We start from the raw sequence: 70827 nt of genomic DNA on the forward strand, positions 1-70827 counted from the left end.
TCGTGAATGAAGACGAGGAAGAAGAAGTATGGAATGGGGCTATGGGAATGGGGCTGCTTGTGTTGCCGGTGCGAAGAGATTACTGGCGACAGAGTAAGAATCTCTTTCGGACGCAATTCGCCAGAAATATGTCCCGGGACAGATTTGCGGCCAGCTGGAGGCAAGGACAATAGTAATACTTATTGATTGGGATGATGCTGTAATAAGTAATTACTACAGTTAATATGTAAGAGATGTATTACTGTCCCGGAGATGCGTAAAGCACCCGGGTGCGTAAAACCAGATAAGCTTCTCTGGAATGTCACTTATACTTATCAATAGTAATACTTATTGATTGTGATGATGCTGTAATAAGAAATTACGACAGTTTATATGTAAGAGATGTATTACTGTCCCGGAGATGCGTAAAGCACCCGTAAAACCAGATAAGCTTCTCTGGATTGTCACCAGTGGCGTAACAAGGCAACGACGTATGCAGGATGTTCAAGGCTCTTCCAAAGAATAGAGCTTCTTTGGAATTTCACACCTAACTGCGATCTCCAGAACAATAAGGCCTAGGCTACTATACATTCCCAAATTATAGCCTGTATCTTTTAATTACGCTACTTCTTAGGATGGAATGCAATTGTATTTGTATTATGCATAATACTTTTATTCAGTAGTCATCACATACAAGTGCATGTAATTTAAAACGCAGACTGTTTACAGTTTTAGTCCCAGTCTGTTCCCCTTCCCATGTTTGTTATTATATACTTTATTACTTTCTTATATACTTATTTCACTTTATTATACTTTATTATTTTACTGTTTTGTGCTGTTCCTGCACTTTTACATATTCTTTTACTTTTTTACCTGTATGTAAATATTGTAAATATTTGTAAATAAAAACTCAAATTTCCCATGAAAGCCACAGGTGTCAGCTCTCAAATACTTTTTGAATTGTGTTCCTATCTGTTACAGGGGCTGAGAAATCAGTAACTTAGTAGGCTTTGACACAATTGCTGAATTTCTAGAAAAACTTCAGGTTTTGGGGGCTTTTCTGAAATCGCCTATAGGTTTTACAGGCATTTTTTCCAGGCGCTTTAGGCCTAAATGGGTTAAAGGGGTCACGATTTAGGGTATAGAACATAAATTGGGACTTTTTGCTGATGATTTAATAGCTTTCCTCGATCAACCCAACACGTCGCTCCCTAATTTGATGAAGCTACTACACACGTATGGCCATATGTCAGGATATAAAATTAATGTTTCCAAAACACAGATTTTATCGTTTAATTATACCCCACCAAAAGAGATCATGGAAATATATGATCTTAAGTGGAACCTAAAGTCAATTCAATATTTGGGCGTTACGATCACTAAAAACTCCACCGACCTATATAAAGCAAGTTATAACAATTTAGATCAAGAAATAAAAAAAGATATAGCCAGATGGTCTAACCTCCCACTTGATCTAAACTCAAGAATTGAGAGAGTTAAGCTTAATATATTGCCCAGATTTCTCTATCTATTCCAATCTTTACCAAAAGAGGTCCCCAGGGGTCAATTTGCTAATTGGGACAGAATGATTTCCAGATTTGTCTGGGGGGGCAAAAGACATAGAGTCAGATACAAAACTCTTCAGCTAAGGAAAGAGAGAGGAGGTATGGGTCTTCCAAAATTAAAGGAATACTATTATGCTGCTCAATTGAGACCTGTGTACTGTTGGTGTAGGTCAGATTTTAGAGCAAAATGGAAAGACATAGAAAGAGAAGTAAACCAAATTCCAATTCAACATTTCAGTGGAGATAACAAACTATACAAAGAACTAAAAAATAAAATGGACCGAACAACAGTACACACGCTAGGTCTATAGTTTAAAATTTTGAAAGTATATAAGATTCAGAATGACATTAATATATTAAAATGGGTAGCACATGATATAAATTTAAAACCTGCATTGTATGATCCAGGATTCAAGCATTGGGTAACAAAGGGAATAACAACTTGGTGTGTTTTGGTAAAAGACGGGAGGCTGGAGGGTTTTGAAAATATAAGAAGAAAATATGAAGCTCATGAATACTATAGATACCTTCAAATGAGGGACTATTTCAAAAGGGAAATCGGGTCAGATTCTCCCAAGGAGGTGAACGGTGTCATCCAAATCATAATAAAAGCATATCAGGAAAGTAACATAAGAATAATTTCGGCAATGTAAGAGGTTTGAATACTAACGACAAACATTCAACTAAATATATCAAGACGAAATGGGAAAAATAACTCAATGTACAAATTTCAGATGAAGATTGGCATGATATGTGGAGGGCACATCACTCGTCCACGTTTTCTTGTTTTTTGTTTTTCTTTCTTGTTTTATTAAATTTTTATATTATTTCTATTGCCATTCCATTTGTTGATGTTGATATAATGTTGTCATGTTACTGTGAAAAACTGTCAATAAAGATCTAAGTAAAAAAGAAAAAAAGAAATATGTTTGCCAAAATCTTCATCCTCTTGTGTCTTTTTATAGATGTATGCGTATGTCTTATACTTGGTGGCAGACACACACTCTATGACACACACGTGTGTGAGTGCACACACACACAACAATAGCAGGTGGTGGAAGAAGAACCTGAAAGCCATGAGTCTTCCCAGAAAAGGGCCCTGGTAAAAGTAAAAGGCCCCCAATAGATTACGACTTGAGTAAAAGTCTTCCACTATCTGATATTAAATGCACTTAAGTATCAAAGGTAATTTTCTGATATTATATGTACTTGAGCATGGAAATTAAAAGTACAAGTATTGTTAATAAAAAAAGCAAACCAATAAATGTTTTCCGATTTGAGATTTATTGGAACTTTGACAATAACACACACACACAGAGAGCGAGAGAGAGAAAGAGAGGAAAGAGCAACAGAGACAGAGACAGAGAGACAGAGACAAAGAGTAGGCACAGCAATTGTCACCGCATTGTCTGTGTCGTTTCACGTCGTATTCACCGTGAAATGGAAAAATGACTCAAGCAAACTTCACACAAAACTTTACCAGACTCGCCTTGCACTCGTTTCACCGAGGGAAAGATTGTTTCCCAGTCTTTATTGTAGCTGCATTCCTGTTCTTAGCCGTACGAGTCGTGCTTTCCTCCGTCTTGTGCTGAAGGCAGTTTGACCTGAGTTGCATTTTTTCTTGTTGGTGGGCGTGCCCTTAACCTGCGTCCGCGTCCCATTTGGATTGACATGATCAATCGGCCCGCCCCGCCCCCTGATGAAAGCCCTCATTGAACAAAATTGAGATTCTGAAGCCCTGTTTACACGAATGGGAAAACGCAGATATTTCCACGCGGTTTGGCCTCTCATTTACACGAAAACGCAGTTTTTGTCACAGAAAACGATAATTTCTAAAAACTCCGGCCAAAGTGGAGATTTCTGAAAACGCTGGTTATGTGTTGTCGTGTCAACGGGGGGAAGCAGGGTTGTAGGTTCTGAAGCGTCACATTATGCGCCAGGAAATGCTTAACGTCATATGAGCGCCCTATGCCAAGTATGTCTATCTGCAGCCGGAGCCACTTGCCAGAAACGCCCGTTGCTCTGCCAAACAGGTCAAGTCTATTTTCGGAAATGTAGGGGGATATATGAGTGGCCCCACGTCGAATGGCATGACCCAAGATACGTCAGACAGAGAAAGCGTGCATATTCGAGCAAAATATGTTTGACAGTGGAAGGATTTACATGGTTGCTTGGGTTATAGACTTCAAGACCCCCCGGCCCCCCCCCCCCCCCCTTTCTCCTTTAAGTTTGGCGCCGAACAACTCGGCCCATATCAAGTGTGACGGGATATTGTTGGTCAATAAAATTATTAAATAAATGTTCAACATGCATGCATGTAGCCTACTACTTTGACTTTCTAATCTTCTGGCAAAATTACCCAGGTTAAGTGTAAATATTAAGCATATATAAGCCTTTTTTCATAAATATCCTTAATACATAAAGCGGTGCAGTAAGAATTAAATGACGTCTTCCAAGTAGCTCTAAGCACTGCTTATTAATATTAGACCAAAAAAGACTCGTAATGGTAGGTAAAACAATACTTTATTAAAGCATGCGTGTTGTACAACAAAATAAAAATAAAACGTATGAAGTGCTTGCATGATATTGAAGCCTACAGCGATCATTAGTTAACCTTGTCATTTGTTTACCCAGGTGCCATAGCAACACCATTGCTACCTCTCATTGGCTGAATCTTTGAGAACGTTGTAGACTCAATCAATATAAGGTCGCGGGGAGACGAAGCTCTGTTCGTTTGTATATTTTATTTACGTGACCATATTTTTGTTTTATGTTAAAAAAAAGGAATCAAAGAACCAGTTCTCTTGTTTTGGGGAACCAGTTCTTGTCGTTCACGTTCGGGATTCGTTCGTTGTGAACGAATCGGTCGCGACCATGGTCGTGAACGAATCGGTCGCGACCATGGTCGTGACCGACTCATCCTTAATGGCCACCATTGAACGAGCAATGGGCGTGTTTGGCAATGGGTGTGTTTGGCAGAGCAATGGGCGTGTCTGGCAGAGCAATCGGCGTGTTTGGCAAGTGGCTCCGGCTGCAGATAGACCCTACTCCCCAGGAGCGACGCATACTTACGCAATCCACCAGTGCTCAGAGGCCAAGCCTGGTATTGCAGCTGTTTAAGCTGGCTGTGGACGGGGGTCCGTCATTTCATGTGGCCCAGAAGTAGATATCGCCATACACTCCAATAAAAGTGGGGAATAGGATTGTGTCTCCGCAAAAAATTTCTGGATATCAATCAAACACTCTAAAAAATTATTCAGGGAGCCAGTAAATGTGACAATAATATTTAATAAAAATGTTGAATATCATCATTAAGAGTATTTGAGTTGACTACATCAAAATGCATGAGTATACTTCCAGCATGAATATTTCTGTAAAATATCCATATAAACATTAAGTTTACTTCACCAAAATAAATGAATACTTGACTCACAGATTAAGGGCCCTATTTTAATGGTCTGAAACGCAAGTGGGAAAGCGCAAAGCGCAAGTAGCTTTGTGGGCGGTTCTACGGCGCTATCGCTATTTTACAGGCGGATAAATGACACTTCCGCCGCGGCGCAAGTGTCAAAAGGGTTGGTCTGAAGCAGCCTAATTACCCGTAGGTGTGGTTTGGGCGTAACGTGCAATGAACCAATCAGAGCGTTTTCTCGCATCCCATTTAAGAACGATCGGCGCATGTTCCATGGCGGATTGCTATTATGATGACGGGTTTGCCAGGCGCACGCAATGAAAGGTTCACCACAGAAGATACCGATGTGCTTGTCAGAGCAGTCAAAGAACGCGAGTTGGCTTTATATTATATATTCTTGGATGAGAGAAACCCACCCAAAATTGCTTCCGTGAAAGCGGCTTGGGAGGAAATCGCCGTAATTGTTTCAGCAGCTGGACAAAATAGGACATCTCACCATTGCCGTAAGCGATACAACAACGTCAGGAGAAGAGGAAAGGCCAAGCTTGCGGCCAACCTGAAAGCATGTCAAAAGACTGGAGGAGGATCTGGCAGTTACCAGGACCTCACGCCAGCAGAGGATATCGCTGGGTCAACACTGACCGCTGACAGTGTTGAGGGTTTTGGGGGCTTAGAGGTCGGCACCCAACCCGATGCACCAGCTGTCCAACCCCAAGGTACATAAATAAAGTTAATCATTTTTGACATTTAATAAATGTAACACAGCCATAAAATAAATCAAAACAATGTCACGTAGCTTCTCAGGAAGAAGACACTGGCCTCGGGACCAGCGCGCACGGGGCAGCTGAGGGAGCCGCGCGGCGCCCTCAAGCAAGACCCCGTGGCAGCAGCAGCAGCATGAGACCGCAGGACCACCCGTTCCTGCAGCTCCAGCAAACCGGGTTCGACATGCTGGAGCGGGAGCTGGCCGGGATGCGGCGAAACACCAACACCCGTCTGGACCGGGTGGCGATGTTGCTGCGGCCTCTCGGGCGCATCGCCTCAAGTTTGGACCGGATTGCGACAGCAATGGAACGTGCATGGCCCCCAAACAACCCACCTCCTCCCCCTGTTGTGTCCCTTCCTCCCCCTGTTGTGCCCCTTCCTCCCCGTGTTGTGCCCCTTCCTCCCCCTGTTGTGTCCCTTCCTCCCCCTGTTGTGCCCCTTCCTCCCACTGTTGTGCCCCTTCCTCCCCCTGTTGTGCCCCTTCCTCCCCCTGTTGTGCCCCTTCCTCCCACTGTTGTGCCCCTTTCCCCCCCCCTGTTGTGCCCCTTCCTCCCCCTGTTGTGCCCCTTCCTCCCCCTGTTGTGCCCCTTCCTCCCCCCATTCCATCTCCGTCCACCTTCTCCACCAGGAGCACATCCAGCGTCGCCACTCCCGGACCCTCATTTGTTGGATCCCGCCGAGGCAGGCCGCGTAAAAGGCCTTACAGAGGAGGGAGAAAATAAATATTTTTTCCTTCAAATCTTTGCAACTTTTCATTTTTCGTTTTGTATTTTTTTTTTTCATTTACGCCTAACATTTGGACAAACCGAATAAAAAATTTCTCAAGGACATACTATACTTTCCGATGTTTTGGGCTCACTTTCTCTGACTCACAAGGTTATGAATGCATGGTAATATTTGTACAATGCTAAACAATAGAGCGGAGATGTCATTAGTTTGCTTACCTCACTATATACGATGCAGCTCCTCTGACAGATGAGCTCTCCTCTCCCGTGCTGCTGCTGGGGCATTTGGACGTAATGGCATCGGCACATGCAGTTCAGCATCACGTCTCATTAAGTCCTCTAATCTATCCTCGTTAATGTCATCGACACATCCATGATTCATGGCAATGTTGTGTAAAACACAACATGCCACAAAGAATGCTCCGACTTTTTGAGGACCATACTGTAAAGTACCACCTGACCTATCCAAACACCTGAAGCGCATTTTCAGAATCCCGAAAGTACGTTCAATTACACTGCGTGTTTGTGTGTCTTTCCTGTTGAATGCCATTTCGCGCACTGTTGCTGGCATAAGAAATGGGGTCATGAGCCATGTCTTCAACGGATAGCCGTTGTCCCCCAACAGCCACCCATCCAAGGGAGGATTCCCCTCGAATATGGCAGGAATGGTCGAGTTTGCCAATATGAAGGATTCATGGCTTGAGCCAGGGTAATTGGCAAAGACATGATTTATTCGACAATTAGCATCGGAAATTACTTGGATGTTAATTGAATGAGTTCCCTTCCGGTTTATGTATGTGAGTGCGTTTAGTGATGGGGCACGTAGCTGCACATGGGTGCAGTCTATAGCACCAAGGACGCCAGGGAACCCATACTTGGTCCAAAACTCCTGCTTAGTTCTTTCCTGGCTGTCAGGTGTAACGGGGAATTTGATGTATTCCCCAGCATGTTGGACTAGACCTGACGTAACTGCATGTATAGCCGAACTTACTGCCGATTGTGAAATGCGTTCAATACAACTAAGGGGATGCTGGAACGACCCAGATGCATAGAAATGCATTGCCGCTGTAATTTTCACTGCAACGGGGAGGGCATAGGGACAGCGTGCATCAGTCCCCAGCTCATCTGCCAGGAGATGACAGATGTCGGTGACAGCCTGACGGGTCAGGCGTAGCTTACGCCTGCATTCCTCCTCACTCAGGGAGAGATAGGTGTGTCTGGGCCGGTAGACCCTCTCCCTTTGCCGTCTGATCCTCTGTCCCAAGACGTATTCCATTCCACTGTGCAATAGAAAAATTATGAGTAACCTCAACTTAACTGGTAAGTTGCAGAGTAAGGTTTTAAATGGACTTACAGAAGGTGATTTCGCAGTCTTCAGAATTGTGGTTCCTGATTCTTGACGGACAACCCACTTTGACAGGTGTCCATTCCTTATATACATGTGTCTCTTGCCACTATTGGTCAACCAGGTTAATTTGATCCGTCATTACGCCTGCTACTATTCGCGTGAATAATTTGGGTAAATGTGTACGCTAGATTTATGCCTATTTATTTTATCTTTATGGACACCTCAATGATTTTCCTTGTGTGGTAATATTTTATTGTCCTTGTAATTATGTATGGTTTGCAAAAATGGGAACTGCTGTCCGTGTAGATGAGAGAAGCAAAGTGTATGCGCGAGGTGCACAAGCAATCCGTATGCATCGCATGCGCATGTAGGCATGCGCCCTTAAAATAGCGTCTGAACAACGCGCCACTGACTTTAAACCAGGTATTTCCTGGTCATTAGCGCAATGGTTTCCAGAAACTTCAAAATACCGTTTGCGCCAGAACACGCCTCCTCCTTCCGCCGAGCCGCCCCTTGGGGCGCAAGATCATTCCCTAATTTACCGGCGAGTGGCGCAGGTGGCAAAAGAGCGCTCTGCGCCAGTTGTAAACTAGCAACGACACATGCGCCAGTGACTAAGTCACTTGCGCCGGATGCAAGATAGGGCCCTAAATGGTTTAAATCATTTGTAATAATATGTGTACATTTCCAAAAAAAAAATTGAGAATACACTACAAATATCAATTAGTTTTAATAAGTGCAATTATTAAAGAAGTCAACTCAATTATATTGGTGACGAAACTAACAACTTAAAAAAATCAAGTAAACAGAGCGGATCTGACGTCATTCCTTCCTTGACGGTTTGGGATATTCGGAGAAAGCGGGCGGGAATGGCCATACTGACGACGGGCACGGCACAGCCGATTGAACTGACCTTCAACCTGACCGTAAGTAATTCTGTACAAATGCATATTTGACAATAAGCCTTCTTAGTCACAGAAGCCAGACATAAGCATGAAATATCAGTTGGTTGTGAGTTTGTGGTTCGGACCGCATCTTTTCATTTGGTATTACATCCGTGAGGCAAGCGTCTGTAGAGTTTTGTTTGGTTATCCAGCCACGCTAGCTCCTTCATGCTGCGGTTAGCTGTTGGCTGCACCATGAGGTGCGATGCCAATCATAATTTTGAAAGTGGTATGAGATTTATATGAAGAATAAACTTTGCTATGCAGAGGGAGAGAGGAGAATTCCCTTTGTAACACATAAATGTAAAATTAAAAACTTACAATTTCTTAAAAGAAATGCACTGCCGCCAGGCTGTCTTTTATATACACACTAGATAGCTTAGCTTGTGCAGCTAACGTTAGTTAACGTAGGTAGTGAGATACATCAAATTGCATCTAGATCAAGTGCATTACCTATCTTATGAGGTATTACAATCATTTTAGCCAAATGTTGTAGGATTAAGAAAATAGAAGGAATTGTATTGTCGTTATGGACAGGGCATTTAGAAAATTATACCATGGAGTGCCCCTGAAACGAATAGCCATCTTTTAACGTATTTAGCGGTCTTTACGCATAAGATGGAACTTACACCAACTAGTGGGGAGGTGTAAAATATAAGTTAGAACTTAGCGTTACGTTGAAACTATCTGCTTGGTGCAACTGCTATTTTTTTAGTAGAGTGTAAAGTCGAACGTAGGGGCAATTTACGTCCATCGTAGCCTAAGTTGGAACTTACGTTCTATTGGTGCAAAGGGCTGCAGATGATTAGACCGTAAGTGCTCGCGCGTTTACTCAGATCAGAACGCCAACGGTCGCCATATTGTGCATGGAGCGAATTACACGGCTACTTGCCAAAACGAAAAAATAACTTAAAGGCACCCAGTGCAACTTTATGTAAACATTCAATGAAAAATAAACATTCAATTTCTAGTCTTTTTTACGCGTAGTAAGTTTCAATAACTCCATACCATTACATATCGACATTCAAGGAGCAAAGATGAGACGTCGTTGTGTGGTGAGAACTGATATAAAACAACAACAATCGCCGGTGGGGAGAAGCCATTTTTCCATTGACTGGAAGCCTGCTTTATTTATTGTAGGTTACAAAAAATAAAGAAAATGGCGGCATTGTTGTTGTTATCGATTTTGTATCAGTTCTCACCACACAACGACGTCTCATCTTTGCTGCTTAAATGTCGGTATGTAATGGTATGGAGTTATTGAAACTTACTACGTGTAAAAAAGACTAGAAATTGAATGTTTCTTTTTAAGCCTCGAAAGTTGCACTGGGTGCCTTTAACACAGTGTGTCTTTTTACAATGTATTAGTTACCATTCCTAGTGTTGATCAGCAGAGAAATAAGGAATGTACATACCTGCTATCTTGCATTAAATACTGAGACAATTAGAAGTGGAAGAACAGCTCATCGGAATAGAAAAGGATCATATATACGCCTCAATCGGAATACAATTCTCTCTCGGTTTGGGGTGGGTGCGGCTATTTTTTAACCTAGAGATGGCATAAGCAGCTTCAGTAGTTCGCAATTGGTCGGCGTCGGCCTATAGGCTACTTTTATGCACATCGACCGCTTTCAAGGAAAGTCGATTTTTTGCCTCATTCACGTCTTTCTTATCACTCTGCAGTCCGGTAATTTATCAACCCTGGCGAGTGACGTCAAGGTCTTTGGCGGAATATTTCTCTGCTTTCACTACGAATGGTAAAAATAAAAAAATAAAAAAAGGCACACCGTGTGAAGATACATTTTCGTTTTTGCAAATAGCCGTGTAATAAGCGGGATAATAGAACGTCGCCGGTCATTATCGAAAGTAATACCCTTCAGGGCGAAGCAAGACACCTCCGCTTCGCGTCAGGGTCCGGTTCGCCCTGTCGGGGCTTATTTTTCAGATAATGACCGGCGTTCTGTACATTATCCGCTTACATAACAGCACTCTCTCTCTACCAACAGTCTTGGCTGCGCACTCTCATCCAAATACGTATTGTTTGCGGCAGGAGAAAGGGGTAGGCCTAGATATAAAGACCAGACGAGAAACTGACGTTGCTTTGCTGTCCTCCTTCTTCTTAATTGAAGGAGCAGGCAGAGAAAAGCTCTCTCCTGCTGGGCTTTCATTAAAATCAAATACATAAAAATGTCACCAAAACTTGAAAGCCGACGGCAAGAATTAAATGAGAATTAAATGACCAAAATCGTGAGGACTAGGCTTGCGACCCACACACACATGTGGCGCTCGCGCGGTCGTAGCTCATTGGCGCCACCTATTGATCATTATGTGCCAATGCACAGCCTCTCATTCAAATGACTTAGGGGTCATTTGACCCCTCTGTGGCGCTAGTAGTAAGTAAAAATGGCCCGGCGTTCCTAGTGTTAAATACACAATACACAGTGTGTTGGAATCATGTTAATGTGTATTTAAAGGCATTTCAATTTGTGGAAGAAATTGCGGGGGGGGGGAATATAAAACAAATGTCTATCTACCAAAACTTTTGCGACCCCCCTGCAGTACCTCCGCGGACCCCCTAGGGGTCGCGGACCCCCTGTTGAAGACCTCTGCTATAGACTGAGACATGGACATTTTGGCTGTGGACATTTGCTGCCCTGTATTCATTTGAACTGTTCATGTTCCTTTAAATCTTGGAGTAGCCTGCGTTCACACTTGACCAGAGCTCACAAATCAGAGGAAACTGAAAGTCAACAAAATGTGATAGCCTTCAAATGTAAAATCTGTGACTCCAAATTTCCAAATACTAAAGATTATTTTCATCACATCAATTCTCATCTTAAAAGGCTAGAAACAATAGTGTGTGTGTTTGATGGCTGTGAGTTTAAAACAAACATATATGGCACTTATGCTACTCACAGAAGTCGAAAGCACCAATCTCACTCGTGTGATGACTTCAAGGCTGATGTGATTGTAAAACTTTCTACCAGTGTTCAACAGAATGGAAGCCATACTTCCTCACTGGAATCAATTGATGATGTTGAGTTCGATCCTACTGCAGATTTGGATTGCGAAGAACAAACCGGTGCATATGAGGAAATAATTGGTGCTCTCTTGTTAAAGTTAGAAAGCATTTATAATGTCACAGGTAAATGTTTAGATGACTTGGTGGAACAGCTCCAGTTTATATGTGCATCTTTATCTCAATACATTCCAAATTTAGTGAGAAACATTCTGGCAAAGAATAACTGCACTGTTGACGAAAGTGTTATTAGTGAGTTAGTAGAATAAGTACAACTCTGTAATCCTCTAACTAAAGCCTTTGGTCCTGATGGTCCTTTTCATTCTAAGTACCAGAGGGGTAAATACTTTAAAGAAAACTTCCGTTTTATTCAGCCAGTTGAATATGTATTAGATCCACTCGACAGTGCTACCTTTCAATACGTGCCCATCTTAGAATCTTTACAGCAACTGCTAAACAATAAAGATATTGTAAATAATATACTGACAAGACATTCAGGCAGTGGGTCACACCTTTCATCCTTTAAAGATGGTCAACATTTTAAATTAAATTAATTTCATAAAGATGGAGAGCTAAGAATTTCACTCAACCTGACTTACGGTCAGGTTGAAGGTCAGTTCAATCGGCTGTGCCATGCCCGTCGTCAGTATGGCCATTCCCGCCCGGTTTCTCAGAATATCCCAAACCGTCAAGGAAGGAATGACTGCCGTATATTGGGTACTTGCAGACGTGCCATCAGAATTGAGGTCCGAATTAACAACAATTAATTTGGCACTTCTTTGCAAAGCTGTTGATGTAAAGAAATATGGCTATGAAACTGTCCTGGAGCCTGTCTTGACTGACCTGGCTACGTTAGAGGAAGAAGGCATTTTTTTTCCCAGCCATTGGTAAGAATATCAGGGGAACAGTTTTTTGTGTTTCGGCAGATAACCTTGGAGCTCATTCTTTGAGTGGCCTGGTGGAAAGTTTTACTGGGCATTACGTCTGTAGATTTTGTATCGGGGACCACTCAGACTACCAACAAAAAGAGGTCCATTCTGGATTTTTTCCTCAAAGAACTAAGGAGAACTATGCTTCTCATGTTCAGTCTGTAAAGGAAAACCCAGACCTAGTACATTGTTACGGTGTAAAGAAGGTTTGTCCCTGAACAGAAAAATTGAAGTATTTCCATTTCGTGACAGGCTACCCTCCGGATGTGCTCAATGACCTTTTGGAAGGTCTAATACCATTGGAGTTGGCACTGTGTTTTAAACTGTTTGTAAAGAAGAAGTATTTCACTCTGTCACAACTGAACAGTTTAATTAAAGAGTTTCCGTATAATTGGACTGACAAAACTGACCGCCCTCAACCTGTCCCACTTAATCTTTCTTCTCGCAGATCTATCGGCGGAAACGCACATGAGAATTGGACATTACTAAGATTATTACAATTTATAATTGGTGCAAAGGTGCCACTCGATGAACCTGCATGGCAAGTCCTCTTGACTTTAAAATACATTACTGAACTCATGGTATCCCCTATTCATACAGAGGACAGTATTAGTTATCTCGATAAATTGATTTCTGAACATCGCCACAGACTTTTGGAAGACTTTCCTGACTTTAAGTTAACTCCTAAGTTCCATTTTTTGGAACATTATCCAGACCTGATAAAATGCTTTGGACCTTTGGTTTGTGTCTGGACCATGCGCTTCGAGGCGAAGCATAGTTTTTTCAAACGCGTTGTCAGACACGCAAACTGTTTCAGAAACATTCTACTTTATAAATGTTACGAACTACCCAAGTGTTGACTGATTTGTGCCAAGGTGTTTACCTAAAATGTGTTTTCAAAGTGATCCCTAAATGCCTGTCCACTCGGTTCCACACGGCCAAATTCCTTGTAATGTTGATCGCCATCATCATCATCATCATCATCATCATCATCATCATCGTCCGGCTGTGGAATGTTCCTCCGCTTGCAGAGGTTGTGTAGAATGGCACATACAGTGATTACTGTGCTTGCCCTCTCTGGGGTGAGGCGTATTTCGCCGTGGAGGACATGAAACCGACGTTTCATCTGCCCAATTCCTCTCTCCACAACATTTCGTGTATGTTTGTGTGCTCGCAAAGAGCCAATACGATGTGTTTTACGCATAGGACTATACGTAATCTGCGTAATCACTTACATCTTACACTTTAACTGTGCTCCCGGTTGTGGATTGAGGTAGGGTTTCTAGAGCCACGTCTTGCATGGATAGTCACTGTCAGCCAGCAAGTGACACCCAACTGGTAGGCTACATCTCAAAAAGCTGCCTCAGACCGCTCACCATTAAAATGCGCGAATCATGGGTAGCTAAAGATCCAGGCCACTTTGCAACAACATCCAGTAGGCTATGTTAAAATTTGCATCAAAAACAACCTGCGTGTTGATGGAATGCACTTTCTCCCTATTGACGAACACGTCCTCGTCTTTTGATGGCGCAATTATTTTTATTTTTTATAAGTTATATATATTTTTTTATAATTTATAATTTTTATAACATTTTATTTCGGGACTAATCGGATTATTCCTGTTAGTCGGGGATGTTATTGTATCGCGCATTAACTCCACAATAAATTGAATACCCTAACATTTCGTCTCGCAGGCATTTTAAGATTCTTTGTGAATAGGTCTTACTGAGTTAGGAGTCCTCTTGAGGACTTTTAAGCTCTCCTAGACTTAGGTGCTACTTTTAGTCCTAAAATACTTTGTGAATTGCTCTTAGTGAAAAAAGTTGTCACCACAGTTTTTTTAACTATCTCTGTACTCAAACATTCAACACAAGATCACATACCTCATGCTGTCTTTATTATCATTCTCATGATACATTTTAATAGAAAGTGACTAGTGTATTTTTGCCAACTGTTTCGTTTTTTTTTTTTCTTAACAGAGTGGAATTCCCATTGAGAAAACTAGAGAAGTTGTCATCAGGTGTCTAATTGATCACTTGGGAGAAGATGTGGGTGCCTTAATCAAGGAATTTGAGGTGAGTGCAATGAAAAGAAATGGCTTTCACTGTTCTCCATACAGTTTATGACAGTTCCATTTTATCCTGTTGGGAGTAATTCTCCATAACAACCTCCAAACTACACATTATCCCATACACATACATTACACATGCGCGCAGTCCTTTCCCACACTCCCCCGCACACACACTTATGTGATTAAAGACACGCACAGACACAACGAACACCAGCACACAGGTAACTTTATGTGATTACAGTTACACACACACACACACACATACAGGTAACTTAATATGATTAGCCTACAGCTTCTCATATCAGTGCTTGTAGAAAGATGATTATGTCTGTGTGATCAGCTCTGTCTTGATCTTAAGGTTGTGGGTTTGATTCCCATGTTGACAAAGATGGCAAAACCGGCCGTAGCTCCCGTGGCCCTATCAAAATTTCTCAGAGGAAATGTTCTAGTTATCATTATTGTTATTTGCAGTCTGTTGATATCATTCCAATTTGTTGTATGCTAGTCAAAATAATAGAAAACCTAAACATATTGTATATCCTATTTATGTTGTATGGTAATTTATTTTATTCTGGTGATATTCTGCCTGCTCTAACCACTTTGCTTTACAATGTCCACAGACTTCTGATGATTCAGCCATCAGTGTGGAAGAAGAGCTGGCAGCAGAGATGATGGCTCTGTACGTTGTGCGCAATGAAAATGGACAAGTCAGGGATGTAGGGATCATCATTGAGGGTTCCATCGTACTCAACCACCTTGGGGATCTCAGCAGAGCCTGCTGCTACTTGCTTGGGCTAACTTATGCCTTGGACCTATAGTACCCCAACACTCTAAAGTACACTTTTGAAGTTTTTCAAAAGATGCTTGTTGAAGTCGATGCTGGAAACCTGTCAACAAAGGTGCAAAGACTGAAAAACATTGTGCTGATATAGTTGGAATTCCATTCCAGTCTGTGTTCTGTGAACAGTCTGAGATCAGTCTGTGCACTGGAAAAAGGGTTTTAAGCCGTACTTCATCTGATTATTATTTTGTAATTCAATTCAAATAAACATTTTTTGTTTTATTTTTAAAATAACTTTTTTTTATTTCCAAATACTGTGAAATATAGATATTTTTAATTAGGAGCTCAATTAAGAAATATCAATTTTGACAAATGTAAAATTTTAAGGTTGTGTATTCAACTGATTAATAATTTTGTCATTCAATCCAAATATTTTTTTTTTGTTTTCTTCCTAAAACACTGTTATATTTGATTAGGAGCTCAATTTAGAAATATTTTTTCAGACTCAGCTCAGTCCTGGTGGTAAAAAGCAAACTCAGGAACCGGATGTCCTTGCAGACCTTAAACTCCATCCTATACATCCGATATGGATTAAAGCAGAGTGGATTAAAGCTGTCAGGTGATGCTTGCTTTGAGCACCAGCTGCCTGATCATGTTTTGAAGCTTTTTGGAACATCAGCTGCTTATTCATTCAAGGTAGCACCTACAGCTGAACCTGCAGTAGAGAGCCTTGACCAGAGTGACGATGACTCACTGGTTCTGTGAGCTAGGACAGCCTGTCTGTGTCTGGAGGGAGGTCTGGAGTAGGCCTAACTGTGCGATTTACATTGTTAATATAAATATTGTGTGGCGGCAGTAGCTCAGGTGGTAGAGCGGGTTGGCTGGTAACCTGAAGGTTGTTTGTTCGATCCCCGGCTTCACCAAGCGGAGTATCGAGGTGTCTTTGACACTGCTGATGCTGGAACAGAGACTTCCAACTCTCCAGCAGAAGCACCCCAAGGCCATGAAGCAGCGTGCGCTGAGCGGGAAAAAATGATGATGTATACAAAAATATGTTCATGTTTAAATGAGAAACAATTGTTTGATTAAATTGTAATCTTTTTGATTGGATAAAACAAATTATTTCTGATAGGTATTTCTTAAATGAGAAACAATTGTTGGAGTGAATCAATATGTTTTTGTTTAGGATTTAACATACGATTTAAATGTATTAACTTCATTCAAAGAATAGAATTATACTTGGTGCCAAGTTGTATTATTTTGTTTTTACGAACATAGGAAATATTGTTTGAGGTAAGCTATATATTTGTCATTGGCTCAAGTTATGTAATATAGATGTGAACCATTACCCTTGTTTTTTTTAATTGGTTCAACAGAAGGCTTTTTCCAGTGTGTCCAGTCTGTGACATTTCCGTTTTGCATTTATGTCTTTTCTTTTCTTTTCTTTTTTAATCATTCCAGTGAGGCATAAGGCTTCATTTTTTTAGAGTTTTAAAGCAGTTCAACCCTCCCATCAACAGTGCAGTTGGCTGTTAATGTTAAATAAATCTGTTGGAAATGTTAAAAAATTGGAAAAATGTTTTAAAATAAAGCTTTCATGTTTTGTGAGCTCTTCTCCATTTTGGTTTATAGTAAATATCCTCAAATATATAATATATCATATTAATAAAATTAAAAAGTCTGTTGGTAAAACAACAGTAAATCAGTAAATCATAAGCAAATTTGCAGTTATCTCCTACAAATGTTTTTCAATTATATTTACTGAATTTGATTAGTGATTTCTACTCAGGTTTTCCATATGGTTAACACATAATTTCAGTTACATTTACTCAATTTATGTGGTAATTGAGCCAAGTCAATTCATTCAGATGTACTTAAAAATATTACTTGGATTAAATTAAATTAACTGAATTTGATTAGTGATTTCTACTCAGGTTTTCCATATGGTTAACACATAATTTCAGTTACATTTACTCAATTTATGTGGTAATTGAGCCAAGTCAATTCATTCAGATGTACTTAAAAATATTACTTGGATTTACTCATTACTCATGTTTTGTGGAACTGATTTGAGAGCTTTCATATCAACTCAATATTTTTAAGTGTAAAAATGCTGCACTGATTGAATTAAGTAACGTGCAGTATTATTTTTTTCGAGTGAAGGCTCATAATTACCTTCATGTCATGTCCTAAAAAAAATTAAGTTTTTTCTTTCCAAAACGCCACCTCAAGCGTTTTATTAGCCGTAATCTCGTTGGGGAAGAGGGGTGTGCAGCTGAAAGAAGTCGTAGTGAAACAAATGGCATCCGAGAGGGCCTAGTTCCAACCCTGTAAAATAGCGGGGTGACCCCCTTTTATCAAAGGGGGTCTCAAATGATGCATAAGCTTCAACTTGTGGCTCCAGCCCTACAGGAAATGAGCAAGTGCTCCATCTCGTTGCACCTGCACCCAGCGGCTCGCTTGCAAGATTTTGGCCTGAAGTTCTTCCCAGACCTACACCATAGCCATCCAACCTGCATATCTGAGAATCAGGCCTCTCTTTAATAATGACAAAAAGTTATGAGAGAAATACACATTAACTTTTGTCTCATAAGCGGCGTGGTGCCGTCTCCTTTTGACCTTTTGACCCCAGACTTCTGGGGGAATAGCTGAATCAATTCATTGGTCAATCAGAAGCATGTAAATATCTTCCCGGTGGCGTAAGAGGGCGAACAAGGTGTCCTTCAAGGTGTCCTTCAACATCAACGGTGCCACACATGAGCATATTCGAACATGTTTAATGGTAGTAATTAGCTGTCGAAATTGGAGGCCTTAATCAATAATGAGCAGCTATTAATTTGCTTCCCGATAGAAATTTGTGAGAAATGATGTTATTTAGCATCTACACGTTGAGCTGAGTCCAATGACACCAAGCATGACACTCAAGCAAATGGTAACATGTATTTTACATGGTACACCTAGGTCTAGGACATGATCTCGGTGTAGCAAGAGGGCGAGCTTGATCTCATTGGACTCAGCTTAACGTGTAGATGCTAAATAACATGTAATTTGTCAAAAATCTCCATCGGGAAGCAAATCTGTAGCTGGTTATTATTGATAAAGGCCTCCAAAATCGATAGCTAATTACTACCCCAAAACATATTCAAATATGATCATGTGTGGCACTGTTGCAATTGCCTCGAAACGTAGATGTCAAAGGACACCTTCTTTGTCCCGTTACTCCACCGGGAAGATATTTTCATACTTCTAATGGATTGATTCATATTTTAAGGTCCACGGAGTGAAACTTTAAGCGGCTGCAGCAGAAGTGTTGAGACGAAAGATGATATCAAGACATTTATAAAATATTCCCATTCACATTATGATTCTTCGTCATAACATCCGACCAAATATCCTTTACATTCACCGAGCGAAGATTATGAAAGTCCAGGCCCCACCTTCCTGCACTCGGTGTCGACTGGGCCAAGTTTCGGGGGGGGCCCTTCCTGCCCTCGGGGGTCCGACCGGGCCAAGTTTCGGTGCGGGGGTCCCATTTAGGCCCTAGAATATGGTATTCGAATTTCAGGGCGGTAGGACCTTCCTATCTCAAAAACTGTTTTTCCACCACATTCTGAACCATTAGGTCTTGCAGGCCACACTTCTGAGGGGCTTTGTCCAAATGACAGTCCATTTGGGAAAACTTTTTTTCTCTATGGGCTACTACACTAACACTAGGCAAAACAGAAAAGGAGGTTGAGAGACAGACACTTCTAAGAACTTCTCACAACTAGAGTTCGAGTTTAACTTTCATGCAGTCTATGCTCTCAACTGCGAGCCCTAAATACAAATACTTTGACCATGTTTCCGCCCGAACTCGAACCTGGGAACTTTCGCGTGTTAGTCAAACGTGATAACCACTACACTACTGAAACCTGTGAGTTTGAAAAAAAAACTAGAAAATATTGTCATCAGAAGCACCCGCATGAACACGTTTTCAGTGCAGGTTTAAACACTTAATAATATGACAAGGCTATCAATTGAAGAGGTGGCGTGGTGCCCAGTAGACACTGCTGAAGGTTGTGTTCCAGAAAGACTTTTCTCGAATAGCTGCTTGATAGTAAAGCAGGAGAATTTAAACATTAAATTTGTAAGTCATGCTGTTTCCGCCCGGTCTTGAACCGGGGACCTTTTGCGTGTAAGACGAACGTGATAACAAATACACTACGGAAACCTGTGAGATTGAAAAAAACCCTAGGAAATATTGTCATCAGAAGCTCCCGCATGAACAGCTTTTCCGCATTGGTTTAAATACTTAATAATATGAAGAGGCTATCGGTTCAAGAGGTGGCGTGGTGCCAAGTAGACGATGCTGAAGGTTCTGTTCAAGATATACTCTTCACGAATAGCTACTTGATAGTAAAGCAGGAGAATATAAACATTAACTTTGTATACCTCAAAACCGTTATGCTGTTTCCGCCCGATTTCGAACCGGGGACCTTTCGCGTGTGAGGCGAACGTGATAACCACTACACTACGGAAACACATATATGGTAAATCTGGCAACCCATCAGAATCCCGTCATCAACCGTCCAGTCTCGTTCACAACATTTAATGGAACCAGGGTCAGAGTGGTCAGGTGTGAATGTAAGTGGTTGTATCATACATGTTTGAAACATATTATCCTATCTACTGAAGCGGGGAACAATGCTAGCACGCTCGGCCTCAATTGTAAAGTCCCAGAAGTCCATGCTAGAGAGGTGAACGTAGAAGACTCAGTAACGCTAGGCAAATCAGGAAAGGAGGTTGACACCCAGACACTCCTAAGAAATTCTCACAACTAGAGATAGAGTTTAACTTTCATACAGTCTATGCTCTCAACTGCGAGCGCTAAATACAAATACTTTGACCATGTTTCCGCCCGGTCTCGAACCGGGGACCTTTCGCGTGTAAGGCGAACGTGATAACCACTACACTACGGAAACCTGTTAGACTGAGCAAAACCCTAGAAAATTTTGTCAGCAGAAGCTCCCGCATGAACAGGTTTTCAGCGCAGGTTTAAACACTTAATAATATGACGATGCTATCGGTTGAATGAGTGGCGTGGTGCCAAGTACACGCTGCTGAAGGTTCTGTTCCAGATAGACTTTTCCCGAACAGCTGCTTGATAGTAAAGCAGGAGAATTTAAACATTAACTTTGTTGATCTCAAAATTGTAATGCTGTTTCCGCCCGGTTTCGAACCAGGGACCTGTCGCATGTGAGGCGAACGTGATAACCACTACACTACGGAAACCTGTTAGACTGAGCAAAACCCTAGAAAATTTTGTCAGCAGAAGCTCCCGCATGAACAGGTTTTCAGCGCAGGTTTAAACACTTAATAATATGACGAAGCTATCGGTTGAATGGGTGGCGTGGTGCCAAGTACACGCTGCTGAAGGTTCTGTTCCAGATAGACTTTTCCCGAACAGCTGCTTGATAGTAAAGCAGGAGAATTTAAACATTAACTTTGTTGATCTCAAAATTGTAATGCTGTTTCCGCCCGGTTCCGAACCGGGGACCTTTCGCGTGTGAGGCAAACGTGATAACCACTACACTACCGAAACACATATACGTATAATCTGGCAACCCATCAGAATCCCGTCATCAACCGTCCAGTCTCGTTCACAACCTTTAATGGAACCAGGGTCAGAGTGGTCAGGTGTGAATCTAAGTGGTTATATCATACATGTTTGAAACATATTATCCTAAACATCCATTCGCCCATCTGCTACAGCGGGGAACAATGCTAGCACGCTCGGCCTCAATTGTAAAGTCCCAGAAGTCCATGCTAGAGAGGTGCACGTAGAAGATTCAGTAACGCTAGGCAAATCAGGAAAGGAGGTTGACACCCAGAAACTCCTAAGAACTTCTCCCAACTAGAGTTAGAGTTTAACTTTCATACAGTCTATGCTCTCAACTGCGAGCGCTAAATACAAATACTTTCACCATGTTTCCGCCCGGTCTCGAACCTGGGACCTTTCGCGAGACAGTCAAACATGATAACCACTACACTACTGAAACCTGTTATATTGAAAAAAAAACTAGAAAATATTGTCATCAGAAGCACCCGCATGAACAGGTTTTCCGCGCAGGTTTAAATACTTAATAATATGACGAGGCTATCGGTTGAAGAGGTGGCGTGGTGCCCAGTAGACACTGCTGAAGGTTGTGTTCCAGAAAGACTTTTCTCGAATAGCTGCTTGATAGTAAAGCAGGAGAATTTAAACATTAAATTTGTAAGTCATGCTGTTTCCGCCCGGTCTTGAACCGGGGACCTTTTGCATGTAAGACGAACGTGATAACAACTACACTACGGAAACCTGTGAGATTGAAAAAAAACCTAGAAATGAACAGGTTTTCCGCGCAGGTTTAAATACTTAATAATATGACGAGGCTATCGGTTGAAGAGGTGGCGTGGTGCCAAGTACACGCTGCTGAAGGTTCTGTTCCAGATAGACTTTTCCCGAATAGCTGCTTGATAGTAAAGCAGGAGAATTTAAACATTAACTTTGTTGATCTCATAATTGTAATGCTGTTTCCGGCCGGTTTCGAACCGGGGACCTTTCGCATGTGAGGCGAACGTCATAACCACTGCACTACGGAAACACATACACGGATAATCTGGCAACCCATCAGAATCCCGTCATCAACCGTCCAGTCTCGTTCACAACATTTAATGGAACCAGGGTCAGAGTGGTCAGGTGTGAATGTAAGTGGTTATATCATACATGTTTGAAACATATTATCCTAAACATCCATTCGCCCATCTGCTACAGCGGGGAACAATGCTAGCACGCTCGGCCTCAATTGTAAAGTCCCAGAAGTCCATGCTAGAGAGGTGCACGTAGAAGATTCAGTAACGCTAGGCAAATCAGGAAAGGAGGTTGACACCCAGACACCCCTAAGAACTTCTCCCAACTAGGGTTAGAGTTTATCTTTCATACAGTCTATGCTCTCAACTGCGAGCGCTAAACACAAATACTTTCACCATGTTTCCGCCTGGTCTCGAACCGGGGACCTTTCGCGTGTTAGGCAAACGTGATAACCACTACACTACGGAAACCTGTTAGACTGAGCAAAACCCTAGAAAAATTTGTCAGCAGAAGCTCCCGCATGAACAGGTTTTCAGCGCAGGTTTAAACACTTAATAATATGACGAGGCTATCGGTTGAAGAGGTGGCGTGGTGCCAAGTAGACGCTGCTGAAGGTTCTGTTCCAGATAGACTTTTCCCGAATAGCTGCTTGATAGTAAAGCAGGAGAATTTAAACATTAACTTTGTTGATATCAAAATTGTAATACTGTTTCCGCCCGGGGACCTTTCGCGTGTGAGGCGAACGTGATAACCACTACACTACGGAAACACATGCACGGAGAACCTGGCAACCCATCAGAATCCCGTCATCTACCGTCCAGTCTAGTTCACAACATTTAATGGAACTAGGGTCAGAGTGGTCAGGTGTGAATGTGAGTGGTTATATCATACATATTTGAACCATATTATCCTAAACATCCATTCGCCCATCTGCTACCGCGGAGAACAATGCTAGCACGCTAGGCCTCAATTGTAAAGTCGTGACGACAGCGGCCAAAGCCCGCCATGACATGCTAATGGGATACGAACCGTCCATTGCACGCTAGACGATCCAGGATGAGACGTTTACCCCAGCAGTCCATGCTGGAGAGGTGAACGTAGAAGACTCAGTAACGCTAGGCAAAACAGGAAAGGAGGTTGACACCCAGACACTCCTAAGAACTTCTCACAACTAGAGATAGAGTTTAACTTTCATAGTCTATGCTCTCAACTGCGAGCGCTAAATACAAATACTGTCACCATGTTTCCGCCCGATCTCGAACCGGGGACCTTTCACGTGTTAGGCGAACGTGATAACCACTACACTACGGATACCTGTTAGACTAAGCAAAACCCTAGAAAATTTTGTCAGCAGAAGCTCCCGCATGAACAGGTTTTCAGCGCAGGTTTAAACACTTAATAATATGACGAGGCTATCGGTTGAAGAGGTGGCGTGGTGCCAAGTAGACGCTGCTGAAGGTTGTGTTGCAGAAAGACTTTTCTCGAATAGCTGCTTGATAGTAAAGCAGGAGAATTTAAACATTAACTTTTTATATCTCAAAACAATGAAACTGTTTCCGCTCGGTTTCGAACCGGGGACCTTTTGCATGTCAGGCGAACGTGATAACCACTATATTACTGAAACCTGTTAGTTTGGGCAAAACCTTAGAAAATGTTGTAATCAAAATGTTGTCAACAGAAGCTCCCGCATGAAGATGTTTTCAGCGCAGGTTTAAACACTTAATAATATGACGAGGCTATCGGTTGAAGAGGCGGCGTGGTGCCCAGTCGTCACTGCTGAAGGTCCTGTTCCAGACAGAATTTTCCCGAATAGATGCTTGATAGTAAAGCAGGAGAAATTAAACATTAAAGTTGTAAGTCATGCTGTTTCCGCCCGGTCTTGAACCGGGGACCTTTCGCGTGTAAGACGAACGTGATAACCACTACACTACGGAAACCTGTGAGATTAAAAAAAACCCTAGAAAATATTGTCATCAGAAGGTCCCGCATGAACAGCTTTTCCGCGTTGGTTTAAATACTTAATAATATGACGAGGCTATCGGTTCAAGAGGTGGCGTGGTGCCAAGTAGACGCTGCTGAAGGTTCTGCTCAAGATAGACTCTTCACGAATAGCTACTTGATAGTAAAGCAGGAGAATATAAACATTAACTTTGTATACCTCAAAACCATTATGCTGTTTCCGCCCAGTTTCGAACCGGGGACCTTTCGCGTGTGAGGCGAACGTGATAACCACTACACTACGGAAACACATACGAGGTAATTCTGGCAACCCATCAGAATCCCGTCATCAACCGTCCAGTCTCGTTAACAACATTTAATGGAACCAGGGTCAGAGTGGTCAGGTGTGAATGTAAGTGGTTATATCATACATGTTTGAAACATATTATCCTAAACATCCATTCGCCCATCTGCTACAGCGGGGAACAATGCTAGCACGCTCGGCCTCAATTGTAAAGTCCCAGAAGTCCATGCTAGAGAGGTGCACGTGGAAGATTCAGTAACACTAGGCAAATCAGGAAAGGAGGTTGACACCCAGACACTCCTAAGAACTTCTCCCAACTAGAGTTAGAGTTTAACTTTCATACAGTCTATGCTCTCAACTGCGAGCGCCAAATACAAATACTTTCACCATGTTTCCGCCAGGTCTCGAACCTGGGACCTTTCGCGAGACAGTCAAACATGATAACCACTACACTACTGAAACCTGTTAGATTGAAAAAAAAACTAGAAAATATTGTCATCAGAAGCACCCGCATGAACAGGTTTTCCGCGCAGGTTTAAATACTTAATAATATGACCAGGCTATCGGTTGAAGAGGTGGCGTGGTGCCCAGTAGACACTGCTGAAGGTTCTGTTCAAGATAGACTCTTCACGAATAGCTACTTGATAGTAAAGCAGGAGAATATAAACATTAACTTTGTATACCTCAAAACCGTTATGCTGTTTCCGCCCGATTTCGAACCGGTGACCTTTCGCGTGTGAGGCGAACGTGATAACCACTACACTACGGAAACACATACACAGTAAATCTGGCAACCCATCAGAATCCCGTCATCAACCGTCCAGTCTCGTTCACAACATTTAATGGAACCAGGGTCAGAGTGGTAAGATGTGAATGTAAGTGGTTATATCATACATGTTTGAAAAATATTATCCTAAACATCCATTCGCCCATCTGCTACAGCGGGGAACAATGCTAGCACGCTCGGCCTCAATTGTAAAGTCCCAGAAGTCCATGCTAGAGAGGTGCACGTAGAAGATTCAGTAACGCTAGGCAAATCAGGAAAGGAGGTTGACACCCAGACACTCCTAAGAACTTCTCCCAACTAGAGTTAGAGTTTAACTTTCATACAGTCTATGCTCTCAACTGCGAGCGCTAAATACAAATACTTTGACCATGTTTCCGCCCGGTCTCGAACCTGGGACCTTTCGCGTGATAGTCAAACGTGATAACCACTACACTACTGAAACCTGTGGGATTGAAAAAAAACCTAGAAAAAATTGTCATCAGAAGCACCCGCATGAACAGGTTTTCCGCGCAGGTTTAAATACTTAATAATATGACGAGGCTATCGGTTGAAGAGGTGGCGTGGTGCCCAGTAGACACTCCTGAAGGTTCTGTTCAAGATAGACTCTTCACGAATAGCTACTTGATAGTAAAGCAGGAGAATATAAACATTAACTTTGTATACCTCAAAACCGTTATGCTGTTTCCGCCCGATTTCGAACCGGGGACCTTTCGCGTGTGAGGCGAACGTGATAACCACTACACTACGGAAACCTGTTAGACTGAGCAAAACCCTAGAAAATTTTGTCAGCAGAAGCTCAGCAGAAGCTCCCGAAGCTGAACAGGTTTTCAGCGCAGGTTTAAACACTTAATAATATGACGAGGCTATCGGTTGAAGAGGTGGCGTGGTGCCAAGTAGACGCTGCTGAAGGTTCTGTTCCAGATAGACTTTTCCCGAATAGCTGCTTGATAGTAAAGCAGGAGAATTTAAACATTAACTTTGTTGATCTCACAATTGTAATGCTGTTTCCGCCCGGTTTCGAACCGGGGACCTTACGCGTGTGAGGCGAACGTGATAACCACTACACTACAGAAACACATATATGAATAATCTGGCAACCCATCAGAATCCCGTCATCTACCGTCCAGTCTAGTTCACAACATTTAATGGAACCAGGGTCAGAGAGGTCAGGTGTAAATGTAAGTGGTTATATCATACATATTTGAACCATATTATCCTAAACATCCATTCGCCCATCTACTACCGCGGAGAACAATGCTAGCACGCTAGGCCTCAATTGTAAAATCGTGACGACAGCGGCCAAAGCCCGCCATGACATGCTAATGGGATACGAACCGTCCATTGCACGCTAGACGATCCAGGATGAGACGTTTACCCCAGCAGTCCATGCTGGAGAGGTGCACGTAGAAGACTCAGTAACGCTAGGCAAAACAGGAAAGGTGGTTGACACCCAGACACTCCTATGAACTTCTCACAACTAGAGTTAGAGTTTAACTTTCATACAGTCTATGCTCTCAACTGCGAGCCCTAAATACAAATACTTTGACCATGTTTCCGCCCGGTCTCGAACCGGGGACCTTTCGCGTGTAAGGCGAACGTGATAACCACTACACTACTGAAACCTGTTAGATTGAAAAAAAACCTAGAGAATATTGTCATCAGAAGCACCCGCATGAACAGGTTTTCCGCGCAGGTTTAAATACTTAATAATATGACGAGGCTATCGGTTGAAGAGGTGGCGTGGTGCCCAGTAGACACTGCTGAAGGTTGTGTTCCAGAAAGACTTTTCTCGAATAGCTGCTTGATAGTAAAGCAGGAGAATTTAAACATTAAATTTGTAAGTCATGCTGTTTCCGCCCGGTCTTGAACCGGGGACCTTTTGCGTGTAAGACGAACGTGATAACAACTACACTACGGAAACCTGTGAGATTGAAAAAAAACCTAGAAATGAACAGCTTTTCCGCATTGGTTTAAATACTTAATAATATGACGAGGCTATCGGTTGAAGAGGTGGCGTGGTGCCCAGTAGACACTGCTGAAGGTTGTGTTCCAGAAAGACTTTTCTCGAATAGCTGCTTGATAGTAAAGCAGGAGAATTTAAACATTAAATTTGTAAGTCATGCTGTTTCCGCCCGGTCTTGAACCGGGGACCTTTTGCGTGTAAGACGAACGTGATAACAACTACACTACGGAAACCTGTGAGATTGAAAAAAAACCTAGAAATGAACAGCTTTTCCGCATTGGTTTAAATACTTAATAATATGAAGAGGCTATCGGTTCAAGAGGAGGCGTGGTGCCAAGTAGACGCTGCTGAAGGTTCTGTTCAAGATAGACTCTTCACGAATAGCTACTTGATAGTAAAGCAGGAGAATTTAAACATTAACTTTGTATTCCTCAAAACTGTTAAGCTGTTTCCACCCGGTTTCGAACCAGGGACCTTTCGCGTGTGAGGCGAACGTGATAACCACTACACTGCGGAAACACATACATGGAAAATCTGGCAACCCATCAGAATCCCGTCATCAACCGTCCAGTCTCGTTCACAACATTTAATGGAACCAGGGTCAGAGTGGTCAGGTGTGAATGTAAGTGGTTATATCATACATGTTTGAAACATATTATCCTAAACATCCATTCGCCCATCTGCTACAGCGGGGAACAATGCTAGCACGCTCGGCCTCAATTGTAAAGTCCCAGAAGTCCATGCTAGAGAGGTGCACGTAGAAGATTCAGTAACGCTAGGCAAATCAGGAAAGGAGGTTGACACCCAGACACTCCTAAGAACTTCTCCCAACTAGGGTTAGAGTTTATCTTTCATACAGTCTATGCTCTCAACTGCGAGCGCTAAATACAAATACTTTCACCATGTTTCCGCCCGGTCTCGAACCTGGGACCTTTCGCGAGACAGTCAAACATGATAACCACTACACTACTGAAACCTGTTAGATTGAAAAAAAACCTAGAAAATATTGTCATCAGAAGCACCCGCATGAACAGGTTTTCCGCGCAGGTTTAAATACTTAATAATATGACGAGGCTATCGGTTGAAGAGGTGGCGTGGTGCCAAGTACACGCTGCTGAAGGTTCTGTTCCAGATAGACTTTTCCCGAATAGCTGCTTGATAGTAAAGCAGGAGAATTTAAACATTAACTTTGTTGATCTCAAAATTGTAATGCTGTTTCCGCCCGGTTTCGAACCGGGGACCTTTCGCATGTGAGGCGAACGTCATAACCACTACACTACGGAAACACATACACGTACAATCTGGCAACCCATCATAATCCCGTCATCAACCGTCCAGTCGCGTTCACAACATTTAATGGAACCAGGGTCAGAGTGGTCATGTGTGAATGTAAGTGGTTATATCATACATGTTTGAAACATATTATCCTAAACATCCATTCGCCCATCTGCTACAGCGGGGAACAATGCTAGCACGCTCGGCCTCAATTGTAAAGTCCCAGAAGTCCATGCTAGAGAGGTGCACGTAGAAGATTCAGTAACGCTAGGCAAATCAGGAAAGGAGGTTGACACCCAGACACTCCTAAGAACTTCTCCCAACTAGGGTTAGAGTTTATCTTTCATACAGTCTATGCTCTCAACTGCGAGCGCTAAATACAAATACTGTCACCATGTTAGGCGAACATGGTGATAACCACGTGTTAGGCGAACGTGATAACCACTACACTACGGAAACCTGTTAGACTGAGCAAAACCCTAGAAAAATGTGTCAGCAGAAGCTCCCGCATGAACAGGTTTTCAGCCCAGGTTTAAACACTTAATAATATGACGAGGCTATCGGTTGAAGAGGTGGCGTGGTGCCAAGTAGACGCTGCTGAAGGTTCTGTTCCAGACAGACTTTTCCCGAATAGCTGCTTGATAGTAAAGCAGGAGAATTTAAACATTAACTTTGTTGATATCAAAATTGTAATACTGTTTCCGCCCGGTTTCGAACCGGGGACCTTCCGCGTGTGAGGCGAACGTGATAACCACTACACTACGGAAACACATGCACGGAGAACCTGGCAACCCATCAGAATCCCGTCATCTACCGTCCAGTCTAGTTCACAACATTTAATGGAACTAGGGTCAGAGTGGTCAGGTGTGAATGTGAGTGGTTATATCATACATATTTGAACCATATTATCCTAAACATCCATTCGCCCATCTGCTACCGCGGAGAACAATGCTAGCACGCTAGGCCTCAATTGTAAAGTCGTGACGACAGCGGCCAAAGCCCGCCATGACATGCTAATGGGATACGAACCGTCCATTGCACGCTAGACGATCCAGGATGAGACGTTTATCCTTATCCTTGCTGGGGTAAACGTCTCATCCTGGATCGTCTAGCGTGCAATGGACGGTTCGTATCCCATTAGCATGTCATGGCGGGCTTTGGCCGCTGTCGTCACGACTTTACAATTGAGGCCTAGCGTGCTAGCATTGTTCTCCGCGGTAGCAGATGGGCGAATGGATGTTTAGGATAATGAACGTAGAAGACTCAGTAACGCTAGGCAAAACAGGAAAGGAGGTTGACACCCAGACACTCCTATGAACTTCTCACAACGAGAGTTAGAGTTTAACTTTCATACAGTCTATGCTCTCAACTGCGAGCCCTAAATACAAATACTTTGACCATGTTTCCGCCCGGTCTCGAACCTGGGACCTTTCGCGTGATAGTCAAACGTGATAACCACTACACTACTGAAACCTGTGAGATTGAAAAAAAAACTAGAAAATATTGTCATCAGAAGCACCCGCATGAACAGGTTTTCCGCGCAGGTTTAAATACTTAATAATATGACGAGGCTATCGGTTGAAGAGGTGGCGTGGTGCCCAGTAGACACTGCTGAAGGTTGTGTTGCAGAAAGACTTTGCTCGAATAGCTGCTTGATAGTAAAGCAGGAGAATTTAAACATTAACTTTGTATATCTCAAAACAACGAAACTGTTTCCGCTCGGTTTCGAACCGGGGACCTTTTGCATGTCAGGCGAACGTGATAACCACTATATTAAGGAAACCTGTTAGATTGGGCAAAACCTTAGAACATTTTGTAATCAAAATGTTGTCAACAGAAGCTCCCGCATGAAGATGTTTTCAGCGCAGGTTTAAACACTTAATAATATGACGAGGCTATCGTTTGAAGAGGTGGCGTGGTGCCCAGTCGTCACTGCTGAAGGTCCTGTTCCAGACAGAATTTTCCCGAATAGATGCTTGATAGTAAAGCAGGAGAATTTAAACATTAAAGTTGTAAGTCATGCTGTTTCCGCCCGGTCTTGAACCGGGGACCTTTCGCGTGTAAGACGAACGTGATAACCACTACACTACGGTACCTGTGAGTTTGAAAAAAAACCTAGAAAATATTGTCATCAGAAGCTCCCGCATGAACAGCTTTTCCGCGTTGGTTTAAATACTTAATAATATGACGAGGCTATCAGTTCAAGAGGTGGCGTGGTGCCAAGTAGACGCTGCTGAAGGTTCTGTTCAAGATAGACTCTTCACGAATAGCTACTTGATAGTAAAGCAGGAGAATTTAAACATTAACTTTGTATACCTCAAAAACGTGATGCTGTTTCCGCCCGATTTCGAACCGGGGACTTATCGCGTGTGAGGCGAACGTGATTACCACTACACTACGGATACACATACACGGTAAATCTGGCAACCCATCAGAATCCCGTCATCAACCGTCCAGTCTCGTTCACAACATTTAATGGAACCAGGGTCAGAGTGGTCAGGTGTGAACGTATGTGGTTATATCATACATGTTTGAAACATATTATCCTATCTGCTACAGCGGGGAACAATGCTAGCACGCTCGGCCTCAATTGTAAAGTCCCAGAAGTCAATGCTAGAGAGGTGCACGTAGAAGAGAGAACAATAACGCTAGGCAAATCAGGAAAGGAGGTTGACACCCAGACACTCCTAAGAACTTCTCACAACTAGAGATAGAGTTTAACTTTCATAGTCGATGCTCTCAACTGCGAGCGCTAAATACAAATACTGTCACCATGTTTCCGCCCGGTCTCGAACCGGGGACCTTTCACATGTTAGGCGAACGTGATAACCACTACACTACGGATACCTGTTAGACTGAGCAAAACCCTAGAAAATTTTGTCAGCAGAAGCTCCCGCATGAACAGGTTTTCAGCGCAGGTTTAAACACTTAATAATATGACGAGGCTATCGGTTGAAGAGGTGGCGTGGTGCCAAGTAGACGCTGCTGAAGGTTGTGTTGCAGAAAGACTTTTCTCGAATAGCTGCTTGATAGTAAAGCAGGAGAATTTAACCCTCATAGGGTGTTCGTGTTTTTGTTACACAGGAGGTGCTGCTGGGTCTGGTGGACCCATTGCATTTTAGGCCTTTTAATTCAACATAATCTAACTTTTTTTTTAAATAGTCACCAAATGGTTACTTCAACCCAATTGCAAGTAATATAAACAACACATGTGAAATTTGATCCCTTTACCTTTGTTAAATCACATTTATGAATAGAGGTGCCACTCGTTTTTGTTTCTTTTTGTATTAAAATGCAACAAAATAAGGAAATGCCTCATAAAACAGGCATAACTGGGAAATAATCAACATCATTAGAAATTGAAACATACTCAATAACATCTGTCTGAACAACACATTAAAGCCTTTGAACACAGCCATTATACGTATATCAGACTATACCACACATGAGGGGCAGAGTCTCACTGTGTGTGTATTGCATATGTATTTTTTGCACTGGTTGCATGTATATTGTGTTTTTCTGTCCATCATGGGTCCACACACTTCACAGCGTTTCTTTTTGGCTGACGGGCTGGTCCTACATCTGGCTGCTTGCGGGTTGTTTCTGGGGCTGACTGCTTGCGGGTTGTTCCTGGGGCTGGCTGCTTGCGGGTTGGTCCTGGGGCTGGCTGCTTGCGGGATGGTCCTGGGGCTGGCTGCTTGCGGGTTGGTCCTGGGGCTGGCTGCTTGCAGGTTGTTCCTGGGGCTGGCTGCTTGCAGGTTGTTCCTGGTCCTGGCTGCTCACGGGATGGTCCTGGGGCTTGCTGCTCGCAGGCTTGTCCTGGCTGCTGAAGGGCTAGTCCTGAGGCTCTTTTACGTTTCGGAGCTGGCTGATGCTCATCCTCCTCTTCAAACTCGGTGTCAGACTCTGAAATGTTATCCTCACTTTCCGAAACTATTTCCTCTGCATCACCATCAAAACCCTCTGTCTCTTCAAATATCAACTGTAGGGCAGTCTGAACAGAGAATCGCTTTGCCATCTTGATCAGTTGTGGTATGGAACCACGCTGACAGAGCTTTTTTATAGTGTCAGGTCCCCAAGCTTGATAGTGTTGGGTGCTCCAATTTTGCAACCTTGTGCGGGAACAGTGGGTGCACACTGTGGGTGCTCACACCAAGGGCCAATTCACCTGCTTTACTCTTTCCCCCTCTCTCTTTCCCCCTCTCTCTCTCACACACACACACACACACACACACACACACACACACACACACACACACACACACACACACACACACACACACACACACACACACACACACACACACACACACACACACACACACACACACACACACACAGAGAGGAAGAAGGGAAAATTACGGTGCACAGAACCTATGATTTCCACACTTAAACAGCTCCGGGTCCACTGGACCCGAACACCCTGTGTGTAATATAAATGTGATGGGGGGGTATACAGGGGGGGGTCATTGAAAATGTTTTCTGATTCATGTTCCTCACAGAAAATGAGCCAAAGCCAATGAATCTTAGTTCAAAAAAATAATTATTTGTATCACTTTTATAAAGCTAAAAACTGAAAACGGGTCCCACAGACCCGAACACCTTATAAGGGTTAAACATTAACTTTTTATATCTCAAAACAATGAAACTGTTTCCGCTCGGTTTCGAACCGGGGACCTTTTGCATGTCAGGCGAACGTGATAACCACTATATTACGGAAACCTGTTAGATTGGGCAAAACCTTAGAAAATGTTGTCATCAAAATGTTGTCATCAGAAGCTCCCGCATGAAGAGGTTTTCAGCGCAGGTTTAAACACTTAATAATATGACGAGGCTATTGGTTGAAGAGGTGGCGTGGTGCCCAGTCGTCACTGCTGAAGGTCCTGTTCCAGACAGAATTTTCCCGAATAGATGCTTGATAGTAAAGCAGGAGAAATTAACCATTAATGTTGTAAGTCATGCTGTTTCCCCCCGGTCTTGAACCGGGGACCTTTCGCGTGTAAGACAAACGTGATAACCACTACACTACGGAAACCTGTGAGATTGAAAAAAACCCTAGAAAATATTGTCATCAGAAGCTCCCGCATGAACAGCTTTTCCGCGTTGGTTTAAATACTTAATAATATGACGAGGCTATCGGTTCAAGAGGAGGCGTGGTGCCAAGTAGACGCTGCTGAAGGTTCTGTTCCAGATAGACTCTTCACGAATAGCTACTTGATAGTAAAGCAGGAGAATATAAACATTAACTTTGTATACCTCAAAACCGTTATGCTGTTTCCGCCCGATTTCGAACCGGGGACCTTTCGCGTGTGAGGCGAACGTGATAACCACTACACTACGGAAACACATACATGTTAATCTGGCAACCCATCAGAATCCCGTCATCAACCGTCCAGTCTCGTTAACAACATTTAATGGAACCAGGGTCAGAGTGGTCAGGTGTGAATGTAAGTAGTTATATCATACATGTTTGAAACATATTATCCTAAACATCCATTCGCCCATCTGCTACAGCGGGGAACAATGCTAGCACGCTCGGCCTCAATTGTAAAGTCCCAGAAGTCCATGCTAGAGAGGTGCACGTGGAAGATTCAGTAACACTAGGCAAATCAGGAAAGGAGGTTGACACCCAGACACTCCTAAGAACTTCTCCCAACTAGAGTTAGAGTTTAACTTTCATACAGTCTATGCTCTCAACTGCGAGCGCTAAATACAAATACTTTCACCATGTTTCCGCCCGGTCTCGAATCTGGGACCTTTCGCGAGACAGTCAAACATGATAACCACTACACTACTGAAATCTGTTAGATTGAAAAAAAAACTAGAAAATATTGTCATCAGAAGCACCCCCATGAACAGGTTTTCCGCGCAGGTTTAAATACTTAATAATATGACGAGGCTATCGGTTGAAGAGGTGGCGTGGTGCCCAGTAGACACTGCTGAAGGTTCTGTTCAAGATAGACTCTTCACGAATAGCTACTTGATAGTAAAGCAGGAGAATATAAACATTAACTTTGTATACGTCAAAACCGTTATGCTGTTTCCGCCCGATTTCGAACCGGGGACGTTTCGCGTGTGAGGCGAACGTGATAACCACTACACTACGGAAACACATACACAGTAAATCTGGCAACCCATCAGAATCCCGTCATCAACCGTCCAGTCTCGTTCACAACATTTAATGGAACCAGGGTCAGAGTGGTAAGATGTGAATGTAAGTGGTTATATCATACATGTTTGAAAAATATTATCCTAAACATCCATTCGCCCATCTGCTACAGCGGGGAACAATGCTAGCACGCTCGGCCTCAATTGTAAAGTCCCAGAAGTCCATGCTAGAGAGGTGCACGTAGAAGATTCAGTAACGCTAGGCAAATCAGGAAAGGAGGTTGACACCCAGACACTCCTAAGAACTTCTCCCAACTAGAGTTAGAGTTTAACTTTCATACAGTCTATGCTCTCAACTGCGAGCGCTAAACACAAATACTTTCACCATGTTTCCGCCCGGTCTCGAACCAGGGACCTTTCGCGTGTTAGGCGAACGTGATAACCACTACACTACGGAAACCTGTTTGACTGAGCAAAACCCTAGAAAATTTTGTCAGCAGAAGCTCCCGCATGAACAGGTTTTCAGCGCAGGTTTAAACACTTAATAATATGACGAGGCTATCGGTTGAAGAGGTGGCGTGGTGCCAAGTAGACGCTGCTGAAGGTTCTGTTCCAGATAGACTTTTCCCGAATAGCTGCTTGATAGTAAAGCAGGAGAATTTAAACATTAACTTTGTTGATCTCAAAATTGTAATGCTTTTTCCGCCCGGTTTCGAACCGGGGACCTTTCGCGTGTGAGGCAAACGTGATAACCACTACACTACGGAAACACATATATGGATAATCTGGCAACCCATCAGAATCCCGTCACTGCTGAAGGTTCTGTTCAAGATAGACTCTTCACGAATAGCTACTTGATAGTAAAGCAGGAGAATATAAACATTAACTTTGTATACCTCAAAACCGTTATGCTGTTTCCGCCCGATTTCGAACCGGGGACCTTTCGCGTGTGAGGCGATCGTGATAACCACTACACTACGGAAACACATACACAGTAAATCTGGCAACCCATCAGAATCCCGTCATCAACCGTCCAGTCTCGTTCACAACATTTAATGGAACCAGGGTCAGAGAGGTCAGGTGTGAATGTAAGTGGTTATATCATACATGTTTGAAACATATTATCCTATCTGCTACAGCGGGGAACAATGCTAGCACGCTCGGCCTCAATTGTAAAGTCCCAGAAGTCCATGCTAGAGAGGTGCACGTAGAAGATTCAGTAACGCTAGGCAAATCAGGAAAGGAGGTTGACACCCAGACACTCCTAAGAACTTCTCCCAACTAGAGTTAGAGTTTAACTTTCATACAGTCTATGCTCTCAACTGCGAGCGCTAAATACAAATACTTTCACCATGTTTCCGCCCGGTCTCGAATCTGGGACCTTTCGCGAGACAGTCAAACATGATAACCACTACACTACTGAAATCTGTTAGATTGAAAAAAAAACTAGAAAATATTGTCATCAGAAGCACCCCCATGAACAGGTTTTCCGCGCAGGTTTAAATACTTAATAATATGACGAGGCTATCGGTTGAAGAGGTGGCGTGGTGCCCAGTAGACACTGCTGAAGGTTCTGTTCAAGATAGACTCTTCACGAATAGCTACTTGATAGTAAAGCAGGAGAATATAAACATTAACTTTGTATACGTCAAAACCGTTATGCTGTTTCCGCCCGATTTCGAACCGGGGACGTTTCGCGTGTGAGGCGAACGTGATAACCACTACACTACGGAAACACATACACAGTAAATCTGGCAACCCATCAGAATCCCGTCATCAACCGTCCAGTCTCGTTCACAACATTTAATGGAACCAGGGTCAGAGTGGTAAGATGTGAATGTAAGTGGTTATATCATACATGTTTGAAAAATATTATCCTAAACATCCATTCGCCCATCTGCTACAGCGGGGAACAATGCTAGCACGCTCGGCCTCAATTGTAAAGTCCCAGAAGTCCATGCTAGAGAGGTGCACGTAGAAGATTCAGTAACGCTAGGCAAATCAGGAAAGGAGGTTGACACCCAGACACTCCTAAGAACTTCTCCCAACTAGAGTTAGAGTTTAACTTTCATACAGTCTATGCTCTCAACTGCGAGCGCTAAACACAAATACTTTCACCATGTTTCCGCCCGGTCTCGAACCAGGGACCTTTCGCGTGTTAGGCGAACGTGATAACCACTACACTACGGAAACCTGTTTGACTGAGCAAAACCCTAGAAAATTTTGTCAGCAGAAGCTCCCGCATGAACAGGTTTTCAGCGCAGGTTTAAACACTTAATAATATGACGAGGCTATCGGTTGAAGAGGTGGCGTGGTGCCAAGTAGACGCTGCTGAAGGTTCTGTTCCAGATAGACTTTTCCCGAATAGCTGCTTGATAGTAAAGCAGGAGAATTTAAACATTAACTTTGTTGATCTCAAAATTGTAATGCTTTTTCCGCCCGGTTTCGAACCGGGGACCTTTCGCGTGTGAGGCAAACGTGATAACCACTACACTACGGAAACACATATATGGATAATCTGGCAACCCATCAGAATCCCGTCACTGCTGAAGGTTCTGTTCAAGATAGACTCTTCACGAATAGCTACTTGATAGTAAAGCAGGAGAATATAAACATTAACTTTGTATACCTCAAAACCGTTATGCTGTTTCCGCCCGATTTCGAACCGGGGACCTTTCGCGTGTGAGGCGAACGTGATAACCACTACACTACGGAAACACATACACAGTAAATCTGGCAACCCATCAGAATCCCGTCATCAACCGTCCAGTCTCGTTCACAACATTTAATGGAACCAGGGTCAGAGAGGTCAGGTGTGAATGTAAGTGGTTATATCATACATGTTTGAAACATATTATCCTATCTGCTACAGCGGGGAACAATGCTAGCACGCTCGGCCTCAATTGTAAAGTCCCAGAAGTCCATGCTAGAGAGGTGCACGTAGAAGATTCAGTAACGCTAGGCAAATCAGGAAAGGAGGTTGACACCCAGACACTCCTAAGAACTTCTCCCAACTAGAGTTAGAGTTTAACTTTCATACAGTCTATGCTCTCAACTGCGAGCGCTAAATACAAATACTTTCACCATGTTTCCGCCCGGTCTCGAACCAGGGACCTTTCGCGTGTTAGGCGAACCTGATAACCACTACACTACGGAAACCTGTTAGACTGAGCAAAACCCTAGAAAATTTTGTCAGCAGAAGCTCCCGCATGAACAGGTTTTCAGCGCAGGTTTAAACACTTAATAATATGACGAGGCTATCGGTTGAAGAGGTGGCGTGGTGCCAAGTAGACGCTGCTGAAGGTTCTGTTCCAGATAGACTTTTCCCGAATAGCTGCTTGATAGTAAAGCAGGAGAATTTAAACATTAACTTTGTTGATCTCAAAATTGTAATGCTGTTTCCGCCCGGTTTCGAACCGGGGACCTTTCGCGCGGGAGCCGAGAATAGTCGTCCATAACTTCCTTAACTTTTGCCATTCATTCTCTATGGTAGTTCTTATCACTACGGATGTAATATTTTTCTGGCCACAAGCGGGATTTTGGTGGCGCTGTTTCCCCCCTCGGCAGAAGTAAGGGGATGATTTCTTTTCTGAGTGACAGACAGCATCGAACGTTCTCGGGCGTTGAACGTTCTGGAAGAGTTGACAATTATTTTCATCCGTGGACAAGTTAACTTTTCGCCAGGAGACACCAAGTTAACAACAACAAGTTAGCTTTTCAATTGTAAGTTGGACCTATTGTTTTTAACTCGTAAATTCACTTTTATACGTAACGTTATATGTTACAACAGCTTCTAAATAATATTACTGTGTACACACTGTAAGAGCCATCTGTCAGGTCAGCGTCACACTGAAATATCTCTATCTATATATATATAAATACAAATACCCCTCATTAATCGATACTCTCTGACTACTATCTGAAGGGGGATTAGTATTGTCTCAGTTAAGTTAAGTTAATTTACGTGGGTTAAACCCACTAGACTCATTACAAATGCTCATTAATGTTGATATGAATAATGCTGTTAATATAACAGTATTATTATATAGCTTTAATTATTACTACATTACAATATAACTTATACTAGCTACTCTTACTGTATAATCATATACAACTATGTAATATGCATTATTTTTTGCAGTGAAAAGAAATCATGAATCCCGTCAGCTTCTTCCCCGGAAAGATGACGGTGACATTTAGGAGGGGACCATCGGGTCATCTGCGGCAGGACCCATCCTCTGAGGCCATGAGGATAAAACATAATCCTGGGCTTCAGGTCAATAGTCCCGCTGAGAAACCTGAGCTAGTGAAGACCAGCGCTCGCACTGTGGTCATCCAGCGAGGAGGGGATGTGTCGGACCGACAGGAGGTGATGGGAGAGTACCTGCTGCAGTTTGGCAAGTACCAGGGAAAATCGTTCAAGTGGCTCCTCGAGAACGATGTTGGCTACACCATCTACCTGATGAAAAAGGTAGACGATGAGGAGAGAGCCGGGACCTTCAACCCACAGGGACACAGTAAGGACAGCCTGCTGTCTTTTCTGGACTATGCCAGGAGCTTCCAGGAAATACAGGACCTGAGGAACTACCTGATCTCCAGGAACCCTGCTGAACCTGTGGCGTCAGAGGGGGACAATATTGTCGGCTTTGGTCGCAGGGCCAAAACCACCTGGAGGCAGATCTGGGAGAGCAGGGCGGATGGTTATGCTGCCTACATCTCACGCCAAAAGTGCATCAAAAACAGCAAGATGTACAACCTGCAGCAGTACATCCTCAAGCAGGAAAGGGCTGAATCCTGTCCAACACCTGCAGAAGGCTCCACTACATCTACTGCCTCCATCCCAACATCAGGCACTCTAGGTCAGTTCACAACAATATTCAAATACTGACTTCATGATCTTTGAATGTACCTAAAACACAATGAATGTTTTGTTTAATCTCCTGTCCAACACCTGCAGAAGGCTCCACCACATCTACTGCCTCCACCACATCTACTGCCTCCACCCCAACAGCAGGCACTCTAGGTCAGTTCACAACAATATTCAAATACTGACTTCATGATCTTTGAATGTACCTAAAACACAATGAATGTTTTGTTTAATCTCCTGTCAAACACCTGCAGAAGGCTCCACCACATCTACTGCCTCCACCACATCTACTGCCTCCACCCCAACAGCAGGCACTCTAGGTCAGTTCACAACAATATTCAAATACTGACTTCATGATCTTTTAATGTATCTAAAACACAATGAATGTTTTGTTTAATCTCCTAGTGATGGAGGAGGACGAGGAACTGGAGAGACAGATGTTGAACCTGTCTCCATCTTTATTTGACACCGGAGTAAGCAGGTGGATCATCAAGGGTGAAACCGTAACTCTTCCGGTACTTGATCAAATGTCCCCTGTGCTTTCAGGCCCACCAGCAGCAGTCCAGGGAAAAGCAGCTGTGGATCCAACGAAAGGTTTTTCTTCATCAGTGCGGACGGAGGATTCTGTTTACAACAGAATTCACCTGCCGTTACTATTTTTTGTCAACTAGTTTGTTATTTTGGCCGTGTTCTGGTCTGTTCTGATGTTTGTGTTCTCTTGCTCTCCAACTAACCAAAGGAATTAACATGCCGTCGAAGATGGTAAGTGTTTTGTGTTATATGCATGCTTCATTTAAGCTGTCGTTCAAGGATTTGGCGTGTGAAATACCACAGAGGCTTAGATACAGGTTCACATGCCACATCTTTGATTGACCAGTGATATTCTTACTATATACTTATATTGCTTCTGTGCTTTACCTGTTCTCAGATGCTTAAACGATTTGTGTTATTACATTTCAAATACACAACAATTCAAAATTGAATGAAAAATGTTTAGTCTGTGCTACCAGTTAGCTGCAAAGACAACAGGTAAAGTCAGATTGCAAAGCATAAGAAACTTAAATGTGTGAGGAAAATGACACTGATTGTTTTTACAGCTCACAGGACGAAGCCAACAGCTACTGCTGCTAGACCTGCAGAACCGGATGACCCCACTGTGACTGCTGCGAAAGGTTATTATATTTGTTTCCTTCCCACTTCATCCTGGATGTCATTCAGATTGCATGACATTTATATGTTTTCCTTTTAATCCCATAGCCACAGCGAAGGCCCTGTTGCCGGTCCCTGCCCAGCTGCTCGCCATTGCCCCAGAGCTCGGGATAAGAGAGCAGGAGCCCGATGTGTTGAAACAAAGTATGACAGTAGTGCTCTTATACCTCCAGTGTATCTCACATAAATATCAGTTTCATTCTGATTAATCACATTTTCATTCATTTATATATAGTGCTCATGTTTTGTCACAACTTTTTTCCAAAGCACACAGAAAGGCAGTCTCCCGCAGTCCTTTGGAGTCTGGAATAAGAGCAGGTCCATCTCTTCCTAAAAGTAAATGTTTTATTTTCTTAAATGCTCTGAGAAATTATATCTTAAGCACATGTTGCCAACACTTTCCTGTTTGTATCTCACCATCCTAGATACATCATCCCTACAGAGTATTGCCCCTGTGGAAGCACAGGGAGACACTGTCCATGATGAAGGTAAGAATTCTTAACACTAGTTTAACCATGTCATTGATATAGAGCTCGATTTTATTTCCTTGTACTCTGAATATACTGTAGTGTTTTATATGTTTGTGTTTTACAGCTCCAACATGTCCTGCGCCTCCTGTCAGGCAGCCAGCAGCCCCAGGCTACAATCAGGATGTTGCACAGTGGAACTGCTCCCATCAGCAGCAGATCTGGATGAAGACTGAGTTTGAGACATTGGGTCTGTGGCCAGGGTCACGTCCAGTACGTCACCCAATGAACATGATTACCCTGTGGCGCTATCCACCTCAGCCTGAGCTCATAGACAATATTGCTGCACTGCCTTCGCCCAAATATTTTCAGCTCCACCCATTCTTCATTTGGAAGCCGGAGCATGCAATCATGGAGAGGGTGAGGAACAATTTTGTCCTGCCCTGCCTTCATGGTTGTCCCAACCCTCAGGTAGCTTCTTCTGGTGTTGGACGGCCCAGAGTGATCATCGGCACCAGTGGTCAGTACTATCTCTTTGCTTCACGGCTCACCTGTAAAGCCTGTAAGAGGTACTGGCATGCTGACAAACCCCAATGGCTGGAGATGTTGCCAAAGCGCTTCAATAACATTGTGCCAGCCTTCCTGACGCACAAAAAAGCCATCTGCAAATCGGTGATGGATGAGCTGAGACGCAGTGGCAGATCACCGGAGGACATGACCAAGCAGCTGACAGAGGCGGTCCATCTTAAGTATGAGCGAGCTCATCTGGCCTACCTGCTGAGTGTGCAGAACATCAGGGATGCTGAGGAAGGAGCCTACGGCCAGAAGACCATCACTGGGCACCTCAGACAGGCAGACACTCCAGCTTCATTCGGGGGATATTCAGATGCTGATGGCTGGCGGGGAGTGTCTCTTTCTTCGCACTACCTGGTCAACTGCCAGGTCCAGGAGTATCAGAGGCAGGAGCAGCTCCTCACACTACTGCTGCAGGGGACCTTTGGACGGGCACTGAGGTCGGATCACACTCGGAAAGTGGCGAGGAAGGTCGTGCTGTCGTCTGGCACCATGTCTTCCTACGCCATCATGAATGAGAACTGGATGATCCTGAGCTGGGTGATGCTGCAGTCAGAGTGTGATCGGTCCCTTCATCTGGTGTATCAGGGACTGGCTCAACGCTACACTGCAGCTGGAGTGGAGAAGGCATGCTGCCACTGGGTGGACAGGTATAAAGTGTTTATGTTTAAAAATGTACTAGACTTACACACGTTTGTTTGATTTCACCCATTTATTCCATTTTGCACAGTTTAGTGTGTCATCTGACTAATCTGAGATACAAATATAAAGAAATGGAATTCTAAAATAGAATAGAAAGATATAGTTTTTTTAATATTGTAAATAGATGAATAGTCTAATAGTATTTCACCCAAAAATATATATTTTTCGACTGCAATAAAATGTGTTTTTAATGTTTTAGGGACTGCTGTGCTGCCTTCAAGGTCCTGGACACCAGAGCTCAGGAGCACCTGTCATGGGACTGCTGGAAGACCACAGAGGCTATAGTCACAGAGGCCACCTCTGGAAACCTCGCCAACACAAGTGCCGCAAGGAACAAGTTTAATGTAGACATTAGCATCAAGTTAGACTTGTTTCATTGTATGCGCCGGCTTACCAGAGAGTGTGTGTCAGAGAATCATCCTCTGTACAGCTCCTTCTGCCAGTTCCTCTCTGCAGCCTTTCTCGTTGTGGACCAGGGGGATCTCGAGAGGCTGAAGGACGCTTACACCTTCTGTGGAATCTCTCCTGCCAATCCAACCAAGCAGCACATGAGAGATCACTGCAGGACACAGGTGCCACAGCCCAGAGAACTCCTAAGGGCCTGTGTCCACCAAAAGCGTTTTTAAAAGACGGAGCGCCGGTCTGCAATGCATTCTCTATGGCAGGACGCGCAAGCAGCGCGCCTTTTAAAAAGCCGGCCGGAGCGTTTAAACGCTCCACGCGCCTCGCGCTTTTAGACGCGCGCCCCCGTTGAAAAAAGTTGAACTTTTGAAGAAAAGCGCTTCACGTCATCGGCGCTTTTTTTGAACGACCAATCAAAATCGAGGATGAGGCAAGGCTAAAAGTATAAACCGAACTCAAACTGAAACAAACTGAAACATGTCGGACGAAAGCTTGATAACAGCTGTGAGCGAGTGTCCGGTCCTGTACGACCTCACGTTGAAGGCCTACCACGACCTAACAAAACGCAACCAGGCCTGGCGAGACATTTCATCTATGCTGGGCGTTACAGGTGAGAATTATTTATTAATTATTTATATTATTATCATGTTTAATAATGATATTATCGCATTTAACTATTAGCCGTTAGGTACAAACTGCCACCCGTACTTGGCAGTTAGTATTAACGTTTACTTGGCAGTTAGTATTAACGTTAACTTGGCAGTTCGTATTAACGTTACTGATAGGTAGGCTTGATATTAACCTTGTAGGTTGTGTGAATTGCTAATTGTAGAGACATAATCTTGTATCAACAGCTGAAGTGTCCCGCAAGAAATGGAAGTACTTGCGGGATAAATATTTGAGGGAGAGGAAGGCAGAGAGGGACAGGAAGAAAAGTGGGGCCGGTGCCACCTCTTTCAAGAGGTGGAAGTATATGGCGATCATGGGCTTCCTGGAGCTCCATGTGAAGGAGAGGGTATCTTCTAGTAATATGGAGCAGGGAGATTATAGCCGGCAGGAAATAGCACCGGAGATCTTGGCCCTGCTAGCGCCCAGTATGTCTCCCCAACGAGAGGTAGGCCTATAACAAAAGCTATAGTAGCCTAAAACATATGCTAAAAACATACCCTAACATACTAGTGTTCTTAAGGTTTTTGTTGGGTGAAGCCAGATGCAGAGATATTTATAAGTATTCACCATTTTAATTTGCACATTTTAAACAAACAAATGTATGCTTTCTTTCACAGGTGGTGGCTCAAAGTGAAGAGGAGATACCTCCTCCCTCTCCCAGCCTATCAGAGTCCGCTGTGGACACCTCTCCTCCATCTCCTCCCACTACCTCTACGGTCACACCGCTGCGTCCTGTACCTCCACCACCACGCAGGAGACAGCTGGAGCAGCCGCTGTCTGTGTTCCAGCAATCAATCCTGTCCTCCCTCGAAAAAGAAAAGGAGAATACACCGGCTCTGGACGAGGATGAGCATTTTATGCTCAGCCTCGTCCCATCATTGATGAGGCTGTCCAACCAGAAAAAGGCCCAGGCGCGCATGAGGATGCAGCAGGTCCTTTACGATGTGGAGTTTGGAGAGTAATTAATTTGTAATCATTTTCTATTTAGATTTAGTTTTAAGATTTTTTTAAATGTGTAAATAAAATTTGCAATCAGTTTCTATTTAGATTTAGTTTAAGCCTTAAGATTTTTTTAAATGTGTCAATAAAATTTGTAATCAGTTTCTATTTAGATTTAGTTTAAGCTTTAAGATTTTTTTTAAATGTGTACATACTATCTTGGAATAATTTTCTATTTAGATTTAGTACAAGCTATAAGAAATGTTTCAAATGTGTACATAATATCTTGGAATCATTTTCTATTTAGATTTAGTACAAGCTATAAGAAATGTTTCAAATGTGTACATACTATCTTGGAATCATTTTCTATTTAGATTTAGTACAAGCTATAAGAAATGTTTCAAATGTGTACATACTATCTTGGAATCATTTTCTAATGAATCAGTTAATTAAACATTTTAATGCTAAGACAATTTTGTTTTGTTTTCATTACATTAGGTAGTAGATACATAATGAATGCTCTGATGATGATGAAGGTGTTAAAGGTGTGTTTGTCTTCAGAAGTAATCCAGCATACAACATGAATGTTAGATTGATTTAAGAAATTTTATTATTAGTTTTGGTTTTTCGCCTTTTTTGATTTAAATATATACAAAATGATAAAAAACATATCATTATATATACAAAATGATAAACTAAATTCCATCCTGCCATGTCACTCGACCAGGCAGAGATGAAAAATAGCAGTTGAAGGTCTCCCTCACTGCGACCGCTTCCCTGGAGGCGTTGTTGCTGCCGACCCTGGGGATGCTCTGCACTGCACCCTGTGATGGCACAGTTGGAGTGCGGGGGCCATCCTCTCCCTCACCATCCCAACGCATGTAGTTGTGGAGGATACAGGTGGCTTTCACGGCGCTCTCTGCCACCTCTGGAGACACGCCGAGAACCCTCCTGTAGAGCCTCCACTGGTTGGCGAGGATGCCAAAGGCGCACTCCACAATCCTCCGGGCGTGGGACAGCCGAAAATTGAAAATCCTCCGCTCTCCCCCCAGGTTTTGGCCAGGGTAGGGCCGCAGGAGGTTCCTCCGCAGAGGAAAAGCCTCATCCCCAATGAATACATGCGGCTGGGGTCCCAGATGGTCTGCTCCAGGTAGGGGTCGATCAGGTGGAAGGTCCAGGTTCCCCAGCCGCAGAGCAGTGCCAAAGGCCGAAGACGAGAGCGTGCCTCCATCACTGCTCCTGCCGTAGGCCCCCACATCCACGACCCTAAAGCGATAGCGGGCATCCACCACCGCCAAAAGGACGATGGAGAATGCCCCCTTATAATTAAAATACTGGCTGCCAGTAGACGGTGGGGCCTGTATAACCACATGTTTGCCGTCTATGGCGCCGAGGCAGTTGGGGAAGTCTGCCAGCTTCTCGTAGTCCCCAGCTATCTTCCTCCAGTCCTCTGCCCCTGGCACAGGCATGTATGTGGAGACCATATACTGCCATATGGCCTCACACACACTCTTCACGATCCTCGCCACAGTGCAGAACCCCACCCTGTAGCTGAAGGCTATGGACCTGTAGGAGTCTCCGGTTGACAGGTACCTGCAACATAAACAAAGATAGCCTACATTATCTTCAGTTAATTAGAAAACAAAAAAGAACTGCACAGCTGCTAATAAAGGTTTGCCTTCTTATTAATTAAATATGAAAACTTTTAATTAATTTAATTTATTGAATTAATAAGAAGCCAAACCGTTAACTCCTGTTAACTCCTATCGACCTAACGTCAGTTGGTATTTAACGTTAGGTCTATAGACCTAACGTTAAATACCAACTGTTGTGTTAATTTACAAAGACACATTTCAGTTTATGCTACTCACCTCAGACAGACTCGCTATTTAATTGACTCAACTCCTGTTTATGTCTAAACAATATAGGCTATATATTGTTTAGACATAAACAGGAGTTGAGTCAACTAAATAAAAAGTAAAACTAAATTGGTACAGTTGGTAATTAACGTTAGGTCTATAGACCTAACGTCAGTTGGTATTTAACGTTAGGTCTATAGACCTAACGTTAAATACCAACTGTTGTGTTCATTTACAAAGACACATTTCAGTTTATGCTACTCACCTCAGACAAATGCAAAGCCGTTGGGCGGGACTGATGCTCTCCCTATAATTGGTCTTCATCTTGGCGATGGTCGGCCCAATAAACGTTAACACTCCTTCAAACTGCTGCCGGTTGAGTCTAAAATAGACCTTGAAGCGATCCTCGTCCAGGCGGAGCTCTTGGCACAGCCGGTGATATTCCCCGTACTGCCCCCTGCCACGATTAATACTGTGGACCCACACTCTCCTCCGGGCAACCACGACAGGCGCAGGGGGATCGTCCGCAACCTCCGCTGCCACGGCAAGAAGCGCTATCACTCTCGGATTCATTTCGCAAATTGTAGGAGTAACCAGGACGTTCCAGGACCAATCTATGTATTCTATCAAATTTATGAACCAGCAGTTGAGTGAGTGGTCTAGCATTTGCCCTGTAGAGCGGGTGTTTTTCAAATTCAAGTCCTGAGTACGCTGTTGAATTCTTGGTGTTGACTTACTTTTGTAATTTCCTTTATATCAGAGAAATTAGGCCTAAAAATTGACTTTTTACATAATAAATATGTCTTACAATATCCCTACAACCAAAATGTAACTTGCAAAAACCCATAGTAATGTTGATGTTAATATTAATGTCACTGATTTTCTCGGCAGGTAGCCAAGACCACCTCTGTTAAGATAAATACTACGGTCAGTCCAGTGGTTAATTTGAGCCGGATCCCGCCAGTACAAGATCTGGCACCTCTTAATTTTGCCCTCCCTGTGTTCCGGTACTTATTTGGGCAGATCCGGTACCTCTCATAAAAAAATGAAAAAAAGAATTTACAGAACATATCCCAAGAATTGTATGTTGTTTATTAAGTTAAGATTTAACGTAATTTGAAAGTGTCTGAGATCTGTTGACGCACTGAAAAGCTGCGGGCCAACAAACCACCCCTGACTCTTCCAAAATTCGCCGCATCTGATGAGCAAGCAGAGAGGAAAAAACGGTTACCATGCATGACCGCATGCGTGTGCGGCACGCACAAGTTAATATAAATTATTAATTATATATCACAGAGCAGGATTGTGAATGTTTATAATATCTCATGTCAATTTACAATAGGCTAAATGTGTCAGCGTTGGCTCACTAACTCTTTTTAATTATGATATTAATCTTGCGTGCCTCCTCTTTGCAACGGAATTTGTTTAAGATATAAAACCATTTAATTGAACATACACACACTAAAACTGATATTTTCGTTTTTAAATAAATATTTGGAAACGAAAATTCATGTTTCCCGCAGTATTGAGCGGGTCTGCAGGAAGCAGGACCACAATCTGCACAACCAAGTCGGTAAAAAAGTCACGGTCACGCACAACTCCGTATTCAACGCTATCCAAGCGTCCGTGGTGATGGCGACTTTCTCCGCTAAGGACAGGATCTCACGGAGGGAGGCTGTTACTTCGCTGTACATTTTCTCCAGCCGCACAGTCCTAGTTTGGCAACATGGCACTGTGTAATCCGCCTCGAGAAATGCGATCATGTCGCGGAAGACTACGTCACGTCTCTGGCAAAGGCTGCCATATTTAAAATAGCATGCATATGTATCAGTTATATTCTCAATTTAATTGACAGAGCATCCCTTCAAAGTATTTAGGTTAACTATATAAGAGACTAGGTTTAGTGTGTGTCTGACAGGGGGTGTGCCATCACGATGGTGGCCCTCCATCCTGATGTCAGCCATCACGACGGACAATGACATCGTCCATCGGCACAACCCTAGTAGGGAGTGTATTCCTTTTTGTTCCATTACCTCTAACCCCCGTACTAAGTCGGCGGATCCACCCCCCCTCTGTGTTCCGGGACCCCCCACTTTACAAATTAAGCACTGGGCCAGTCAATTTAGAATATTCAAAGGAATGGAAAATAAATGGCATGAAAAGTACATTGATTTCTCCAGTAATCCTTCCTAATCTACTAACTGTGTGGGGATTGAACCCCAGACGACCGGGTGCAAGTCTGACCCGCTACCTCGAGACTAGCTCCCTATTTATGCATCAATGGTCCATATTCAATTAAAATATGCATTCAACCGATCTGCGATTTTTTGCCAGGTAGCCTCCCTGTAGCTATGAATGGTTACGGTGGTCCCTTTTTGAGTTATTATATCCTTGTACTCCTCATAGACCGCCACAAGCAGCTTCTGTTCCCCACTGGAAAAGATTCCGTTCGGTCCTTTTCGGACATTTGATCCATGATTCGACATTCACGGTTCTGGGCTGGTTGCATATCTTGTGAGGAAGAACACTATGCTGGGATCCTACTGGATCTCAGCACTGGTTTAGGGCCTTTCAACAATGAGGCTTCTGACAGAGCCCTCAGGCGGGCCCACCAGGCTACGGCAGGCGACTGACTTCATCCTCCATCACCACACTACACTCCCTGTTAACCACCTCAGCCCCCCCACCGCTCTAATACATTCATTTTGTTTTTTTCATTTATTTTAGCTAAAGTTAATGTTGTATTATACCTGCTTGTGCCCGTGCCCTTCTCTCTCCTTGTGCCACTAGTTGGTATATAGGTTTGAGCACCTCCTCTAACCTAACCTTACCAGAGCCCAGCTATAACCTATGACTTCATGCTTCATTATAAATGCATCCCCTCCGCCCGTCCCCATGACTTCTTGTTTTGATTGGTTACCTGTTGAGCCACTCCCACTCCTGGTAACTTTCCATCCCTCCTGCCCCTCCTCCTCTCCCGATTGGCTCATACCCTGGTGAGGGATTAGGAGTTTACCCATTGGTTAATCAAACAGACGGAGCTGGTTTCCAATTTTTTTTTAGCTTATTTATATTTTCGCCTGGTTGGCTTGGGCCTTTTTGCCTTTTGTTTTAACCCTATTAAATACTTTTTCTAACTGCTCTTGAAATACCAGTTAGCATACCTTTATTCAACCTGGTGTTTGGTGTGACCAGGGTTTGTTCTGGCCCTCTACCCTGATCCAGCTTCTCCCGGTTGCTTTGATCGGTTGGTGAGTAACCCAACATCTGCGTGTTCAGCATTGAAGCGTGTTTAAGTGTGGTTACATTTTACACACTGAAGACTACAAACACACAAAGAGAGAGAGAGACCCCCTCCAGCTAAATGACCCCTCTCCATCGAGAAACTACAAACACACAGAGAGAGAGAGAGAGACCCCCTCCAGCTAAATGACCCCTCTCCATCGAGAGACTACAAACACACAGAGAGAGAGAGAGAGACCCCCTCCAGCTAAATGACCCCTCTCCATCGAGAGACTACAAACACACAGAGAGAGAGAGAGACCCCCTCCAGCTAAATGACCCCTCTCCATCGAGAGACTACAAACACACAAAGAGAGAGAGACCCCCTCCAGCTAAATTACCCCTCTCCATCGAGAGACTACAAACACACAGAGAGAGAGAGACCCCCTCCAGCTAAATGACCCCTCTCCATCGAGAGACTACAAACACACAGAGAGAGAGAGAGACCCCCTCCAGCTAAATGACCCCTCTCCATCGAGAGACTACTAACACACAGAGAGAGAGAGAGACCCCCTCCAGCTAAATGACCCCTCTCCATCGAGAGACTACAAACACAGAGAGAGAGAGAGAGACCCCCTCCAGCTAAATGACCCCTCTCCATCGAGAGACTACAAACACAGAGAGAGAGAGAGAGACCCCCTCCAGCTAAATGACCCCTCTCCATCGAGAGACTACAAACACAGAGAGAGAGAGAGAGACCCCCTCCAGCTAAATGACCCCTCTCCATCGAGAGACTACAAACACACAGAGAGAGAGAGACCCCCTCCAGCTAAATTACCCCTCTCCATCGAGAGACTACAAACTCACAGAGAGAGAGAGAGACCCCCTCCAGCTAAATGACCCCTCTCCATCGAGAGACTACAAACACACAGAGAGAGAGAGAGACCCCCTCCAGCTAAATGACCCCTCTCCATCGAGAGACTACAAACACAGAGAGAGAGAGAGACCCCCTCCAGCTAAATGACCCCTCTCCATCGAGAGACTACAAACACAGAGAGAGAGAGAGACCCCCTCCAGCTAAATGACCCCTCTCCATCGAGAGACTACAAACACAGAGAGAGAGAGAGACCCCCTCCAGCTAAATGACCCCTCTCCATCGAGAGACTACAAACACACAGAGAGAGAGAGAGACCCCCTCCAGCTAAATGACCCCTCTCCATCGAGAGACTACAAACACACAGAGAGAGAGAGAGACCCCCTCCAGCTAAATGACCCCTCTCCATCGAGAGACTACAAACACACAGAGAGAGAGAGAGACCCCCTCCAGCTAAATGACCCCTCTCCATCGAGAGACTACAAACACACAGAGAGAGAGAGAGACCCCCTCCAGCTAAATGACCCCTCTCCATCGAGAGACTACAAACACACAGAGAGAGAGAGAGACCCCCTCCAGCTAAATGACCCCTCTCCATCGAGAGACTACAAACACACAGAGAGAGAGAGAGACCCCCTCCAGCTAAATGACCCCTCTCCATCGAGGCTCCTGGAGCGGCAGCAAGCTACTCCGGCCTTCTCTGGCGACCCCAGCTTCAACCCTCCCAGAGCGGGGAACACACCAATACCTAAGGCTTCACAGCAAAGGAAAGACTGTGTGTGTGTGTGTGTGTGTGTGTGTGTGTGTGTGTGTGTGTGTGTGTGTGTGTGTGTGTGTGTGTGTGTGTGTGTGTGTGTGTGTGTGTGTGTGTGTGTGTGTGTGTGTGTGTGTGTGTGTGTGTGTGTGTGTGTGTTTGTGCGTGCGCTCCTCCCCTCCCACGCTGTTTATTTTTTTCTACAACCGACACAGAGACACTGTGGCCCCCACTGGGGACCGCCACCACCCTAACCCCACCCCCGGGAGGAGGTCCTCCTGGGTGAAGGAGGACCAGAAGGTGTGGAGGTGTGTCAGTGTGTCTGAGGACCCTCCTCCACCTGGGGACACTCTGAAAAAATGATGGTAACTGAGTTTTCAAAATTCTTTCACAGTACACAAACTGTTAAAATAAATAATAAAAAAATAAAATAAATAAAAAAATGGAAAATGTTCAAATTGAAAATAATGTACAAATAAATATGTATCCAGCTGTTCTGTCATTGCTATAAAACTTTCAATGAATAAAATAAATATGCTAGAAAATTAAATATGACAGAACAATCGGTTGTAATCGACGTCTGTCCTGCTGTGGTCGGGGTTGTGGTCTTGTGTTTTTGTTTCGTTGCCAATTCGTCGTAAGCGACTTTGTGATTACGTCTCAGGCCCCGTCCACACTAACCCGGGTAAATGTAAAAACGCACATCCTCAATGAAAACGATCCTATCCACATTATCGTTTTCATATAGTTTTCGGAATGTTTTGCATCCCCTGTCCACACTACAACGCAAACCCAGCGTTTTCACATTCATCCACCTCAGCGATCGTTTTCAGTGTCGGAATTTTCAGTTTTAGTGTGGACGGAAGGGCTAAACGGATAAATGTTTATGCATTTGTAGATTTATCCGGGTTAGTGTGGACAGGGCCTTAGGTGATTAAACAAGTTTGTTGTGTTTCCGAGGGGTGCAGATATAACATTGTAGCACATTTTGCACATTATGTGGGCCTGTGCCTCGTCGGCTTCTTCGAATCCGAAGTGTTGCCATGTTAGAGAACTCATTTTACCCTTTTTATCGAGTAAACGCGGCTGTCCTCCCTCTGCCATCTCGCTCGTGCTGTTTTCTGAATAAGGTCACCACACACACACAGCTCGCGGGGGCCGTGTTGAACGCTCTGGGGGAGGGACTGAATTGAGCATGTGCGTCTCTTTCACAAGACCTCACAGACAACGGAAAAATCCCAAAGAATAGTTCCAACTCGATTTTATTAATTTGGAGATCGTTAGACACAAGAATCGAAATCGTGATCAAAATTCGATTAATTGCACAGCCCTACTGTTGCACTGACTTGTATCATTGTTCCAATTGTGCGAACACAAAAGACACAGAAGAAAAAGGGGCTGATGACGCCTCTGAGAGAGAGAGAGAGAGAGAGAGAGAGAGAGAGAGAGAGAGAGAGAGAGAGAGAGAGAGAGAGAGAGAGAGAGAGAGAGAGAGAGAGAGAGAGAGAGAGAGAGAGAGAGATTCAGGATCCAGGATCTCATATCGTTTCTGGCTGCCCTTTATGGCTTTCTGTCCTTCATCGATACTGGTATAAATCTGCTATCAGAAGAACCACCAACCTCTAGGAAATAGACACAACCCAATTTACATAAAGCTGAAATATAAGGTTAAAATAATATGCAACAGATCTCTGTAGGTTCACAACGTGTGTGTGTGTGTGTGTGTGTGTGTGTGTGTGTGTGTGTGTGTGTGTGTGTGTGTGTGTGTGTGTGTGTGTGTGTGTGTGTGTGTGTGTGTGTGTGTGTGTACAGACCAGAGGCAGCGAATGGGGAAAAGACGTTCACCCCTCCTCCTTGGTCACTTGGTGCGACCCATCAGCACACTTTCTCCCAGAAGTCCCTGGTGTCCAGCACACTGCACTCTGATAGGCTGACACTTAGAAGGTCAGAGGTCAAAAGGTAAAGGTGAGAGAGGGGGAGAGAGGGAGGGAGGGGGAGAGAGGGAGAGAGGGAGGGAGAGGAGGGAGAGGGGAGGAGGGAGAGAGGGAGAGGGGAAGGGGGAGAGATAGAGAGAGAGAGACAGAGAGAGAGAGACTAAGAGAGAGACTGAGAGAGAGAGAGAGAGAGAGAGAGAGACGAAGGGTTCTCATTAGACTTGAAAACCAACCTGGGGCTCGGGGGGGGCGTACGCTCACTCTGATCCAAAGTGTCGTCCAATCACAGGGAGAGGGTTTGGCTCACAGAGGGAATATTGCATTGGGAATCGGGAAGAGTGTGTGTGTAAGTTGTGTGTGAGAAAGAGTGTGAGTGAGTGAGTGAGTGAGTGAGTGAGTGAGTGAGTGAGTGAGTGAGTGAGTGAGTGAGTGAGTGAGTGAGTGAGTGAGTGAGTGAGTGAGTGAGTGAGTGAGTGAGTGAGTGAGTGAGTGAGTGAGAGGATTTAAACAGTTATTGCTCAGAGCCGGTGTAATTGGGGGGAGGGATATGGCTGTTTTAGTGATGTGGTTGATATGGTGTGAATGATTGCAACTGTTTGTTCGTCTGAATTCATCATTCTCCGTTCGCAAACAACATGAAAACATTTTACCATTGTAAAATGACGACTTTTTACTCAGAAAAGTGACTTTCTGCCTGGACGAGTGAAACGTAAATGCCAGGAACGTAAATCCCAGGAACAAGGCCTCATGAAAAAAGTTTATGTTGACACACACACACACACACACACACACACACACACACACACACACACACACACACACACACACACACACACACACACACACACACACACACACACACACACACACACACACACACACACCTTTGCTGTTCTGCAAGCTGTGATGGACACTTGCAGACTAAAACTATTCTCAATTCAGTCCATACTAATTTCATCTAAAGTAAAATATCTAAAAGCCAGGGCAACATGTTTGTGGTCGCTGTATGGCTCTGTTGAGGGGGACTGGAATAGATCTCAACAATCCTCATTTCCTCTTTTGCACCGCTGCGTCTCCAGATACGTGTGTGTGTGTGTGTGTGTGCGTGTGTGTGTGTGTGCATGTGTGTGTGTGTGTGTGTGTGTGTGTGTGTGTGTGTGTGTGTGTGTGTGTGTGTGTGTGTGTGTGTGTGTGTGTGTGTGTGTGTGTGTGTGTGTGTGTGTGTGGTCTTGTGTTTATTTCCATGTCATCATAATGATTATTGAGTGTATTTCACAATATATTCTCAGCCATGGCAACATGTCTGTATTTGGGGGGATGGCTCTTTGGGGGAAACTCCCCGGCCGTCCGAGCAGCCTTGAAACACCACATCCCCATCAGGTCAAACAGTTTAGAACGCCCTGGACCAGAGATCTGAAGGGATTCGCAGGCCGCTTCTTAAAGGACGCCCCCTGACCCTAGCCCCCCAAAGGGCAGGAAAACCCCCCCTAATGTCAGGGAACCTGGAGAAGGAACCCAGAAGAGGGATCCCTCTCCAGGGATGGTAGGAGTGCAATAGGAGACGTAATAATGTGCAGACGTAATGGTAGCATAACAAGTGCTATCTGAGAGATATCCTCTATACATCGCTATGTCAAGTCTTTATAGTGCAACACTTAAAAGCAGTTGCTTTAGTTATTTCAAGATTTCGTTTATATGTACTCAAAGGATTTTTTAAGTACGCAGAGAGAGAGAGAGAGAGAGAGAGAGAGAGAGAATTTCAAGATCTCATACAGGAGTTTCTGGCTGCCCTTTATGTCTTTCTGTCCTTTATCGATACTGGTATCAATCTGCTCTCAGAATAACCACCAACCTCCAGGAAAGACAAACTCCTCCTCATCTACCAGAGTGGTGTGCACAAGGCCTTACAGAGTGAGAATGGACACCTGGACTTGTTCCTCCGCTTCCTCCTGGGCCTGACTGAAGTCCAGTTCTCTGTGGTTTCCCCGATAAAGAGACTAAAAATGTACAAACCTGGCGATCGGAGACTGCTTATTGCAAAAGTCATCCTGGATCGCGATTCTCTTTCAAAGCGCAGAAGAGATGAGAGAGGAGAGGGAGAGACAGGGGAGAGTAGAGAGAGAGAGAGAGAGAGAGAGAGAGAGAGAGAGAGAGAGAGACTCTCTGTAGGGTAACTGTAGGCCTACAGACTGTCTGTCTGTCTGTAGGTTCTTCTGTTAATCAAGTAAATATTTTAATGAGACAGTTTCCTTACCCTAACCCTAACCCTAAGTATTATAAGATATGAGTGACTTAAATGACTTATTGACTTATTATAGCATTGTTAACATAATGTTAATGTGAATGTCATGAATGTTGTTCATCATTTCGGGCATCTGGCAAGGATGCCCACTAGGCGCCTCCCTTGGGAGGTGTTTCAGGCACGTCCAGTGGGGAGGAGACCTCGGGGAAGACCCAGGACTAGGTGGAGAGTGAGTGAGTAGATCAGGAAAGTCTCTCTCGCTCTCTCTCTCTCTCTCTCAGATGCTCTTTCTTTACAGCTTTGGTGACACTGATACACACACACACACACACACACACACACACACACACACACACACACACACACACACACACACACACACACACACACACACACACACACACACACACACACATGTAAGCTTGCTGGTAGTTCTACCATGAGGACTCAAATCACGCGCGGCTGGCCGCCAATCACAATCACCAGCTACCAATCACCTGCCTACACCTGCTCTATAAAGAGTCGTCTAACATATGTCTTTGCTGCTCAGGTCTTCGTTCGACGCATACTGCTGCTTTACTGTGCTTCAGATTATCTCGTCGCTTAGTTGCTACGTCGGTTAATACACACCAAGAGGTTATAACTTCGGATTCGTGCTGGTCGGCCTACTACTTCTGGTCCCGGCAAGCGAGCGCAGAAAGCCGTTCTTTTCGGTCCCCGGTATCCTCAACAACACCACCAACAAGTTCCCAACACGGACATCCGCCTGGTTCTACAAACCCTCGCCGAGTTGGTGCAAAGCATTGGCGCCAGGATGGACGCCGTCGAAACGCCATGCGGAACTCCCGGACGGGTCCAGGCCCCCAACCCGCTGTCGTCGGTCGCCACGGCGCCTTTCTACTTCCAGCAACCATCAGGCTCGGCTTCCTCCGCCTTCACAGGCTACGCACCTGGCACGTGCCCTGCTACCATGGCTACTGCAGTCCCCGCGTTAGCCCCCGCAGCGTATTTTCTCTCACAGCTCTACAGTCCAGCTTCAGGTTGCGGCTCCCTCGGTTGGGTTAGGGGGTTTATTCCAAGGGCAATGGTTTGCTGAGGGATGGCCAGTCGAAGCTGGTACGTTCGCCCTCTGGTCAGAGTCGTCTGCGCTGTTCGAGCTTTACGCTATCGTAGCAGCTAGCGTTCTGTGGGGCAAAGCATGGCGGCGTTAACGTATAACCATGTTTTGCGATAACAAAGCAGCGTCAAAACGGCTGGGAAGGTGGTCTTCCACAGCATACGGATTTTACATCCGGTTGAATTCGTTGAGTTCGTTGCACACGTCGGTGTGGTACAACACAGAACTCTACGTTCGCAATCAAAGGTTCATAATTATCTTTATACCGTGCACTGTTCGGTTAACTCCTTGTGTCTGAGGTTTTTCCCTTCACTTTAACATGAATGAAGTTGATGGGTTTTAGGCACTGTGGTAACTGATTATTATTAAAAGGTTTTTATTGACGAAGGGCCTTTTAGATTGGTTCAGCTGCTGCTCACTAACTCTCACGTTCCTCTGCTCGCAATGCGATTCACATATCGTTCAATTTATTCAAAAGATCCAAAGACAAAGAACGGGTACATTATGGTATCATTTTATATTATTTATAGTCTTATTGTTAATAGTTTCAGTCGCGTTGGTATTTAATTTTCCATTTGCTCGTTTAGCTACGTATGACAGTTAACAATGTTGGTGCAGGCCTATTACAATTATTTACGCGTGTAGGCCGCTCCAACTCACTCGATATCTCAAAAAGATTAGTGTGCTCTCTCAGAGCTGGGAGATTTCATCCTTATTTTAACATATTACTCGAGACGGTGTTTTCTCACAGTTCTACGGGTTCATGCGTTCCCGGGTTCATGCGTACACGTCTCTTACTCAGACTTTTTCCCCTACACGGGGTAGTTAATTTTTCATTTGCTTGTTTAGCCATGTATGTCAGTTAACAATTTTGGTGTATTACAATTATTTATGTGTGTTGGCCACTCCAACTCACTCGATATTTTGAATAGATTAGTGTGCTCTTTCTGGGAGTTTTCATCCTTATTTTAACATATTACTCGAGTCAGTGTTTCTCACAGCGTTCTACGGGTTCATGTGTTCTACGGGTTCATGTGTTCTACGGGTTCATGCGTTTTACGGGTTCATGCGTTTTACGGGTTCATGCGTTCTCGGGTTTATGCGTTCTTGGGTTTATGCGCAAATGCGTACACGTCTCCTACTCAGACTTTTTCCCCTACACGGGGCCTAACTTTCGCTGATGTCACCTTCTCTGCAAGGCATTTTTCATCTAAAAAGCTGAACAAGGGTTGCCGGTCGTGTCTATCAAACGGCTGGGAAGGCGGTCTTCCACAGCTTACGAATCCTACATCCGGTCGAATTCATGGTTCTTCCTTCAAGCGCACACGATGCTCTAACGTCGGTTAAGGCAGGTTTATCACGTTTGCTACTACAGCTGTTTTTGGCGGCCTGTTTCCATTCTAGTCTTAGTCTTTGTGTCAAGGTGTCACTTTTGTTTTTATTAGTTTAGACACGTTCATACTCTTTCTTGTGATATGTGATAAGTATTTTAAGAAGCTGCATTTCCCTCACATAGCCACAAGGGGAGCAAAACCTTATTGAAGGCTGCTCCACCACAGAAGGAGCCGAAGCCTTTACGTCACCCCGGCCACGCCCACTAGGCCACGCCCACTTGACGTCCTCTCTAGCGGGTGGTTTCGAACTCGAGAGGCCAGAGATCAATAGGTAGACGGCAGAGAGCCACCCCGGGCCTATGCCCGGGGGCTTGAAGTAGATCACGGTATTTTCCTCTCTCACGCGTTAGATACAATTCCCTCCGTTAAGCTTCAGTTACCATACCGAAACATGCCGACTTTATAATGAATGAAGTCAGTTAAAAGCATCCCGGGATTGGACAACTTTCTTCAAGAATATGCAACATATTGAAATTCCGTTTAGGTATCATCAAAGATACAAGTGCGTAGATTTGTTAAATAAGGTAAACGGTCGAAAATTGATGTTATGTCTTAAACAGTTGAAGTTCCGTTTGGACAAAACGTTATTACAGTTTATCGCCTAGTTTAGGTCAACGGAAATGAAGACATTTTAGCAGTCTTATTTTGTAAAAACACTTTCAGTCTCGTTCGTATTCGCCAACAACATTGCACTACGCATTTAATTATAGTATTGTCATATGACCAGCATTGTTTTCCTCACGCGATAAAGGTTTGTTGACGACATTTAGTCATAATTTTCGGTGTCAAAAGCAACACTATTTGCAACTACTGGTGGTGGTGGTTATCAGGTACTAAACTCATAAAGCAAAATCGGCTATATAACTCAAGGTTAACCTGCAGCAACCCCGGCAAGTTCGACCACGTCGGTGGATCATCTAGAAAACACCCTTTGAGTTCGGTGTCACGTTGGTGGCATATCATGGAAAAAATAAAACTCAAGGTTCGCAGCGGCGACCCCGGTGAGTGCGTTGACCAAAGCGCAGCGGTAACAACTCGGGCACTCGTGACTATGACCACGTCGGCGGCACGTTATCTATTACTCATGGTTGACTGCAGTAACCCCGGTGAGTGCGTTGACCACGTCAACGCACAACTGGGGCACAACTCAGGCACTAGTCGTGAGTTCGTTGCACACGTCTGTGCGGTACAACACAGAACTCGACGTCCTACATCCGGTAGAATTCAAGGTTCTTTCTTCAAGCGCACACGATGCTCTCTAACGTCGGTTAAGACAGGTTTCACACGTTTGCAACCATAGCTGTTTTTGGTGGCCTGTTTCCTTTCTAGTGTTGGTCTAGTCTTGTGTCAAGCTGTCATTTTAGTTTTTATTAGTTTTAGTTACATTCATACTCTTTCCAGTGTTATCGTAATTCCATTTAGATATTATCGAAGTTACAAGTGCGTAGTTTTGTTAAATAAGGTAAATGGTTGAAAATTGATGTTATGTCTGGAACAGTTGAAGTTCCAGTCGAACAAAATAACGTTATAAGTCTTTATCGCCTAGTTTAGGTCAACGAAAATGAAGAGACATTTTAGCGGTCTTATTTTCGTAAAACACTTTTTAGTCTTGTTTTATTCGCCAACTATATTGTACTATGCATTTAATCACTGCTATTGTCACATGCCCAGCATCCACGTTGCGTCCAGTCTCGTTTTTCTCACGCGATAAAGGTTTGTTGATGACGACTCTTAGTCATAATTTTCATTGCCAAAAGCAACACTATTTGCAACTACCGGCGGTGGTGGTTATCGGGTACTAAATTCATAAAGCAAAATTCGGTTTCATAACTCAGGTTAACCTGCAGCAACCCCGGCGAGTGTGACCACGTCGGTGGATCATCTAGAAAACACTCTTGAGTTTGCTGTCACGTCGGTGGCGTACATAGGAAAATAAAACTCAAGGTTGCAGCGGCAACCCCGGTGAGTGCGTTGACCACGTCGGTGGTAACAACTCGGGCACTCGTGAGTATGACCACGTCGGTGGCACGTTATCTAATACTCATGGTTTGACTGCAGTAACCCCGGTGAGTGCGTTGCTCACGTCGGTGGGAACAACTCAAGCACTCGTGAGTTCGTTGCGCACGTCGGTGCGGTACAACTCAGAACTCTAGTTCGTTGCAGCAACCCCGGTGAGTGCGTTGCCCACGTCGGTGGGAACAACCCAAGCACTCGTGAGTTCGTTGCGCACGTCGGTGCGGTACAACTCAGAACTCCACGTTCGCTGCAGCAACCCTGGTAGTGCGTTGACCACGTCGGTGGGCACAACTCGGGCACATGCAAATTTAATTACCACGTCGGTGGCATAATATCAAACACTCAAGTGCAGGGCACTCGGAGTTCATTGAACACGTCGGTGTTCAACACGGAAGTACACAATATTTGCTGCAGCAACACCGGTGAGTGCGTGACCACGTCGGTGGCACATCAAGGGCACTCGTGATTTCGTTGACCACGTCGGTGTTCAACATGAAAGTTCACAATACTTGCTGCAACAACACCGGTGAGTGCGTGACCACGTCGGTGGCACATCAAGGGCACTCGTGAGTTCGTTGACCACATCGGTGGTTCAACGCGAAAGCACTCAGGTCACGCAGCGACCCCGGAGAGTGAATCGACCACGGCAGTTGGTACAGCACGAAAGCACTCGTGGCTCGCTGCGTAACAGCTGCAGAGTGCTCTAAATTTTAATTGATCTCGCTGAGGTATTTCAAGTCAACTGCTTTTACGTGATTCATCGATCTCGCTGACGGTTTTAAGCTTATCGTTTTACGGTATGTATGATTGACTCTTAATATGTCGTATATTGGGTATGCCTTTTATCTTCCAGAAGCAGTATAGATCCTTGTCCACTTCTTCTACGCGGGTATGTATGGTCTCATTACCTCCTTTCGCTATTCTATTTTTGGGGTCGGCTCCGCCCCTGCCAGTCCCGGCAGGACATGCCGAGTTATCACCTATTTCCGGCGTAGGCCTACGTCCTCTCTTTTGGGGAAGGCTCCGCCCCTGCTAGTCCTGGCAGGATACGCCGAGTCCGCACGTCACCCTGGATCAGTGACGGGGCTCATGCCAAAGATTTACCATGCAAAATATTCCCATGTCGTTATTTAAATAAATCCTGTTCATACTTATCAGTGATCGAGTCTTTATGGGAGAAATGTAAGCTTGCTGGTAGTTCTACCAGGAGGACTCAAATCACGCGCGGCTGGCCACCAATCACCAATCACCAGCTACCAATCACCTGCCTACACCTGCTCTATAAAGAGTAGTCTAACATATGTCTTTGCTGCTCAGGTCTTCGTTCGACGCACCTCCATCCACCCCACCACCACCAGGTCGGCCTCAGTCTACTTGTCCAGGGGAAGGCTCCGCCCCTGCTAGTCCTGGCAGGATACGCCGAGTCCGCACGTCACCCTGGATCAGTGACGGGGCTCATGCCAAAGATTTACCATGCAAAATATTCCCATGTCGTTATTTAAATAAATCCTGTTCATACTTATCAGTGATCGAGTCTTTATGGGAGAAATACACACACATTCATTTGACTTTTGCAGGAAAGTCAGTACAAAAGCATTTAGAAACCACCACTGGACTTGGAGATGAGGTGAAATACTGTGGGGTCCCACTGACCGTCCTTAGCGTCCTAACCCTAATCCTGACCCTTACCCTGACCCTGAACCTAACCCTAACCCTGACCCTGAACCTAACCCTAACCCTGACCTTCCTTAGCGTCCTAACCCTAACCCTAACCCTTACCCTGACCCTGAACCTAACCCTGACCCTAACCCTGACCCTGACCGTCCTTAGCGTCCTAACCCTCACCCTGACCCTAACCCTCACCCAAACCCTGACCCTGACCCTGACCCTGACCCTGACCCTGACCCTGACCTTAACCCTCACCCTAACCCTGACCCTGACCCTCACCCTCACCCTGACCCTGACCCTAACCCTGACCCTGACCTTAACCCTCACCCTGACCCTGACCCTGACCCTGACCCTAACCCTGACCCTAACCCTCCCACCATCCGAATTAGCTACAGCCTACCTCTCCACAAATGGACAAAGAACATTAGTATTCTTTCTCCTCTGTTACAGTATCTTTTTTATTATTTTTATTCTATGATTAACCACCCCCCTTTGTATTATATTTTCCCCTATTCCCACCCTGCTGATTTTACTGGTTATATTTTCAGTATCTGGTGTCCAATGGTAATGCATAACTTAACCCAATTATAGTTTGTTTTGCATTGCATCTCTCTTCTGTTGTCATCTTTCTTTTACCTCCTAAAACCCCCCTCCCTCTTTCTTACCCCCCCTCCCTCATCTCTTTTGAATTAATCAACTGTGGCCCTTTCTCTATTCCTTTATGAGTGCACTCCCATAAAACCTTAATAATACTCTTACCATAATGGCTTCAGAGTGTTGGCTTCAGGCCACGCCACAACCACGTAGGCCTCCTCTACTAGCTGTTAACCCTGTAGAAAGAAACACAACAAGCAATTTAGATCTGAGTTCAATAAAAGTTTACCTCAAATTATTACAAGCTATTCATCACATAGAGATTCTTGAAGAAGCAACAACAAGAGGCTCCCCTCCAACAGGGATGGCTCAAAAGGTAGCTCACCTGACCATTCATCAAGCCAGCTGCTCCAAACGACACGGTCCTAAATAAAATAAAAGATAACACTACGAAGTGGATGAACCAGAACCTGACTGCTCTAAAGAACACTATGCTGGGATCCTACTGGATCTCAGCACTGGTTTAGGGCCTTTCAACAATGAGGCTTATGACAGAGCCCTCAGGCGGGCCCACCAGGCTACGGCAGGCGACTGACTTCATCCTCCATCACCACACTACACTCCCTGGTCACAGATATCCTCCTCCATATTCTGATCTAGCCCCCATCATGTAATCATCCGATTCTTGCCTGTCTCTCTCCTCCTCCTCCTCCTCCCTCTCCTCCTTCTCCTCCTCCTCCTCCTCCTCCTCCTCCTCCTCCTCCTCCCTGCCCCTCAGTAAGTGTAGCAGCCACTAGCCAGCAGCATCCACATAGGCCTAATGCCGCTTTTCCACCGCACATGTAGCTCGACTCGACACGACACGACTCGACACGACTCGACACGGTAGCAGCACGGGTCCTTTTCCACCGCAAATAGTACCTCCGGGACGTGGGCGAGGTCTATGGAGTTAGATTCATGCCAAAACCCCGCACACACGCAAAACGTGTTTTGCTCACACATAACGATTCACACGCACACAAAACGTGTTTTACTCACGCAAAATGATTCACACACACGCTCAGTGTGGTTTGCAAATACAAAACATCATTCACAAACTAAAGCATTTTGCTTCAGAAACAAATACAGTATGTTTTACACTGCGCGTGGATCGGAATGCATTTGCGCACGGATCGGATTGCATTTGCGTACGGAACAGCAAGGCGGAAAATTAGTGCCAAAAGTCACGTGACAAATAAATGTCCTGTTATTCACACTACACAACAGCAGGTGGCGGTGTTGAGTCAGTTTAAGGCCGCCAGGACGATCTTTTTTCTCCCCAAAATCTTTATTTGATGCCGGCCAAACGTGTGTGGATTCAACTCCATACTATGCGACTTGCCGCCCCTTTGTCACGGAATCGTACGACACGGAGAAAAGCTAGTTTGGGAGATTAAATTGAACAAAATGAGCGGCCAACAGGTGAGTCCAATGGAAGTGTCGCCACTCTGTTTTGGCATCAAATAAGATTTTGGGGAGAAAAAAGATCGTCCTGGCGGCCTTAAACTGACTCAACACCGCCACCTGCTGTTGTGTAGTGTGAATAACAGGACATTTATTTGTCACGTGACTTTTGGCACTAATTTTCCGCCTTGCTGTTCCGTACGCAAATGCAATCCGATCCGTGCGCAAATGCATTCCGATCCACGCGCAGCTTTCGTGTTCCGTACTTGTAGAATTGTTTTGTGTACTTGAAGGATTTTTTTTTGTACTTTGTGTAAAACATACTGTATTTGTTTCTGAAGCAAAATGCTTTAGTTTGTGAATGATGTTTTGTATTTGCAAACCACACTGAGCGTGTGTGTGAATCATTTTGCGTGAGTAAAACACGTTTTGTGTGCGTGTGAATCGTTATGCGTGAGCAAAACACGTTTTGCGTGTGTGCGGGGTTTTGGCATGAATCTAACTCCATAGAGGTCGGCTGCGCGAAAGGGCCGTGACGTATTTTTGTACGCGACGCAAACAACACCTACGCAACCCACACATGGACAGAACCCACATAGCAACAATGGAGGACATCGATGCGATGGTATTCGTGTTCGTATTATTAGCTGGCATGTTGAAGAAGTTGAAGAAGTGGAATATGTTGGCTGTGGCGCTGCTATGGCTGTTACCAGCATGGTTGCCATGTCGCTCTCGTGACTTCGTCACACTCTCTGGCCAATTAGTGGCCGGCCGTCTGCCGACGTCACCTTTTAGCATCGGCTCAGCTCGCTTGGAACCTAGAGCGAGGCGGTACTAAAAAAAGCAGCCACTACAGGTACCAGATACCATGTTTTCGCGGTGGAAACGCAAAAAATGCGAGCTGAGTCGAGTCGAGTCGAGTCGTGTCGAGCTGGTACCATGCAGTGGAAAAGTGGCATTAGTATACTCACTGCCTGCATTTCATAGAAGCTGACCTTTTTCAGTAGAGACAAAACTGAATAGGCAAAATTGAAATGTGTTTCCCTTCAAGGCAAAACCAGTCAGGTAGCCTATTACAGGTTGTTTTTTGAAAATTATAAAACTATTTCATTTACCATAGGGTCCTATAGTCATCCTGGCAATACTGCAGTTCTTTGTAGCTTAAATACTAAAGCCGTCATACTGACTTTTAGTGACTTTTAATATAGCCCACTCTTATTCTGTATGGTATGGAATTTAATTGAATTGAAAATGTTTTTATTTCAAACAAGTCCGCGTGCGTGCACATATTGTGTGTGTTTGTGTGTGTGTGTGTGTGTGTGTGTGTGTGTGTGTGTGTGTGTGTGTGTGTGTGTGTGTGTGTGTGTGTGTGTGTATGTGTGTGAGTATGCGTGTGTGTGTGTGTGTGTGTGTGTGTGTGTGTGTGTGTGTGTGTGTGTGTGTGTGTGTGTGTGTGTGTGTGTGTGTGTGTGTGTGTGTGTCTCATTCATGCTGTATTGTTTCCAGTCCTCCTCCAGCTAGTAGTGGGTTTAATCCTCCCTCTCATATTAAACCATATCAGTCCCGGTCCTCTGCCCCCAGCGCCCTCCAGAACCACGCTCCTCTGACTCACCCAGACCACGGCCCTCTGACCCAGCGCCCTCCAGAACCACGCTCCTCTGACTCACCCAGACCACGGCCCTCTGCCCCCAGCGCCCTCCAGAACCACGCTCCTCTGACTCACCCAGACCACGGCCCTCTGCCCCCAGCGCCCTCCAGAACCACGCTCCTCTCACTCACCCAGACCACGGCCCTCTGCCCCCAGCGCCCTCCAGAACCACGCTCCTCTGACTCACCCAGACCACGGCCCTCTGCCCCCAGCGCCCTCCAGAACCACGCTCCTCTGACTCACCCAGACCACGGCCCTCTGCCCCCAGCGCCCTCCAGAACCACGCTCCTCTCACTCACCCAGACCACGGCCCTCTGCCCCCAGCGCCCTCCAGAACCACGCTCCTCTGACTCACCCAGACCACGGCCCTCTGCCCCCAGCGCCCTCCAGAACCACGCTCCTCTGACTCACCCAGACCACGGCCCTCTGCCCCCAGCGCCCCCAGAACCACGCTCCTCTGACTCACCCAGACCACGGCCCTCTGCCCCCAGCGCCCTCCAGAACCACGCTCCTCTGACTCACCCAGACCACGGCCCTCTGCCCCCAGCGCCCTCCAGAACCACGCTCCTCTGACTCACCCAGACCACGGCCCTCTGCCCCCAGCGCCCTCCAGAACCACGCTCCTCTGACTCACCCAGACCACGGCCCTCTGCCCCCAGCGCCCTCCAGAACCACGCTCCTCTGACTCACCCAGACCACGGCCCTCTGCCCCCAGCGCCCTCCAGAACCACGCTCCTCTGACTCACCCAGACCACGGCCCTCTGCCCCCAGCGCCCTCCAGAACCACGCTCCTCTGACTCACCCAGACCACGGTTCTCTGCCCCCAGCGCCCTCCAGAACCACGCTCCTCTGACTCACCCAGACCACGGCCCTCTGTACTGATCTATCTAAGGTCACAGTCATTAGTTCGCAGTGTTGCAGCACGCAGTCTCCTTCACCCTCACCGTATTGTTTGTTGCCCGCCCCCAATTCATTTCCGTGTTGTTGTTGCATCTCTGTCAGAGCGAATGATGGTAAAACCATCCAGGTGAAAGTTTGTATCCTCAGTGACATCCTCAGTGCAGTTAACATCCAAATAAACAAAACGTGAAAGAACAGTTAAAACTTCACGGTAAAACACAAACACGCAAACGCTGAGCCGTGTCAGGAGTCGCTCCCAGTACTGGTATATCATCAAATATCAGTAGGTTGATTTATTTACTGTAACGCGGCTTAAGAGGATATTATATACGTTATGTATATGACTACAAATGTGAAGGACCTTGAACCCTATCAGTGTAAGATTGTAAGTTGGCCGGTCTCACTGCTGGAGCTCAACATTTTACTCTTTTACTATTCACCATTCAGATGCTTTTATCCAAAGGGTCCCAGGGTAAATCAAGATGTACAAATATGTATTAGTTACCTGATTTAAGTGTTCTTGTGTTTAAGGGGTACTTGGTGTAGAATGTAGGCATGCTGTTTTTATTCTTGATATGATCATTATTATTGATCTGGATGTTGGCCATCTTTGTTAATGAAGGTTTAAACGTATAATATTACATATTTGGTAGGGTCTTGTTCTGTGGGCCTTTCCTCACAGATCTGGTTGTGATGTCAGCAGAGATACACGAGAGTGTGTATATCTGTGTGTGTTCTTCACAGACACCAGCAGAGGTCAAAGGTCACCAGTGCTCAGTCTGTTCAGCAGCATCAAACCGAGCTGATCAAGGTGTGTAAATGTCCACCAAGACGTTTGACTTTAGCTCTACAGGAACATTAGAGAGCATCTCTTATAGTGGTGCTAATAGTCTCCAGGCTTCCCTCTTCAGATCAACAATGCTTCTGCTGTCCTCAGTGAGTTCAGAGTGAAGTTCTCCTTGATGTGTGGTCTGTTCGAGAGGGCTGAGGAGAACGCACACAGGCTTTCCTAGACAAGGAGCTGAAGAAGCTCTGGAGGGATCACTTCCCAGATTACCCACAATGCTCAGAGAGCCAGAGGGAGGAGGAGGAGGATGGTGAGGAGGAGGAGCAGAGGAGGCGCGCCATAGAGGGAGTGGTGGACATCACAAAGCTCTGCCTGATGGAGATGAACCAGGAGGAACTGGCCGACACACTGTGGGGCGGTAAGAGACTCTTATCTTGAAAACATTTAAGACGGCGTCACCTATTTTTGATTGTTAAGACAATTACATTTTTTAATTGATTAGACCATGGGATTTCTAAATGTCTAACCTTTCTATGTGGACATATCTTTCCCCTTGCAGTTTTATCGGTTTGAGCCAGATGTGTGGGGTTAGTGGAGGTATCAGGTTAATGGTATGATCCAGATACGTAGGGATCATGGTGGGGGTATCAGGGTAATGGTATGATCCAGATACATAGGGATCATGGTGGGGGTATCAGGTTAATGGTATGATCCAGATACATAGGGATCATGGTGGGGGTATCAGGTTAATGGTATGATCCAGATACATAGGGATCATGGTGGGGGTATCAGGTTAATGGTATGATCCAGATACGTAGGGATCATGGTGGGGGTATCAGGTTAATGGTATGATCCAGATACGTAGGGATCATGGTGGGGGTATCAGGTTAATGGTATGATCCAGATACATAGGGATCATGGTGGGGGTATCAGGTTAATGGTATGATCCAGATACATAGGGATCATGGTGGGGGTATCAGGTTAATGGTATGATCCAGATACGTAGGGATCATGGTGGGGGTATCAGGTTAATGGTATGATCCAGATACATAGGGATCATGGTGGGGGTATCAGGTTAATGGTATGATCCAGATACATAGGGAACTCCACTGTCTGGATCAGAACTCTGACTTGACTTATAGGTTAAAGTTAACTAGTTGATGCTATAGTTAGAGTCAAACACTGCCTGGTGTATGAATGGGTTCCACGATCACAGACAGTGCTATTGTTGTCCATTGTTTGAAGACATGGTGATTGTCTCAGTAGAAGTGATGGTCATTATGCTCATGCATGTCACCTCTTTATGTTAACCCATGTGTGTGGTATAGGGATTTGTTTAATTTGATTATGCATGGCTCATCTCAAACATGTAGCACATGTAGCATATTATCTCTTTTTTAAATCAGCTGCATTAATAAGTTCACAAGTTGATTTTAAGCACTGAGTACCTCACTGATCTACATTTGATATACCTGCAATGTTTAAGATGTACATTATTGCCACCTATTTGAATGCCATTCAAATAGTGTACAAATACACGAGTACAAGTCCATGCGCGCACACACACACACACACACACACACACACACACACACACACACACACACACACACACACACACACACACACACACACACACACACACACACACACACACACACACACACACAATGCGGAGATCCACTGGATCCTCCCCGGGCGGCACATCGTCAGCCACGCGGCCAACACCTCCAGGGCGTTCGTGTTCTCCACCCGGCTCTCTGGGAGTACCGCAGGGGCTGCCGTCGGACTGCGGCGTGGACACGGCGTGGACACGCTCGCCATGGAGGTCAACGGGACCAGACACCCAGGACCGGGACGAGGAGAACGACGCAGAGGAAGTCGGCAAAGTCGCCGCAGTCGGCGTCCGGACTCCGGACGAGGATTAAGGTGCGGACCGAGGAGTCCGTGGACGGATCCGGGGACGATCAAGGCGGGACATCGATCAAACCGGACGTCAGTAGACGCAGGGGTCCCATCCCGGGGAGGAGGGCGGGACATCCGTTCAGGAAACCCGTCCAGCCTCGCGTCGACGCCAGGAAGCCCGCGGCGGACGCGCGCCGGAGGGTCAACGTGGCGAGCAACAAGATCGACTCCTCGAGTGGGAGACTCCTCAAATGGGCGTCGCCCTCAGCAACGGAGGAATCGACGCTTGGCGGTTGACCGCCCATCACGGAGACACCGACAATGGTCGGGATGAGGGAGAGGTGGAGAGAGGGGAGAGAGAGAGAGAGAGCAGAAGAGGGATAGAGGGAGAGGGGTAGAGGGGTAGAGGGGGGAGAGAGGGAGAGGAGAGGAGAGGGAGAGGGAGAGAGAGAGAGAGAGAGAGAGAGAGAGAGAGAGAGAGAGAGAGAGAGAGAGAGAGGGACCAACCTGGGGCTGGGGGAGGCCGCACACCTGTTGCTCGTTGACATATCAGTGGTCGGGATGAGGGAGAGGTGGAGAGAGGGAGAGGGGGAGAGGGAGAGAGAGAGAGAGAGAGAGAGAGAGAGAGAGAGAGAGAGGGGGGAGAGAGGGAGAGAGAGAGAGAGAGAGAGAGAGAGAGAGAGAGAGGGAGAGGGGTAGAGGGGTAGAGGGGGGAGAGAGGGAGAGAGAGAGGGGGGAGAGAGAGAGAGAGAGAGAGAGAGAGAGAGAGACCAACCTGGGGCTGGGGGAGGCCGCACACCTGTTGCTCGTTCACAAATCAATGGTCGGGATGAGGGAGAGGTGGAGAGAGGGAGAGGGGGAGAGAGAGAGAGAGAGCAGAAGAGGGATAGAGGGAGAGGGGTAGAGGGGGTAGAGAGGGGGAGAGAGAGGGGGGAGAGAGAGAGAGAGAGAGAGAGGGACCAACCTGGGGCTGGGGGAGGCCGCACACCTGTTGCTCGTTGACCAATCAGTGGTCAGCAGGTTAACCTACGCTCACTCTGATCCACAGTGTCGTCCAATCACAGGGAGAGGGTTGGGCTCACAGAGGGAATATTGCCTTGGGAATCGGGAATTGGGAAGAGTGTGTGTGTAAGTTCTGTCTGAGAAAGTGTGCGTGTGAGCGTGTTTGTGTGAGAGCGATGAGCGTGTGTCACTGAGTGAGTGAGTGAGTGAGAGGATTTAAACAGCTATTGCTCAGAGGTGGTGTGATTAAGAGCAGGGATATGGCTGTTTTAGCGATGTGGTTAATATGGTGTGAATGATTGCAACTGTTTGTTCCTCTGAATTCTGAATGAACAATTATCATGAACAATTATTACTATTGTAAAATGACGAATATTTACTCGGAAAAGTGAATTTTGTGCCTGGACAAGTGAAAGGTAAATTTACTTATCCCAGGAACAAGGCCTCATAAACACACACACACACACACACACACACACACACACACACACACACACACACACACACACACACACACACGCGCGGTCACTTTGGCTGAAAATAAGAATCTTAGATATATTTGGAGGAAAACATACTTTTTTGGATCATTGTTTTGGCCTGGATTATTTATGTTAAACTCTCTATAAAGGGGCACCTACCAAATCTTCTCTTCCTGGTCTCCTCCCGGTCCAAAGACGTGTCCTCAGGTTCCTCAGAGAGTCCAGGGTCCGGTTCAGAGATTGTGACCATTGTTACTCTCTGACGGCTTCCACGGCGTCTGAACTTAGCCTTCTTCTTTGCTCTACCAGCTGGAAAAACAACGTCACTTGTTTTCTTTCTGAGCAATTATCAGCTTGCACTCTGATACCATCAGTGTAAGGAAATGTCTTCTTCTACTGCACACAGACTCACAAACGCACTCAAGCACACACACACAGAGTAATGTACACAGTGATATTTTTATATTGCGTGTTTGTCATTCACATTCCAGACTCCCTACGGTCTGCAGAATCCCTGCCCGTCTTGAAGAAACACCTGAAGACCTCTACTGAGAACACCTCAGTAAGTGATGACTGGTACTGTGGCTTTCGTGTTTAGAACACACTTAAGCAGAGCAAGTACTGGTCTCTAGCATGCA

At 44.8% G+C, this 70827-nt stretch overlaps 3 protein-coding genes and 14 non-coding genes across 18 annotated transcripts; 3 read left to right on the forward strand and 14 right to left on the reverse strand.

Annotated features, from left to right (window-relative positions):
• Positions 1-19985: 19985 nt before the first annotated feature.
• On the reverse strand, positions 19986-20058 carry trnav-cac (transfer RNA valine (anticodon CAC)). Its single transcript has one exon. It is a non-coding gene; the product is annotated as a tRNA-Val (tRNA).
• Positions 20059-20426: 368 nt separating this feature from the next.
• trnav-uac (transfer RNA valine (anticodon UAC)) lies at positions 20427-20499 on the reverse strand. Its single transcript has one exon. It is a non-coding gene; the product is annotated as a tRNA-Val (tRNA).
• Positions 20500-20736: 237 nt separating this feature from the next.
• Positions 20737-20809, reverse strand: trnav-cac (transfer RNA valine (anticodon CAC)). The gene has a single exon. It is a non-coding gene; the product is annotated as a tRNA-Val (tRNA).
• A 3203-nt stretch (positions 20810-24012) lies between these two features.
• Positions 24013-24085, reverse strand: trnav-uac (transfer RNA valine (anticodon UAC)). Its single transcript has one exon. It is a non-coding gene; the product is annotated as a tRNA-Val (tRNA).
• A 237-nt stretch (positions 24086-24322) lies between these two features.
• trnav-cac (transfer RNA valine (anticodon CAC)) lies at positions 24323-24395 on the reverse strand. The gene has a single exon. It is a non-coding gene; the product is annotated as a tRNA-Val (tRNA).
• Positions 24396-25856: 1461 nt separating this feature from the next.
• trnav-cac (transfer RNA valine (anticodon CAC)) lies at positions 25857-25929 on the reverse strand. The gene has a single exon. It is a non-coding gene; the product is annotated as a tRNA-Val (tRNA).
• Positions 25930-26179: 250 nt separating this feature from the next.
• On the reverse strand, positions 26180-26252 carry trnav-cac (transfer RNA valine (anticodon CAC)). Its single transcript has one exon. It is a non-coding gene; the product is annotated as a tRNA-Val (tRNA).
• A 474-nt stretch (positions 26253-26726) lies between these two features.
• On the reverse strand, positions 26727-26799 carry trnav-uac (transfer RNA valine (anticodon UAC)). Its single transcript has one exon. It is a non-coding gene; the product is annotated as a tRNA-Val (tRNA).
• A 1554-nt stretch (positions 26800-28353) lies between these two features.
• On the reverse strand, positions 28354-28426 carry trnav-cac (transfer RNA valine (anticodon CAC)). Its single transcript has one exon. It is a non-coding gene; the product is annotated as a tRNA-Val (tRNA).
• Positions 28427-29111: 685 nt separating this feature from the next.
• Positions 29112-29184, reverse strand: trnav-cac (transfer RNA valine (anticodon CAC)). Its single transcript has one exon. It is a non-coding gene; the product is annotated as a tRNA-Val (tRNA).
• A 4503-nt stretch (positions 29185-33687) lies between these two features.
• trnav-cac (transfer RNA valine (anticodon CAC)) lies at positions 33688-33760 on the reverse strand. Its single transcript has one exon. It is a non-coding gene; the product is annotated as a tRNA-Val (tRNA).
• A 1150-nt stretch (positions 33761-34910) lies between these two features.
• On the reverse strand, positions 34911-34983 carry trnav-aac (transfer RNA valine (anticodon AAC)). The gene has a single exon. It is a non-coding gene; the product is annotated as a tRNA-Val (tRNA).
• A 1660-nt stretch (positions 34984-36643) lies between these two features.
• trnav-aac (transfer RNA valine (anticodon AAC)) lies at positions 36644-36716 on the reverse strand. Its single transcript has one exon. It is a non-coding gene; the product is annotated as a tRNA-Val (tRNA).
• Positions 36717-37168: 452 nt separating this feature from the next.
• Positions 37169-37241, reverse strand: trnav-cac (transfer RNA valine (anticodon CAC)). The gene has a single exon. It is a non-coding gene; the product is annotated as a tRNA-Val (tRNA).
• An 893-nt stretch (positions 37242-38134) lies between these two features.
• LOC130378209 (uncharacterized) lies at positions 38135-39660 on the forward strand. The gene is made up of 3 exons (XM_056585096.1): positions 38135-38246; positions 38665-39382; positions 39481-39660. The coding sequence occupies exons 2-3, from the start codon at positions 38677-38679 to the stop codon at positions 39573-39575; spliced, it is 801 nt and encodes a 266-aa protein (XP_056441071.1). The 5' UTR covers positions 38135-38246; positions 38665-38676; the 3' UTR covers positions 39576-39660.
• Positions 39661-41190: 1530 nt separating this feature from the next.
• Positions 41191-42836, forward strand: LOC130378197 (uncharacterized). The gene is made up of 3 exons (XM_056585086.1): positions 41191-42289; positions 42541-42702; positions 42818-42836. Exons 1-3 carry the CDS (start codon positions 41292-41294, stop codon positions 42834-42836), a joined length of 1179 nt encoding a protein of 392 aa, XP_056441061.1. The 5' UTR covers positions 41191-41291.
• A 121-nt stretch (positions 42837-42957) lies between these two features.
• Positions 42958-44055, forward strand: LOC130378203 (transcription factor Adf-1-like). 2 transcript variants are annotated; one of them, XR_008894550.1, is made up of 2 exons: positions 42958-43353; positions 44030-44055. XR_008894550.1 is itself a non-coding variant. In XM_056585089.1 (2 exons), the coding sequence occupies exons 1-2, from the start codon at positions 43221-43223 to the stop codon at positions 43867-43869; spliced, it is 405 nt and encodes a 134-aa protein (XP_056441064.1). In that variant the 5' UTR covers positions 42958-43220; the 3' UTR covers positions 43870-44047. The 2 variants fall into 2 exon arrangements, 1 of the variants encoding a protein (XP_056441064.1); XM_056585089.1 differs by having other exon boundaries at positions 43598-44047.
• Positions 44056-70827: the final 26772 nt, after the last annotated feature.

This window comes from Gadus chalcogrammus, unplaced genomic scaffold (genome assembly GCF_026213295.1).
Source record: "Gadus chalcogrammus isolate NIFS_2021 unplaced genomic scaffold, NIFS_Gcha_1.0 GACHA070, whole genome shotgun sequence".
NCBI classification, from domain to species: Eukaryota; Metazoa; Chordata; class Actinopteri; order Gadiformes; family Gadidae; genus Gadus; species Gadus chalcogrammus.

Bases quoted from the DNA above. Each gene is read 5' to 3' on its own strand.
- LOC130378209 (XM_056585096.1), top strand. From the start codon at position 38,677: ATGAATCCCGTCAGCTTCTTCCCCGGAAAGATGACGGTGACATTTAGG. The intron at 39,383-39,480 runs GTCAGTTCACAA...CAACACCTGCAG, and splicing joins CCCAACATCAGGCACTCTAG to AAGGCTCCACCACATCTACT.
- LOC130378197 (XM_056585086.1), top strand. From the start codon at position 41,292: ATGAAGACTGAGTTTGAGACATTGGGTCTGTGGCCAGGGTCACGTCCA. The intron at 42,290-42,540 runs GTATAAAGTGTT...TTAATGTTTTAG, and splicing joins TGCTGCCACTGGGTGGACAG to GGACTGCTGTGCTGCCTTCA.
- LOC130378203 (XM_056585089.1), top strand. From the start codon at position 43,221: ATGTCGGACGAAAGCTTGATAACAGCTGTGAGCGAGTGTCCGGTCCTG. The intron at 43,354-43,597 runs GTGAGAATTATT...TTGTATCAACAG, and splicing joins ATCTATGCTGGGCGTTACAG to CTGAAGTGTCCCGCAAGAAA.